The 72,089-nt window shown below is 32.2% G+C and overlaps 6 protein-coding genes and 1 long non-coding RNA gene across 10 annotated transcripts; 4 read left to right on the forward strand and 3 right to left on the reverse strand.

Annotated features, from left to right (window-relative positions):
* The first annotated feature begins 24,740 nt into the window (after positions 1-24,740).
* Positions 24,741-27,445, forward strand: LOC107902031 (endoglucanase 24). Of its 2 annotated transcripts, none has more exons than XM_016828256.2 (4): positions 24,741-25,436; positions 25,982-26,326; positions 26,405-26,566; positions 26,655-27,445. In XM_016828256.2, the coding sequence occupies exons 1-4, from the start codon at positions 25,023-25,025 to the stop codon at positions 27,261-27,263; spliced, it is 1,530 nt and encodes a 509-aa protein (XP_016683745.1). In that variant the 5' UTR covers positions 24,741-25,022; the 3' UTR covers positions 27,264-27,445. The 2 variants fall into 2 exon arrangements, with proteins under 2 accessions (XP_016683745.1, XP_016683746.1); XM_016828257.2 differs by having other exon boundaries at positions 24,744-25,436; positions 26,027-26,326.
* Positions 27,446-31,347: 3,902 nt separating this feature from the next.
* On the reverse strand, positions 31,348-31,955 carry LOC107902030 (uncharacterized). The gene is made up of 2 exons (XR_001685570.2): positions 31,663-31,955; positions 31,348-31,576 (listed from the first exon to the last, which is right to left on the reverse strand). It is a non-coding gene; the product is annotated as an uncharacterized lncRNA (long non-coding RNA).
* A 205-nt stretch (positions 31,956-32,160) lies between these two features.
* LOC107902029 (uncharacterized) lies at positions 32,161-34,499 on the forward strand. 2 transcript variants are annotated; one of them, XM_016828255.2, is made up of 2 exons: positions 32,161-32,267; positions 33,301-34,499. In XM_016828255.2, exon 2 carries the CDS (start codon positions 33,303-33,305, stop codon positions 34,251-34,253), a length of 951 nt encoding a protein of 316 aa, XP_016683744.1. In that variant the 5' UTR covers positions 32,161-32,267; positions 33,301-33,302; the 3' UTR covers positions 34,254-34,499. The 2 variants fall into 2 exon arrangements, with proteins under 2 accessions (XP_016683744.1, XP_016683743.1); XM_016828254.2 differs by having other exon boundaries at positions 32,169-32,342.
* Positions 34,500-38,928: 4,429 nt separating this feature from the next.
* Positions 38,929-41,754, forward strand: LOC107902028 (NADH dehydrogenase [ubiquinone] 1 beta subcomplex subunit 9). Its single transcript, XM_016828253.2, has 6 exons — positions 38,929-39,172; positions 39,251-39,292; positions 39,568-39,649; positions 40,269-40,324; positions 41,012-41,084; positions 41,543-41,754. The coding sequence occupies exons 1-5, from the start codon at positions 39,041-39,043 to the stop codon at positions 41,051-41,053; spliced, it is 354 nt and encodes a 117-aa protein (XP_016683742.1). The 5' UTR covers positions 38,929-39,040; the 3' UTR covers positions 41,054-41,084; positions 41,543-41,754.
* A 310-nt stretch (positions 41,755-42,064) lies between these two features.
* LOC107902027 (uncharacterized) lies at positions 42,065-43,367 on the forward strand. Its single transcript, XM_016828252.2, has 2 exons — positions 42,065-42,941; positions 43,055-43,367. Exons 1-2 carry the CDS (start codon positions 42,596-42,598, stop codon positions 43,300-43,302), a joined length of 594 nt encoding a protein of 197 aa, XP_016683741.2. The 5' UTR covers positions 42,065-42,595; the 3' UTR covers positions 43,303-43,367.
* A 1,007-nt stretch (positions 43,368-44,374) lies between these two features.
* LOC107902026 (ubiquitin fusion degradation protein 1 homolog) lies at positions 44,375-47,260 on the reverse strand. Of its 2 annotated transcripts, XM_016828251.2 has the most exons (10): positions 47,110-47,260; positions 46,857-46,901; positions 46,684-46,761; positions 46,457-46,481; positions 46,337-46,369; positions 46,111-46,232; positions 45,850-45,980; positions 45,329-45,549; positions 44,698-44,951; positions 44,375-44,619 (listed from the first exon to the last, which is right to left on the reverse strand). In XM_016828251.2, the coding sequence occupies exons 2-10, from the start codon at positions 46,857-46,859 to the stop codon at positions 44,524-44,526; spliced, it is 963 nt and encodes a 320-aa protein (XP_016683740.1). In that variant the 5' UTR covers positions 46,860-46,901; positions 47,110-47,260; the 3' UTR covers positions 44,375-44,523. The 2 variants fall into 2 exon arrangements, with proteins under 2 accessions (XP_016683740.1, XP_040964199.1); XM_041108265.1 differs by lacking the exons at positions 46,337-46,369; positions 46,457-46,481 and having other exon boundaries at positions 47,110-47,229.
* Positions 47,261-57,829: 10,569 nt separating this feature from the next.
* On the reverse strand, positions 57,830-60,160 carry LOC107902025 (amidophosphoribosyltransferase, chloroplastic). The gene has a single exon (XM_016828250.2). It carries the CDS (start codon positions 59,865-59,867, stop codon positions 58,107-58,109), a length of 1,761 nt encoding a protein of 586 aa, XP_016683739.2. The 5' UTR covers positions 59,868-60,160; the 3' UTR covers positions 57,830-58,106.
* Between the last annotated feature and the right edge of the window lie 11,929 nt (positions 60,161-72,089).

Here is a 72,089-nt window from a genome sequence, read left to right on the forward strand (position 1 = left end):
TTTATCCCGTTGAACTTTTCGGAATTTGGATGGATTTTCAGAGGTATACTTTTAGTGTACAAATCCAGGTCCGTCAATTCATATTCATGTGCGCATATTTCCATTTCAGAGAGCACACTCCCGCGAACCTCATCCTTACAGCGGGATTACCAGTCCAGGCTAAATCCCCTGTAATATAAACTCATAGAGTATTGTCGGGATTACCAGTCCAGGCTAAATCCCCTGCAACGACAATTACTCTAATGAGCTTGGATCTGAATTACCAGTCCAGGCTAAATTCAGACCCTAATTTGGATTACCCGTCCGGGCTAAATCCATTTTCCACATATTCTTCGAGAGGGCTATATCAGGATAGGATCACCCCTCTGGGCTAGATCCTTTTTGCCGTCAATTCCTTTTCAGAGATCCATCGAATTTTCCTTCCATTCAACCGGAATTTCTTCCCCTTTTTTATCAAATATATCAATGTTTCATCAATTTTCATATAATGAACATTCAAATCATATTCACATCAATAACAAACATTTCAAGCATTTAAGAATATAATTCAAGTTACACGAACTTACCTCGACACTTGTTCGTAAACAAAAATCAACTAATCCCGAACTTTTTCTTTTCCTCGATCTAGCTTTGTATTTAAATTTTTCGAATTTAAATAAATAAATTTAATCATTAATCTAATACATTTCATGTTCATATGTAACATTCTCTATAATTCCATTATTATTTATAGTGCATTCAAAGCTGTCTCACTGAGTCACAGTCACTAAATTATTTATATCTTGAGCTATGGAATTCCAAATTAAGATCCGCTAATTTTCCCTGAATATAGACACAGATATATTCTTACCATAAAATTTTTAGAATTTTTGGTTTAGCCAATAAGTACATTTTATTCTTTAAAGTTTCCCCTGTTTCATTGTTCGACAGTTCCGACCTCTCTTCACTAAAAATTAATTATCTCATTCTAAAGAAATCAGATGATGTTTTTATTTATTTATTATGAGAATAGACTCATTAAGGATTCTATTCATATAAATTATAACTCATAATCATTTTTGTACAATTTTTAATGATTATCCAAATTCAGAACAGGGGAACCCGAATTCATTCTGACCTTGTCTTGCAAAATCTATTATATCTCATGATTTACAATTCCATTGATTAAACCGTTTCTTCTATGAGAAACTAGGCTCAATAAGATTTAATTTAATATTATATTCATCCTATAATTCGATCTTTAAAATTTTTGGTAATTTTTTAAAGTTAGACTACTGCTGCTGTCCAAAACTGTTTTAGTGCATGATGTTAATTACCATTTTTCCCTAAACTTTCAATAAATGATAATTTCATCCCTGCTCAATTAACCTCTCAATTGAGCTTATTTTTCTAAATTAACACTTTATTCTATCACCTTAAACTACTTTGTAAGCTTTGGAAATCAGAATTTTAGTACTAGACTTTAACTCCAAACCTTTTCACAATTAAGTCCTACAAATCAATTTCTATTGAAATTACCTAATAAAATCATCTCATAAACAAATTAAAGCTTCAATTTCATGTTATTTAATCATAAACTTCCAGCACATATTCATAGAAACTTTCAATTCCATTCATAAATTCAGAAACTAATGAATATAGTAATAGGACCTAGTTGTAAAAGTCTTAGAAACAAAAAAATTACAAGAAAAAGGCAAGAATTAACTCACTTGGTGTAAAAATTATGAAAAACCTGCTTGAAGAAACCCTTAGGACTTTTTTTGGTTGATGAGAATGCAGAAAAAGAAAGAGAATTCTAGATATTCCACTTTAGTCCTAACTTTTAAAGTAAATTTTGCAATATTCCAATTTTACCCTTAATTCTTTAATTCTTCAATTTTCCTGATTTTTCTCAGCTTATGCCGCCCAAAATATCTCTTTTTGGTCTTATTTTCAATTTATGTCCCTCCTCATTTAACAATTGAGCTATTTACACATTTTTAAATTTAGTCCTTTTCACTTAATTGACTACCCAAACATTAAAATTTTCTAACGAAATTTTAATACCATATTACTAACACTTCATAAATATTTATAAAAATATTTTTGACTCAATTTTACGAGGTCAAGGTCTCGATACCTTATTTTTACCCAATTTCTTCAATAATTTCTTTTTCTAACTAACCACTAAATCGGTAAAATTCTTCTATCTATATTTTCATACGATTTTCCTATCATATCAATATTCATGCAAAAATATTAAAATAAATTTCTCTTTAAATCAAATTTGTGGTTACGAAACCACTTTTCCGATAACCTTGAATTTGGGTCATTACAACTCTCCCCCCTTTAAGGATTTTCGTCCTCGAAAATCTTACCAGTAAAGAGGTTCAGGTATTGTTTCCTCATTGCCTCCTCCGGTTCCCATGTCGCTTCCTCTATCCCGTGCTTTTGCCATAATACTTTCACCAAATTTATTTTTTTATTTCTAAGCTCCTTTGTTTCCCGTGTCAATATCTTAACCGGTTCTTCATTGTAAGTCATATCCGGCTGAATCTTCACTTCTGTCGAGGAAATAACATGTGAAGGATCTGATCGATACCGTCGTAGCATAGATACATGAAAAACATTATGAATTCTATCAAGTTCTAGTGGTAATGCCAATCGATAAGCAATCGGTCCAATTCTTTCTACGATTTCATATGGCTCGATAAATCTTGGACTCAATTTGCCCTTTCGACCGAATCGGAGAACTTTCTTCCAAGGAGACACTTTTAAGAATACCTTATCACCCACCTGAAATTCAATCTCTTTTCGTGTAAAATCAGCATATGATTTCTGACGATCGGAAGCTGCTTTTAGACTATCTTGAATCACCTTGACTTTTTCTTCTGTTTCTCTGATCAAATCCCCATGTATCTTTTTTTTACTAAGCTCTGTCCAATATAACGGTGTTCTACATTTTCTACCATACAAAGCTTTATACGTGTAACACCCCTTACCCGAGACCGTCACCGGAATCGAGTACGAGATGTCATCCAATTGAACTTACCAATTCGGAGCATAAAAATTTACTTTTAAAATTAAATTCACTGTTCACAACAAAACTGTTCACCTGCGTGACTGTCACTAATTTAATTATAACTCGAGTTACGAGACTCGAAATTTAAATCCTTAAATTTTCCCTGAAACTAGACTCATATTCATACTTACCATAAAATTTTAAGAATTTTTTACTTAGCCAATTAGTACAGTTTATTCATTAAAGTATCCCCTATTTTACTAAAAATAAATTATCTCATTGTACAGAATTCATATAAGGTTATCGTTTGTTTCTTTTGAAAATAGACTCACTAAGAAATCTATACATATAAATTATGACCCGTAATTATTTTTTTACAATTTATAATGATTTTCCAAAGTCAGAACAGGGGACTTCAAAAACCATTCTGACCCTGTCTCACTAAAATTCAAATATCTCAAAATAAAGAATTCCTTTGCCTACATCGTTTCTTTCATATAAAAATAGACTTGATAAGATTTAATTCCATATATAATTCACTCTCTAATTCCATTTCTACTATTTATGGTGATTTTTCACATTCACGTCACTGCTGCTGCCAAAGAAACTGCTTCTTTGTATTAGCTACCATTTACACATACATAATACCAAAACATAATCTTTACTAACCATTTCAATAGCTAATCTTAGTCATATCATATGAACATACTCAAAATGATTAAGACTCTATACATGTCATAGTTTAAACATTTTGAAAAGCACATAATACCGAGATGATTATGATAGTGTGATATGAGCTCCGACGATCCCCAATTCGATCAAGTTCAAATCACTATAAAACAAAGGAAATGAGAAAATGTGTACGCTACAAATAGCTTAGTAAGTTATGTGTAAATAATAGTAATATATTTTATAAATTGTGAATTTTATTTGATATGTGAATCAATATTGAATGTGAAAGGAAAATTGTTCATGAATTATTCAAGTGATAAAGTGTTTAAAATAAAGTGTTAAGTGTAAATTCCCGTTTGAACTTAGGAATAGAAGTGGATACAAGTGACATGTCACTAGAGACCAGTGTTACAGTGTTACAGTGAGTCCCGGGTGCTGGGTGATCTAGCATGTGTTGCAGACACTTGACAGCTTATGTGAGCAGACCCGTGGACATTTTCAGTGTTATTGATCAGTGGTAGCTTCGGCTACGTTTTAGTGGTAGCTTCGGCTACATAACAGTGGTAGCTTCAGCTACATTTTAGTGGTAGCTTCGGCTACATAACAGTGGTAGCTTCGGCTACATATCAGTGTTGCACTTATGTGCTAAATCTCTACGTATCTGTGTATATTCCGAGTGTTCAACGGGATTAATAATGAGTTAAAGTGAATATGAAATGAAGTGTGTATGCAGGTACAATTGGAAGAATGAGCATATGTGATAAATGTTAAGTGTGAAAATGTATATGAAAGTGAATTGGTAAGATTGTGCATGTGTAAGTGATGTCAAAGCCTCCAGTGGACAAAATTTGAAAGTTTGGAGCCGAAGAGTTCCGAGCTAATGTAAATGATGATCCTGAAAGAGCAGAGTTTTGGCTTGATAATACCATCAGAGTGTTGGATGAATTATCTTGTACTCCAGAAGAAAGTCTCAAATGTGCCATCTCAATGTTGAGGGATTCGGCTTATAATTGGTGGAAAACTTTAGTGTCAGTAGTGCCTAAAGAGAAAGTTACATGGGATTTCTTTCAAGAAGAATTCCAAAAGAAGTATGTGAGTCAGAGTTTCATTGATCAAAAGAGAAAAAAGTTTCTTGAATTGAAACAAGGGCGGTAGCCGAATATGAACAAGAATTTGTCAAATTAAGCAAGTATGCCCAAGAGTGTGTATCTAATGAAGCTACATTGTGCAAAAGGTTTGAAGATGGATTAAACGAGGATATCCAATTGCTAGTGGGAATTCTTGAAATTAAAGAGTTAGTGGTACTAGTTGAAAGAGCTATCAAGGCTGAAGAATTTAGCAAAGAGAAAAGAAAGGTAGAAAGTGAAGCAAGAGATACAAGAAAAAGATCAATGGGCAAGTCATTTCAATTTCAAGCGAAGAAGTCTAGAGAAATGAATACTTGATCGAATGTTTCTAGTGTGAATTTTCAAAGAGATCGAGGAAGACAATATTCAGGTTCTAAAGCTCAGGCGACTTCTATGGCAAGTGTAGGTAGTGTTAAACCTACTAGACTGGAATGTCAACATTGTGGAAAACGACATTTGGGGGAATGTTATTTAATCAGCCGAGCATGTTTTAAATGTGGATCTCAAGATCATTTTGTGAAAGATTGTCCAGAAAGAGAAGAGATAGAAAAGTTTCAGAATGTGAGATCGAGCAGTGTGACTATTAGAGGAAGACCACCGAGAAATGTGGGGGCTGGAACTAGTGGCAGAGGTGTAACAAAAGACACTACTGTAAGATCTGAAGCGAGAGCTCCAGCGAGAGCTTATGTCATCCGAGCTAGAGAGGAAGCATCTTCTCCTGGTGTGATCACTGGTATATTTTCTCTTTACGACACTAATGTTCTTGCATTGATTGATCCTGGTTCTACTCACTCATATGTATGCATGAATTTAGTGTCTGATAAGAATTTGTGTGTTGAATTGACTGAGTATGTGGTTAAAGTGTCGAATCCTTTAGGCAAGCATGTGATAGTTGATAAAATATGCAAAAATTGTCCTTTGATGATACAAGGTCAGTGTTTCCCTGCCAACTTGATGTTGTTGCCATTTGATGAATTTGATGTTATTTTGGGAATGGATTGGTTGACATTGCATAAGGCCAATATAGATTGTAGTCAGAAAATTCTTGAGTTGAAGTGTAGTAGTGGTACAGTTCTTCGAGTTGAAACAGATAAGTCAAATGTGATGCCAATTGTGATTTCTGCCATGTCTGCTCAGAAATGTTTGAAAAATCGTTGTGAAGCATATCTTGCTTATGTGTTGAATACAAAAGTGTCTAAAATAAAGATCGAATCAGTGCCAGTGGTATGTGAATATTTAGATGTGTTCCCAGAAGAGTTGCTAGGTTTGCCTCCGATTAGAGAAGTAGAGTTTGGTATTGAAGTAATGCCAGGTACTGCTTCAATATCGATTGCTCCTTACAGAATGGCACCAACTGAATTAAAAGAATTAAAAGTGCAATTACAAGAGTTGACGGATAAAGGATTCGTAAGACCAAGTTACTCTCCGTGGGGTGCTCCCGTACTATTTGTGAAGAAAAAGGATGTGGAATGGAGAGGAGGAGGAGGAAAATTGGGAAATATATGAATGATTTGTGTATAATTGGTCATATGCTTGATTTTAATTGATAAACGATGAAATAGAAATGATGCTTATATTTGTGCATTATTGGTCATGGTTTAAGCTCATGTGTGAAAATAAAAGTTTCATAGTATGTGTGTATGGTATTTTCGGTATATGATTTGGCATGAAATAATGTCATGAATGGTTTATGAATTAACACATGTTGGTAAGCCTGATACATGAATAAATGTTGTGCTCATCCATGCTTATAATGCTTATGCTATACGTGTATTTGGCTAACATATTTGGTGTATATGCTTAGACTTTGGCCAAGTAGTGGCTAGATTATGCCACGTTAAATTTATAAGTTATGCATTGAAATGGTTTATCGTGTGGTTAGTTCCAAAAAGAGTCATGTTTAAATACACTAGCTTGCAACTATGGTTGAATGATATGCTTATATCTTGTGTGATGTGCATAGAAACAAGTGTGGAAAGATAATGAAATAGTAAGTTCATATGGTTGAAATTTAATGATTAAATGTTAATTTCATGAATTATACAATGTATGATGAAATGTATTCATTTTTGAAATGAGAGTAAAATAAAAATGTGAAAATCGAATAAATGATCAAATTAAGCGAAACGTCGGATTTAAGTACTTTTGATCAAGAGATAAAGTGATAAGTGGTAGTTTTAGCTACACTTATCTGATCAAGTGAGAAAGTGATAAGTGGTAGCCTTAGCTACACTTATCTGATCAAGTGACAAAGTGATAAGTGTTAGCCTTAGCTACACTTATTTGATCAAGTGACAAAGTGATAAGTGGTAGCCTTAGCTACACTTACCTGATCAAGTGACAAAGTGATAAGTGGTAGCCTAGCTACACTTATCTGATTAGGGACAAGTGATAAGTGATCATACGTAAGACCATAGTTATACCATGGCAAAGTGAAAGTGAAGTACTCAATTTTCCATAACCGTTCCCTAATTTGATTAAGGATGGTAAGTGACAAATAGACCCAATAAATTAAAGTAAATGGATAAGTGGTAGTGTATTTATATCAGGACGATGTTGTTATTCAAGCTAAAGTGATATTTTCATTGCAAAATTGAGAATTTCATAAATGTGTTATTGAATGGTATAATCAATAAACATTGAGTTAAATGGTAAATACGTATTAGTGTTGAACTTGATGTCATTGAATTGTACGTGAATTAAATGGAAATTGCTAGTGATATGATCTAAATTGTGAGCATGAGAAATTGCGAATTGAAGGAAATGAAAATGAAGCATTGAATTGCATGAGTATGTATCAGGTCTCGTAAGCCCTAATTATTATGATTATAACATTTTGAGGATATATTGTGAAAAGTTATAGGAGCATGTTAATTGTTTTAAAAGTTTTAATTTAGATGAAATTTTATAACTCGGTTAAATACGTTTACAAGTGCATGTGTTTTGGTAATGCCTCATACCCTATTCCGGTATTGAATACGGGTAAGGGGTGTTACAATACGGAGCCATTTTAATACTGGATTGATAACTGTTATTATAAGCAAATTCAATCAAAGGTAGATACCTCTCCCAATTACCTTCAAACTTTAATATACAACATCGGAGCATATCTTCCAGTACCTGAAGATGAAATACAGTGCTAAAATGCAATTGAGTACCTAAGGCTTCTTGCAATTTGTCCCAGAAACGAGATGTAAATCGGGGATCTCTATCTGATATAATGGAGATCGGCACTCCATGTAGCCTAACAATCTCAGATATATACAATCCAGCCAATTTATCTAGAGTATAATCCATACGTATCGGGATAAAATGTGCTGATTTTGTTAATCGATCAACGATCACCCAAATGACATCTTTCTTCTTCGGTGACAATGGTAATCCTGACACAAAATCCATAGTAATTCTTTCCCATTTCCATTCTGGTATAGTAATTGGCTGGAGCAATCCCGAAGGTCCCTGATGTTCTGCTTTGACCTGTTGACATATCAGACATCTTGATACAAACTCAGAAATATCACGTTTTATACTTGGCCACCAGTACACCTTCTTCAAATCATTATACATTTTATTGCCCCCCGGATGCACGGACATAATACCACTGTGTGCCTCGTGTAAAATCTTCTGTACAAGCTCTGAATTATTTGGTACACATACTTTGCCTCTGAATAATAAATAACCATCAGTCACAATCTGAAATTCTGAATCATTACCCGACTCACATTGTACCCGTTTAGCCTGTAGCTTCTCATCATTTTTCTGAGCTTCATATATTTGTTGTAGAAATGTCGGTTTAACTCTCAACTCAGCTACGACTGAACCATCATCAACCAAAGACAATTGGGCATTCATCGCTCGCAAAGCAAACAGAGATTTTCGACTTAAAGCATCAGCAACAACATTAGCCTTACCCGGATGGTAATCGATAATCAAATCATAGTCCTTTATCAATTCAAGCCACTTACGCTGTCTCAAATTCAGATATTTTTGTGTCATCAGATATTTCAAACTTTTATGATTAGTATAAATATGACATTTTTCACCATACAAATAATGCCACCATATTTTTAATGCAAATACAATAGCAGCTAATTCAAGATCATGCACCGGGTAATTTCTTTCATGTGCTTAAGTTGTCTCAAAGCATAGGCTATAACTTTACCTTCTTGCATCAAGACACAACCTAAACCATTTAATGATGCATCACTATAAATAACAAATTCTTTACTCGATTCAGGTTCTACCAACACAGGTGCTTTCGTCAACAAATCTTTTAATCGGTCGAAACTCTGCTGGCATTCCTCAGTCCACTCGAATTTAACATATTTCTGTAATAAACGGGTCATCGGAGAAGCTATCATAGAGAACCCCTGTACAAATCTCCGATAATAACCAGTTAAACCCAAGAAACTTCTAACTTCAAATACATTTTTTGATGGACTCCAATTGACAATAGCTGAGATTTTACTCGTATCTACCCTGATGCCTTCTGCGGATAAAATATGTCCGAGAAAACCTACTTCTCGAAGCCAAAATTCACATTTACTGAATTTAGCATATAGCTGCTTTTCTCACAGAATTTGCAACACAATTCTCAAATGTTCTGCATGCTCATTTTCGTCTAGGGAACAGACCAAGATATCATCAATAAAAACTACCACAAACCTGTATAAGTACGGTCTGAATATCCGATTCATCAGGTCCATAAATACTGCAGGTGCATTAGTCAGCCCAAACGGCACAACCAAAAACTCGTAATGCCCATACCTGGTTCTGAAAGCTATTTTCGATACATTTGACTCCTTTACCCGTAACTGATAGTAGTCCGATCGGAAATCAATCTTTGAAAATACAGTGGCACCCTTCAACTGGTCAAACAAATCATCAATCCGAGGCAATGGGTACTTATTCTTTATAGTGACTTTGTTAAGTTGTCGATAATCAATACATAATCTTAAGGACTCGTCTTTTTTCTTCACAAATAGAACCGGAGCACCCCAAGGTGAATGACTTGGTCGGACAAAACCCCTGTCAACAAGTTCTTGCAACTGTGTCTTTAACTCCTTTAATTCTGTAGGAGCCATACGATACGGAGCTATGGAGATCGGAGTAGTTCCCGAAATCAGATCTATAGAAAATTCCACTTCTCTTCCTGGTGGCAACCCCGGTAATTCCTCTGGAAACACATCAGAAAATTCACATACAACTGACACTGCCTGGATCTTTGACTCAGATACCTTAGTGTCTAACACATATGCCAAATAAGCATCATATCCTTTTCTGATACACCTCTGAGCTGTCATCACTGAAATCACATTAGATAATTCCTCTGTCTGATCAGATTTAACCCGAAGTAATTCTCCATTCTGACACTTCAGCACAATATATTTCTGTCTACAGTTTACTACTGCATCATGCTGAGTTAGCCAATCCATACCTAATATCACATTGAACTCATCAAAAGGAAGTAACATCAAGTCAGCCGAGAAACAATAACCTCTTACCATCAGTGGATAATTTTTACAAATTTTATCCACTAACACAGACTGGCCCTGGAGGTTCGAGACTTTAATCACAAATTCAGTAGGTTCAACAGATAAATTTTTAACAAATACTAAATTTGTGCATATGTATGAATGCGTAGAACCAGGATCAATCAATACAATAATATCAGTATTAAGTAAAGAAAATGTACCAGTAATAACACCGGGTGCAGAAGCATCTTCTCTAGCACGGATAGCATATGTCCTAGTAGGTGCTCGTGCCTCAGACCTGCCTACAGTATCTTTTGTAGCTCCTCGGCTACCACCGACATCACCAGATGGTCGAGGTGGTCTACCCCTCGAAACTGGATTACTCAGCTTCAATGTCTGTTCAGCTTCTTTTTCACCCCTTTCTGGACAATCTCTGAGGAAATGGTCGAAAAAACCACATCGGTAACAAGCCCCACTCTTTAATAGGCATTCACCAAAATGAGTTTTATTACAGTACTGACATCTCGGCTTAGGGGTACCAACACTGCCAACACTGGTCATTGATGGAGTGGAAGGTCTTGGATTAGTGCGTTGAAAACCTCGTTCTCTACCTGAATACCCAGTGCCTGAGGTAGAACGATCCTGGTATTTCTTCAATTTCTTTGAAGCAGAAAACTGAGATTTTTCCATCGATCTTTTACTGAAAACCCGAGCTTCTCTTTCAGCTTGTTTCTTTTCTTTGCTCAATTCTTCTGCTTTATAAGCTCGCTCTGCCAATGTAACAAACTCTCGAATTTCAAGAATTTCGATCAGTAGCTTAATTTCTTCATTTAGCCCTTCTTCGAATTATTTGCACATTTCAGCCTCTGATTGTACCTATTCCTGAGCATATTTACTCAATCAGAAAAATTCTCTTTCATACTCAGATACTGATCTGTTACCCTGTTTCAGCTCAAGAAATTCTTTTCTCTTCTGATCAGGGAACCTCTGGCTAATATATTTCTTTCTGAACTCGGTATGAAAGAATTCCCACGTAATTTCTTCTTTCGGAACAACTGAAACTTTAGTATTCCACTAGTGGTAAGCTGTATCTTTTAGCAATGATACTGCACATTTCAGACACTCTTCTGGTGTGCAAGATAATTCCTCCAAAACCCGAATAGTATTCTCTAACCAAAACTCAGCTCGTTCGAGATCATCATTAACTACAGCTCTGAATTCCTCTGCCCCATATTTTCTAATTTTATCAACCGGAGCTTTCCCTTTTCTGATAGATTCGGCACCTGTACCCTGCGGGATCTCGGGAACCTATGGAAGAGGAGGGGGAGCTTGAGTTTGCTGCACTACAGGGTTAGTTCTTATATACTGAATAAACTATTCATTCATCATTTGATAGAAGGCCATTTTAGCTTCTTCATTTTGGTCCCTTGTCTCAGACCTTCTACTAGTAGTAGTTTCAGCTTCTATTTGTTCTGAAGTCGGAGCATGACTCCTGGCTTCCTCGGGTTGAGCTCGGTCGGTAGACATTTACTATAAGAAAATCACATTTCAAATGGTCAGGAGATATCACACTATCAATAATAATTTAAATGACATGTATAACTAATCCCGTATTTGCTACGTCAGTTCGATAACCGGCTAAACCGTAGCTCTGATACCAACAAATGTAATACCCTCTACCCGTATCCGTCACCGGAATAGGATACGAGGCATTACCAGATTTTACTAATTTTTTTAAAAAATTCAATATAACCCCTTTTACAAGTATTTAATCTTCCCTACAATTTTAAACCGAGACCAATCCAACACAACCAATTCATTTCAATATGTTTTCAAGATAGATTTATCATGTTCATAAGATAATCTCATCACATACCAAAACCAAAATTTGTCAGCCATACCAATGACTAACCATACATTCATTTCACATTAACATCTACTTTACTAGCTTATACATGCCATTGACTTCCAAAATAAAGTTACTTTATATACCGAAATCTTGAGGTTGATAGTGTGATGCGTCTCCGACCAAATCCTACCTCTTAGCTCTTAACACTACAAAATAGGGAAAAAGGAAACAGGGTAAGCACTTTGTGCTTAGTAAGCTCATGTAACAAGAATTATACTTACCTAATATTTTCAGTACAATGCAATAAACATTCATACATCCATTCAATACATTATTCCCCTATCATGCATAAACTCAACATTCAAATTAGCCCAATAATTTTCATGTATCAATAATATATATCATGATTGATGAGCTCATCAATTCCATGATTTCCATTCCCTTGTTATTTTTCCATATTTATCCCGTTGAACTTTTCGGAATTTGGATGGATTTTCAGAGGTATACTTTTAGTGTACAAATCCAGGTCCGTCAATTCATATTCATGTGCGCATATTTCCATTTCAGAGAGCACACTCCCGCGAACCTCATCCTTACAGCGGGATTACCAGTCCAGGCTAAATCCCCTGTAATATAAACTCATAGAGTATTGTCGGGATTACCAGTCCAGGCTAAATCCCCTGCAACGACAATTACTCTAATGAGCTTGGATCTGAATTACCAGTCCAGGCTAAATTCAGACCCTAATTCGGATTACCCGTCCGGGCTAAATCCATTTTCCACATATTCTTCGAGAGGGCTATATCAGGATAGGATCACCCCTCTGGGCTAGATCCTTTTTGCCGTCAATTCCTTTTCAGAGATCCATCGAATTTTCCTTCCATTCAACCGGAATTTCTTCCCCTTTTTTTATCAAATATATCAATGTTTCATCAATTTTCATATAATGAACATTCAAATCATATTCACATCAATAACAAACATTTCAAGCATTTAAGAATATAATTCAAGTTACACGAACTTACCTCGACACTTGTCCGTAAACAAAAGTCTACTAATCCCGAACTTTTTCTTTTCCTCGATATAGCTTCGTATTTGAATTTTCTGGATCTAAATAAATAAATTTAATCATTAATCTAATACATTTCATGTTCATATGTAACATTCTCTATAATTCCATTATTATTTATAGTGCATTCAAAGCTGTCTCTCTGAGTCACAGTCACTAAATTATTTATATCTTGAGCTAAGGAACTCCAAATTAAGATCCGCTAATTTTTCCCGAAACTAGACTCACATATCTTCTTACCATAAAATTTTTAGAATTTTTAGTTTAGCCAATAAGTACAGTTTATTCTTTAAAGTTTCCCCTGTTTCACTGTTCGACAGTTCCGACCTTTCTTTACTAAAAATTAATTATCTCATTGTACAGAATTTGGATGATGTTTCCGTTTATTTTTTTATGAAAATAGACTCATTAAGGATTCTATTCATATAAATTATAACTCATAATAATTTTTTTTACAATTTTTAATGATTTTCCAAAGTCAGAACAGGGGAACCCGAATTCATTCTGACCTTGTCCCGCAAAATCTATTATATCTCATGATTTACAATTCCATTGATTAAACCGTTTCTCTATGAGAAACTAGACTCAATAAAATTTAATTTCATATTTTATTCATCCTCTAATTCGATCTCTAAAATTTTTGGTGATTTTTCAAACTTAAACTACTACTGTCCAAAACTGTTTTAGTGCATGATGTTAATTACCATTTTTCCCTAAACTTTCAATAAATGATAATTTCATCCCTGCACAATTAACCTCTCAATTGAGATTATTTTTCTCAATTAACACTTTATTTCATCACCTTAAACTACTTTGTAAGCTTTGGAAATCAGAATCTTAGTACTAGACTTTAACTCCAAACCTTTTCGCAATTAAGTCCTACAAATCAATTTCTATTGAAATCACCTAATAAAATCATCTCATAAAAAAATTAAAGCTTCAATTTCATGCTATTTCATCATAAAATTCCAGCATATATTCATAGAAACTTTCAATTCCATTCATAAAATCAAAAACTAATGAATTTAGTAATAGGACCTAGTTGTAAAAGTCTTAGAAACACAAAAATTAGAAGAAAAAGAAAAGAATTAACTCACTTGGTGTAAAAATTATGAAAAAAAAGCTTGAAGAAACCCTTAGGACGTTTTTTGGCTGATGAGAATGCAGAAAAATAAAGAGAATTTCTAGATATTCCACTTTAGTCCTAACATTTAAAGTAAATTTTGCAATATTCCAATATTACCCTTAATTCTTCAATTCTCCTGATTTTTCTCAGCTTATGCCGCCCAAAATATCTCTTTTTGGGCTTATTTACAATTTATGTCCCTCCTCATTTAGCAATTGAGCTATTTAATCCTTCTAGTAACTTTTACATATTTTTCAATTTAGTCCTTTTCACTTAATTGACTACCCAAACATTAAATTTTTCTAACTAAATTTTAATACCATATTACTAACACTTCATAAATATTTGTAAAAATATTTTTGACTCGATTTTACAAGATCGAGGTCTCGATACCTTATTTTTACCCAATTTCTTCAATAATTTCTTTTTCTAACTAACCACTAAATCGGTAAAATTTTTCTATCTATATTTTTATACGATTTTCCTATCATATCAATATTCATGCAAAAATATTAAAATAAATTTCTCTTTAAATCAAATTTGTGGTTACGAAACCACTATTTCGATAACCTTGAATTTGGGCCATTACAATGGTAAGCATGCTAAGTGGTTGTGACATTGTTCTATGTATGCTCTAAAAGAGTAGTAAAAATGTGCAGAAAATGATAACTAAATATGTGTATAATTGTGGATACTTTGGCCTTGTGATATGTTGAGACCGTTGGATATAGTTGGCATGCCATAGGATTTTGTGAGTACTCACCCTTGTGTTGTGATTTGGGGCATTAAGGCTTGGGACAATTTGGAGGGATAAGGGAATGTGCGCTAAGCTCCATTCATTAGGATATGTTGATGTTGGAGAGCAATAGCTTGATGCTACACTTATGGGATGCCTGACTCTTCAAGTCATTGGTATGTTGGTGATCTGTGTATCCAATGTGTGGTGATAGAGCCTATTTTTATGTTTTATTGTCTCAAGTTGTCAAATTATAAATTAACAAATTGTTATGAAATATACTATGTATATAAGTATGTGAGTACGAAGTTAAATGTATGTGTAAACGATGCATAATTAAGTTAGTTTAGCGCAATAGTTGAGTACTTTTGTAATTGTGTTTTAAATACTTTTGTTTAACGTATGATATTGTGTTTAGTTGCGGTAATTCTAATCAGTCACTAAGCTTGTTAAGCTCACACACTCCTTTCTAAACCATTGCAGATAATTAGCATTTTTGGTGTGAGCGGTGCTGCTCAAGGAAGAGATCCAAGTTAGGCTGTAATAATTTTGAGTAGGTGACTTTGACATTTTTTTTCAACTTTTGGGAATAATGGCAATGTGATTAGAACCTTGGCTGGTTATTGTTATATTTTTGTTGGTTTATTAATCTTTGGACTTCTAGAGTTTTGTTTGGATGTTATCATTATTTTATTGGTGTTTATTTTGTTTTGAATAGTTAAAGTATTTATGTTGCTTTGGACAATAATTATGGTCAAATTGATGTAGGATATTATGTTTGATGATGAATGTTGAGGAGGAAAACGCTTGAGTTTGAATGTTGCCTTGATTTGCTGTGTTTTTTCGAATTGTACAAGGGTATTAATATTTGGGGCATAAGTATCGATACCTCAATGTTGGAACGAAAGTGTAGGAAAACAATAACTCAATTTGATATCGATACCCTTTCATAAGTACCGATACTCGAGTTAAAAATACTGATACATGTGCCCAAGTATCGATAAAATGTTTGGTTTCAAATTTTGAGGAAAAATAGTATGCTAAAATGGTACCAACTTTCTTAATGATATCGATACCTGCCTTGATAAATATTGATACCTGTCATTGCGTATCAATACCTACGATGATTTCCTTGTAATTTTTGCTAAATGGTCCTTAAGCTCGTGTTAAACTATTTTTGAGGTCATATGATGTTTGTCTAGCCGTAATCACCTCTGGAAATGCTTAAACTAATAAAAATTATTCTTGCTCGAAGCCATGAGTGCATGTGTAATTGCGAAAATGTTGATTTAACGTCCTATAACTCAGGCCCGACAACCGGGTCAGGTTTACATAAAGTTTGATATGAAATTTCTGAAATTCATGTTTTTAGAGGGCTTTATAGGGATGGAATTGAATTTGAATTGTAGAATAAAGATTGAATTTGAGAGATATAATAGTTTCGATTTTAGGGACTAAATTAAATAAAATATAAAAGTTCAGGGAAATTGTATAAAACAAAATTAAAAGTTCATATGCATGTATTTGACTATTATAAAGTATATGGAATTGATATCTTAAACTTATTTTTTATATAGATTAAGAATCGAACCAACCGGTAGATAACCGAGGAAAAAAAATTATGGATTAGTCCCTGAACTTTCTTCTACTGTTGTTTATATTTGGTAAGTTTATACGGGGTAATTATGTTTATAAATATGCTTAATGCATTTAACTTAATAGCTTATAGCATATTGATTATATTTTGAAATGGTATTGAATTATGCAAAGGTGAGAAAAGAATTGAACTTTAAAAAAATGGCTTGATATGTTGATAGAGCTCGGATGAATGTAGGATAAGATACAATTTGCATGCCAATAGGGTTGATTGCGCGCTAGTACGGGATATGTATAAAAAATTATGTGGAGTAAAAGATTTGACGGAGATGTCACAATTTAAGTTGGCATACTACATTTGTTGCGAATTACCGAGCTTTGCACTACGGTGCCTTGGTGTGGTGTAGTTAACACTCTTTTGAGTCATTTGGTGTGGTGGAGGGATGAAATATTATATGACATGATAATGTTCCTATGGGCTTTGCACTACGGTGCCTTGGTGTGATGTAGTTACATGCGTATTTATATATTATATTTTAATTTATCAGGCTAACTGTTTAAAAGAAAATGTATTGATTGTTTCCACAAGATTTATGGAAATAGATATATTTATATGGCTATTGAAATGTTATATGATTGAACAGAACAAATGATGTGTATATGTTTAACAGATATTTAGAATTAACATTGAAATGAATGGATGGTTAATAGTTTATATGTTCAAAAAGCTTACCTTGTAAATGTGACATGTTGTGACAGGGATATAGATAAATTAATTAAATTCAATGTATATTACTATGAATTGAGGTAAGTTATCATTTTAAATTATATGAACTTACTAATCTTATTTGAAACTTACTTTGGTTCACTTTTTGTAGTTTTCGTTTTACAGAACTGAACTGTCAGATCATCTTGAAGATCACACTATCCAGCCTCTATTTTCGGTATTCTTTTAAATGCTCATTTTAATTATGTGTCATGTAATAGGAGTTGAATTGTATATAAGTGTTTTGTAAAAGTAAAGTGTGATTTGTGTTGCACAAAGTATGTGTGCTTGTTGGTATGTTGATGTGTTTGATCATGGCTTGAAATAGTATCCTTAAATATGGTTATTAAGTTTGGTATGTGATGAAATAATATGAGTATTTGGTAAGTTTGATTATGTTATGCAACGATGGAATATGTGAGATTTTGTTGGAGTATATGGCATAATAGATTGATGTTTGAATTGGATGTTATAAGCATGGCATGTAAAATAGTTTTTGGTGTTAAACTTATAGGTGGTTATATTGGTAAGATGGTTAATGATAAGTGATAGAAATTTGGCATTTTGTTTGTACATATGGCACATGCATAGCTATGTTTTAACTTGGCATGAAATAGAAAGTACTTTGGTATTGATTTATGTTTGTGATGGTGCTTTGAGGCATATTGGTTAGAAGATTAGGAAATGGATATATGATATGTTTTGAGTTGAGTTGGAAATGGCATAATGAAGTATGTGACTTGTTTGTATTAATGTTTAACGTTTAGGTTATTAAACTTGGTGAAGAGGGAATTCTATATGATATGGATAATTAGTATTGTAATTGGTTAATTCATGTTTTGGCATGATTGTTGGTTGGTTCTTGTACAAGTTGTGTAGCCATTTAGGCATTACTTGATTCATAGGCTTATCTGGTACATGATGAACAGTTAAAATGACACATGATTGTTCCACATTGGCTAGCACACGGACATGTACTTCACACGGGCTGGCCACACGCCCATGTGGGTACTGTAGGTTTGGTAATTTTTGAACCACACGATCACACTTAGTTATACAATCGTGTGACCTCTGTTTTCATGTTTGTCATTTGTTTTAAAAGTTTTAATTTAGTCCTTATTCAATTTCGAACTTGTTTTAGAGCTTTCGTAAGCTCGATTAGAACTCAGATTAGTTCATAAGTCATGTTTTGTATGGATTATGAAATGATTAATTGATTTTAAGTCTAAATTGCATGTGATATTCTCAGTTTTCTGTGGTAGCATCTTGTAACTCAGATCCAATGATCGGATCAAGTATGGGGTATTACAGTTTTGAAGTTTAGGAACCAATTTAGAATAAAGGTTATTGTTTATGGATGTCAAGTGTAATTAACTCTTATTAATAATTCAGAGAAAATTAATAAAACGTGCTTTTAGGTAATCTTATATTCCATCAACCAAACATAAAAATTTTAGATTCCAACCAAATGAATCAATGACTTAAACAAGTGAATTATCAAATCAAATTTATCATTTGAAAGAGTTTTCAAATACATAGAGCTTGGAATATAATCATATTGTCAAAAAGATTTAATTTTGACCCGTTAAAATTTTAATTTAACTCAAACAAATTTATTTAATTAAATCCAACTCAAATTTTTGATTTGAAAATTTTTCAAATAAATTTAAAATCACAAAATATAACTTACCTACTCGATTATATTTGATGAAATGCTGACCTTTAACTACAACTACCCCATCCACATTGTGCTAATCAACTGCAAAATATTAATGAGGTTGGTATGTGGAGTTGTCTGAGATGAGTTACTATCATAATTCATATCATATGCCAATGTTAATTTTCCCCCTCAACGAAGCTGGAAGATTCCGTTGTTATAATTATAATAAACTCTGTTGCTTGAACCAATGGCAAACTCACCCGCCCCCGCCAAAAAGGAACTTCGCAAGAACCAATAAGATCAGCTGGATAAGGTTTCTAAGTAGGGGTGTTCATTTGGTTAACCGACCCGAAATAACATTAACCGAATTAACCGACTTTTCAAAATTTTTAATCGTTAACTGAACCGAAATTTTTTCGGTTAATTTGGTCGATTAACCGAATTAACTGAAAATTATATGTTTTTTATTTTTGGTTAAAAATTAACCGAATTGACCGAATTACCTGAATTAACCGAATTACTCGAATTACCCGAATTAACCGAATTAACCAAATTGAATCACTACATAATTAAATTATTTTTAGACTTTTAGACTTTAGTTTTAGTCTTAGTTTTAAAATTTTATTTTTATTTATTAAATTATTTGTAATTTAATTTTATGATTGGGTTGGGTTGGGTAATTGGGTTGGGTTGAATACTTGGGTTTAGATGAATAGTGGGCCTATTTATATATTATAATTTTATTTATTAATTTTTTCGATTAACCGACCGATTAACCGAATTCGATCAGTTAACCGAATTTTTTCGATTTTACCTGAATTTTGCACACCGCTATTTCCAAGTGGTATTTAAATACCAAGTTTTCTAATTATAATTATTATTCGTTAATTGCTCATCAAGTTGTGTTGCAGCTTTTTCATTTCTATTGCTTCAAGTAAAATGATTTTCAGCTGTCACATCATTTTTGTTTAGTAAAACACCAGTCACAATCATTAACCTGCGCTTATTTCTAGTCAAAATAAAGGTTCTAGCGATTCCATCAATTTTATCAAAGCAGCACCGCCACTTTTGGCGATAGTTGCCTTTGGGTAAGGGATAAGAATATTTTTATTTCTCCTCACTCACTCTCAAGGAATGCCCCACTTCCATTTCACTAACCCATGTTTGCTTGCTTTTCTAGCTCTTTTCTTTTTTCTTTCAATCTTCACTTCTAATGCTTTAATAATTCTACTTTTGTTCTTTAAGTAATAACTCATAAAATCACCTCCAACTTTGTCATTTTTTTTCCTTTTCATTTCGTGTTTACATGTTAATCCAATATAAGATGTAATCCGAGACGAAATCAAAGAAACTTTTTAGGGCTGAAATTAGATTATAACTTTTATAATAAAAAAAATATAATTTTATTATTTTAATAGATTATATTTTTATAAATTTTAAAAAAAATTAAATTAATTTTTTATATTTTTAAGAGACCAAAATACAGTTTTACCTTTACTAATTTAAAATTTTAAAAAACTTAAAAGAACTATATAAAAATTTTCATTTTAAGATACCGAGCACTTGCCAACCCCTTGTTTCGCCACCGGATGTAATCAATAATACAAATGTGGCTTAAAAACAAAACAATCGTGAAAGCAAATAAATAAATAAATAAATTAAAATTTATTTTTAATTATTTTAATCATGAAGGAAACGTGTACCGAAAATTTTATGTAGGAAACAAATTGGAAAAAAGAATCTGACCTATAAATTTAAAAAATTATGAAATGGATTCAATTTTAAGATTAATTATGAAAATAACTTGATTTTTACAGTAAATTTGGCGGCACCATCCTAAAAATCCTCTCTATCATTCTTTAATCATTACAAAAAATAAAATAAAAATAACTTTTTTGTGGTGCCTAATAAATTGACGACACCGGACTGAAGCATGTAAGGGCAAAACGTTTAGGGACTTGATGAAGTAATTACCCTTTTTAGATTGGCTTAAAAAGGGTGCCACATGAGAGTATGACTGCACCAAATTAAACTTTTGATCTATTTGCATGTTAAGTTTGTCTCCTTTTGAAATTTAATTTAAAGAACCCTTAAAAGATATAAGAATAACAAAAATAAACCCTTTTCATTTTTTTATCTTTTTTAAAAACAATAAACTTAAAAAACTATATAAAATTATTATTTAAATTATTCAATATGTCCCTCAAAAAATTTGCTCAAGTTTATCTAAATTCAAATATGTTAGGAAATTAATCGAAAATGTTTAAATTTAGATAAACTTGAGCAAATTTTTTGAAGGATATATTTAGGTAATTTAAATAAGAATTATATATGTTTTTGTTTTGTTTTTTAAAAAATAAAAAAATAATAAAGGTTTATTTTTTTATTTTTATATCTTTGAAGGACTATTTAAATTTAATTTCAAAAGAGGATAGACTTAATGTGCAAATAGACAAAAAGTTTAATTTGTGAGTGGCTTTTTTTTTCGCTAATCTAAAAAGGGTAATTACTTTATTAGGTCCCTGAACATTTTCCCTTGCACGCTTCAATCCGGTGCTGTCAATTTGTTAGGCGATACCAAAAAAAAGTTTTATTTTTTATTTTTTGTAATGATTAAAGCATAATCGGGGGAATTTTTAGGGTGGTGCCGCTTCGGAAAGTAGCAACACTCAACTCTACAGTAAAAATCATGTCATTCCCATAATTAATATTGAAATTGAGTCATTTTCATAATTTTTTAAATTTATAAGGTCAAATTTCTAAAAAAACCAAAAAAAACCTTCCATGGTCGATTTTTTCCCTTTCTGGGTGGAAGGAGAGACAAAGATGGGGGAAAGATGAACGAAGATAGCAGATGTGGAAAATTTATTGGTCAACATGACATTAAATTATTGGTTGGAGCAATAGGTGATGTGGTAGGACGTACCTACTTAATCATTTTTCTTGCATAAATGTATGAATTCTTCTCTAAATTATTAGTTGGTATCTGTAATATTTTTTCATCAATTTGGAACTTATATTTTATTTTTTAAATCAATTTGGCCCCTACACTTTAACTCTATAATTTCCATTACCTCAACCCAAATTTCTGTTCAAAAATTTAAACCAACCAATGACGCTTTCCCACGTGTCAAAAAAGAGAGAGTAAAAACTCACATACAAAATTTTTAAAAACATAAAAAAAAACTAAAAAAACCCAAAACATCTTAAAATAAAAAATATATAATTTAATTTTGATAATTATAAGTATAAAAAACTTCAAAAAAATTTTAAAAAATCATAAAATTTTAAAAATGTGTTTGTTTTGAATTTTAGGTTTTTTAAGAATATTTTATATTTTTATGAAATATTTTAATAATTTTATAGTAATTTTTTACTAAAAAGCTCAAAATCCTTTTTAAAAATATTAAAATTTTCGTAAAATGCAAAAAAAAAACCATAAAATTCTTAAAAATTTTCATAAATTCTAGAATTTTCTAGAAACCTTAAATTCCAAACAAATAATTTTTTTTAAAATTAATGAAAATTTTAATTCTTTTTTAATTTTCACATACTTATAATTTATAAAAAAATATTTTTAATGATTTTTAAAAATAGTTTGTGACTTTTTAGTTTTCATAATTTTATAATTTTAATAATTTTGGGATTTTTTATTTAAGTATTTTTTTACTCTTTTGACATGTGGCAATGTGACATTGAGTGGGTTAAATTATTTTAAAAGAAAAATTGAATTGAGGTAACGGGTTGTACAAAATGAAAGTTAGTTCATGGACCAAACTAATAAAAAATAGTACAAGTACCAAAATGATAATTTAACTATAATACAGGGGCCAAAAGAAGTATTAAGCATTTATTAATTTTAGAATCAAATAAGATCCCACTAAAACAACATATTTGAACACTTAATTAAATTTTAATGAAATATAAAATATAAATGATATTTAAAATACATAAGAACATTGTATGTCGGCCTTCAATATATGAAAAATTATATTAATAACGTATTTTTTGTATAAAATATTATAAATTTATATAATTTCTTTTATACATAACTCAACCAACCCTTAATTATTTCTTAAATTATCAAAGAAGATTTGTATTAAAAAAAAGAAAAAAGCTTTTATATTAAAAAGCCTTTAATAAACTATGAAAAAATTAATTAAGTCCTTGTGTTGAATTCACGCCCAATTAAGTCCCTACCGTTAATAAAAAAAATTAATTAAGTTCTTTCGTTAACGGTTTCCGTTAAAAAAAATTGACGAACCAATTAGACAATGACATGTTGTAGCTTCTGGTTTAATATAATATTTTTCCCATAAAAATAGATAAAATATCAGGACAAAATTATAAAAATTATTAAATATTAAAATATTATTATAATTAATATAAGATTATAAAAATGTTAATAGTTATAAAATTTTATAAAATTAATAAAACATATTTAAAATATTATAAAAAACGTATAAAAATTCTTAAAAACTTATAAAAAATAAAAAAAAATAATTGAAAATTATAAAAGTTATTCAAAATATTAAAATCGATATAAACTTATATAAATATATAAAAAAAAGTCATAAAAACATAAATAGGATCGAATCAATCGGTCAGACTAGTTTAACTGAAATCGACAAGTGTACTAGTTCGAAGAAAGTCATTAAATTGATTAACCTGGGAGACGAGCAGTTGAACCAATTTTTTTATTTTTTGATATTTATTTAATTAAATTGGATGAACCAGTTGAATTGATAAACTGATAACCTGATCGGTTCAACCATTGGTCCGATTTTGAAAACCTTAGTTAGAATATTTCATATTGACATATGCTAATAGTTAGATAATTAAAATTTATAAAATTAATGAAAAAAATCAAAATTAAGTATTTCTGGTATAAGATCGGTGATCGAGCCGGTCAGACCACTAGTTTGTCAGTTCGACCAATTAGTTTAGTTTAATTAAATAAAAGATTAAAACATAAAAAAATTAAAAAAAATAGTTCAATCGTTCGGCTCTCAAGTCAACCAATCTAATGGCTTTTTCAAGACTAGTACCCTAGTCGATTTCGGTCTAAGCCGATTTGACTGACTAATCCGATATAGTTCAAGTTTTATGATTTTTTTTATAATTTTTATACATTTATATCAATTTTAATATTTTAAATATTTTTATGATTTATTATAATTGTTTTAAGAATTTTAAACGTTTTTATGAAATTTTAAATTTTTTATTAATTTTTTATAATTTATTAAAGTTTACTAGATTTTTAATAATATTTATAAGTATATGTTAATTTTAATAGTATTTTTAAAAAATATTTTTAATTTTTTATAATTTTTATACTTTTCTTTTTTTATATATTTTTAATATTTTTATGAGAAAATATTAGATTAAATTAAAAGCTACTGTATATTAATTCGTTAAATTTTTAATAGTAAATATGGTTAATGATGAAAATTGTTAACAGGACTTTATTAAATTTCTTTATTAATGATAGACTTAATTTATATAAATTTAATCTAGAATTTTTTTCATATTTTCTTATACATAAGCCTTTAAAAAATTATGAAGAAGATTTTATAATAAATTTAAAATAAAAATAGTAATAAACATTGTGGAGGCAGCCACCAAAGAAGGCCTTAAATTAATGCAGTTAGCAGTTAAAGAAATATTAAACCGTCGGGTGTTGCAAACATCCTTCAAACTGATTAAAAAAGGGACCTTCATGGTCTGCTTTTGGCCTTTTAAGTTTACAAGCAAATTGATACACTCCTCACGTTTTGTGATGGGCATGTGAAACGTCACTGACAAAACCCCAAATCAGTGTCGGCGCTGCTTCACTCACCCTCGTGAATCCACCCTTCCTACTAATGCTACTATTTGGCATTATAAAATAAAGCACAAAACCAACCCCAAAGGGAAGAACCACCACCACAGTTCCACTTCCAAGCCATGAGACCCTCATCTCTTCTTTTCCTTTATCTTATTTTTTTCCATGGGTTTTCCCCTTTGGTTGAATCCAGCTACCTTGACTACGCCGACGCACTGTCGAAATCCATTCTGTTTTTCGAAGGCCAACGCTCGGGTTTTTTGCCACAAGATCAACGTATAGGATGGAGGGGTAACTCGGGATTGAGCGATGGGTGGATGTACAACACGGACTTAACCGGCGGATACTACGACGCCGGTGACAATGTCAAGTTCGGGTTCCCGATGGCGTTCACCACCACAATGTTGGCCTGGAGTGTGATTGAGTTCGGAGATTTAATGCCGCCGAATGAGCTGAGGAATGCGCTTGTGGCGATTCGTTGGGCCACTGATTATTTACTCAAAACTGTGTCTCAGCCTAACCGGATTTTCGTTCAGGTATTAATCACCTAAATTTTATTGTTCTGCCAGTGCCTGCCTATGTCCTTTCTGTTTGGGCTAGGGCAATATGGAAACTTCAGTTCACTGCCATTTACGTAGGTAATGGCTCCAATCATGGTTGTCGTTTTCAAACCAAATTTCCCTCTGCAAATCTCACTTTTTTCTTTCTTGGGATGCGCATTTGGTTGTAGATCATGGGAGCCGGTATTACTCTTTAGAAAACAAAAACTCGAGTTTGGGAAAGATAGATTAGATTAAACATCGAATTCCATGTTTGTTTTAACTGTTGAAAAGACAAAAAAAACTAATGCTTATTTTTTTAGTAAAATATATAAAAGATAGATTAGATCACGTGCGTCTCTATAATTACAAATAAAGAAATTAGATGATGATGTTTAATATTTGATGCTGGGGTGTACTGTTAATGCTAAGTTGGAATCTAAGACCACTGTCTCCTTTTTTAAGCTTTTTTTCTTTTTTAAAGACATTGAATTGGATGGGTCAAGTTTATCGGTCCCCATCGTCCTTGATGTTCCATATAGATAGGATGTGTAGCGTCTCTCACGCGCTCTATGCTACCACTTAAGGTTGGGGATCCAAATATAGACCATAGCTGTTGGGAAAGACCGGAGGATATGGACACGGCCCGGTCTGTTTACGCTGTGGATGCACCGAACCCAGCTTCCGATGTGGCAGGTGAAACGGCGGCCGCTCTCGCAGCTTCATCAATGGCGTTCAGATCAGTAGACGCAGGATATGCGGATACGTTGTTACGGAATGCTGTTCAGGTTTTCCAATTTGCCGATAATTTTAGAGGTGCTTATAGTGACAATGCTCACATTAGGGACGGTGCCTGCCCATTTTACTGTGATTTTAGCGGATACCAAGTAAGTAGAAATAATTTAAAAGAAACATTAGCAAAAATAGATTCGAATTGGCTTAATTTGATTATGTGATTTACATAGGATGAATTGCTATGGGGAGCAGCATGGTTAAGAAGGGCTTCACAAGACAATTCCTACCTTAGTTACTTGGAAAACAATGGGAAAACCCTTGGTGCTGATGACAATATTAATGAATTTGGGTGGGACAATAAGCATGCTGGATTAAACGTTCTTGTCTCCAAGGTTAACCCTCAGTTTCTTTCTTTCTTTCAAGTTTCAAGCATTGAATCAGTAGTTTGTATGTTGAATTAGGGTGTTCCCCTGTTTTCAGGAAGTGCTAGATGGAAACATGTACACTCTTGAATCATACAAAGCCTCAGCTGATAGCTTCATGTGCACATTAATCCCCGATTCATCTTCATCCCATATCGAGTATACCCCTGGCGGCCTCATCTACAAGCCCGGAGGCAGCAATTTACAACATGCTACCACCATTTCATTCATCCTCCTCGTTTACGCTAAATACCTCGATCGGACTTCACAAACCGTAAACTGCGGGAACGAATTCGTGTCTCCGGTTTTGCTTCGGATGCAAGCAAAGAAACAAGTTGATTACATCTTAGGTGAGAACCCGATGGGATTATCGTACATGGTTGGTTATAGCAACTATTTCCCGCAACGGATTCATCATCGTGGCTCTTCACTACCCTCGGTTAAAGATCATCCTGGGTTCATTGCTTGCAAGGACGGTTCCATTTATTTTAATTCAACCAACCCTAACCCGAATGTTTTGGTTGGTGCAATAGTGGGAGGGCCTGGAGAAGATGATGTTTATGGCGATGATAGAGCTGATTTTAGGAAATCAGAGCCCACTACTTACATCAATGCACCATTTGTTGGTGCTTTAGCTTACTTTGCAGCCAATCCCAATCCTAGTTAGCACCAAATCCAACTACATTTTGTACATATTTCATGATCTTTTTAGAAGCTGGAAAAAGGTCTCTCATCTTGAGTGAAGCAAAAGAGGGAAGAGGCTAAGCCAGTTCACCATCTTTTCTTATTATTACTACTATTGTTATAATTTTAAATATTGAATCACAAGAACTCCTTGTGATTTTTCTAGAAAGAATCTTTACATTTTATTCATAAATTAGACATGAAGCTAAATTTGTGAATATAGGGTTTCTTTTTGTGAATTGAAAATGAGATGTGAGTAAGACCATTGGACCACCTAATTGGTTGGCATAACAAAACTTTGTAGGATACTTGGGAACATCAAAAGCTGATTAATGAAAGAGTTCCTCCTACTAATTAATCCCCCAAAATTCTTACGTATGCTCATATTTCCTTTTTAAAAACAAAATTAACTCATGTATCAATATTTTTGCATTCCATACTTTAAAAACATTTATATATTCGAATTGGATCAGATGTAATGATCCGGCTGGCTCCATCTAAGATTAACCTACCGCATGGACTTCCAAGTGTAGATATATAACATATTGTAATGAACCAACCATCTTTTTGTCCCTGTCCTACAGCAGTTGGGGCATTGATTTTATGTGTCACCTACCATGATTTATGTACAATCGAAGACTGATTATCATCCCCATCGGCCCATATTCATGTTTCCCTTTCTCTTTTTACTCCAATAGTCTTACCTGCCATCTTAAATGGTCTCACAGCCTTGCCGGCAGAAAACAAGCACACCGTGTAGATCCGTAATACATAGCGTTGCATTTCCTCATTATTATGTAGCTCTCAGTCTTTTAGGAAGTTAATCCTAATCAAAGGTCCCATCTCCATCGGGTAGACATGTGATGGTATGGTCGAAATACCTGTGACAATGTTACCTAATTTCTGTCTTTACATGTTTTCTCAATAATAATGGTAGGGGGCCTTGTTTTCTTTTTGGTTAATCATTGTCTTTTATTTACCAAATGATTTTGTTTTAGCCAGACAGGTTTCAATTAATTTAAATGTTGGTTCAAGTCCATTTTTTTGGGTTGCAATTTAGAAACAACAAATCTTGTCCTAAGTGTAAAACTGGAACCGATGAGACAACCAAATTAAAACTTTGAACTCCATTAATGAAACATTCTTCATTCTATACATGTCAGAATTTTAGTTGTTAATGAATGATTGCTTGTATTAAAGAGGAACATGTGATGATCTTATTATATAAAACAGATGATTAATGACTAATCACATGCTTGCCAATATAGAATCACGAGGGTGAGGGACTCACTTGTTGCTCAGATAAGTTTAGATCGCATGTTACGTAGTTATTTATTTATGTAATTACAGCTGTTTTCATTTTCATACATGAAAATGGTGAATGGTGAGGAAGCTTGTTGAAACCAGCAGGCAAACTAAATTTTTATATGCTTGATTGTGGAACCATGAGAATTTATACAAAATTACTAAATAATTTTGGGTGTGTATTTTTTTTAAACAAAGTGAAATTAAGCAAACTAGGTTTTGATTTGATGGTAAAGTTGAAGAGTAGGGAATTTTGAATTTGATGTTTGAATCTCATCCTAGGTAGACGTGTGAGTTTTCTTATTTATTCCAGTTTGAGTCGAGTTTTTTTTATAAGGGGCAGGAGATATTGCTTTAGGGGGCAAAAATTAATAATAAAATTTTGGGTTAATGTACAATTTTATCATTATATTATTTATAATTTCATAAATTTTGAAGAGATTAAAGGAGTAAATTTACCATTTTGAAAGGAGGAAGGAAGGGGTTAGAACTGGAATTAGAAGTTAAAAATTCAATACAAAGGGTTAGTAATGATTATATAAGTAAACAAAAATTAAAGGATATTAAAGTAATATCAATGGTATTGAAGCAATTAAAAAGATATGGGTTTAATGAATGTATTATCCAAAGAATGATTACTAATAGGAATTGTATAAAAGAAATAAAAGAATTGGTTAGAAAACATTGGTAGGTAGTTTTTAGGAGTTAGTAAGATTTGATTCGATTAAAAAAATCAATTTTTTTTAATTTTGAGTTATTTAATTTTTTCTAGCTAATTTGAATAAGTAATTTGAATTTTGAGTTCGAGCTAAGTTAAATTTTACAAATCGAATAACTTGAATAATTAGAATAATTCAAATAACAAATTGGTGCAAATACCCCTTTGATTTCTGTTAATTTTGAAACTATGCAAATTGGTCACTCTCTCAACAATAATTTCAAAATAATTTTTAAAATTGAAAATATTTATAAAAATTTCAAAATTTATATTTTCGAAAAGTTATACTTTTTCTTTAAAAAAAATCTAAAGAATATATAAAAAAAGTTAAAATTTTTAAAAATTTCTAAAACAGTAATTTTAATATCTAAATAAGTTAATTAACAATTCAAGTTTATCATACTAAAGTATATTGTTCTTTTTTTTTCTTTGAAAAATTTTCAAAATATATATGGTTTCAACATGAAATTAATTATATTGTAACAAGATTTTAATTTGACATGTTTAATTTTTTAATTTAACTCAAATAATTTCACTCAATTTGACTCAACTGGAATTTCATTTCACTAGAATCGATTCGAAAAACTTTCAATCCAGTTAAGATGATAAAATAAGACTCATAAACTTAATTAATTCAAAATTCTTTTTACTCAATTTGATTCGATCGAACGTCCACTCCTACTAATTCTCAAAATATGGGCTTCATGATGTTTATAAATTTGGAAACAGCAAAGTTAAGGCTAACCCACTAAACTCTAATTCAAGTCTCAAGTTGGACTTCTATCCGGTTTCATTAGGTGGGGCTTAGGGCTCAAGCCATTCATTTACTATGATAATTTTCCCCACTTCAACAGGATTAAATTAAATTAATTTTTTTAAAGGATTATTTTTTTGCTATAATTTAGAACCAGTGTTAGAATTTTGATAGGTGTTTTAGTTCAATTGGCATTGATATTATTGTCAGGAGGATATGAGTTCGTGTGCGCTAAAACGCATCATCTTTCTATTTAAAGATTGGAGAGACTATAAATAATTCTAGACATTATATAAAATATATATATTATAAGAACTTATATTAAAATTAATGTTAAAATAATAATAAATAAATGAGACACTTATTAATGTCTATGAAAATTTTACTTTCCAATTGATAATACTCCTTTGTTAAATTAGAATATGGAGGATAATTTTCCCATTTAATTGAGGGCTAGTTTGACAATGCTTTTAAAAAATAATTTTAAAACGTGTTGTGAAAAAGTGCTTTTGAAAAGTTTAGTTTAAAATTTGAGTGTTTAGCATTGCTGTCAAAAAGTGCTTTTGAGAAATAAAATGTCCATTTTAGGCATGTTATTATCAAGTAATAAATATGCATTTAAATAATATTTAAATTAGTTAATATTATTATATTTTAGTAAAAATATAAAAAAAATTATTATAACTTGTTGTATATGAAATATAAATTTTAAATATTTTTAAGCAATAAATATTAATTATTTATAAAATTTAATTAGAATATATAAATTATATTTTAAATATTTAAATATAATCATTAAATATTTGTAATTAGTATTTTAAAAAATATTTTTTTATTTTTAATTAATAATTTTAACACATTTATAATTATGCACTAAGAAAAAAAAAGGAAAGTACTATGTTATTGGAAAGGTAAAAAAGTAATTAAGCACCAAAAATACTTTTGGCAGAGAAAAAATTAAAAATTTTAGCTTATGAAAAGCTAAATATTTTAGCTAAAAACAGCTTGTTTAACATTTTCTTCTAAAAATATTTTTAGAGCTAGAAGTATTTTTTTTTAAGCATTACTAAAGAGACCCTGAATAGGACTCATATTAAAATTAGTTTTTATTATATCGTTAAGTTTTCAACATAAAGGACAAAACTAGTATATTTCATAATGAATTTGTTTTTAATTTTGGGAATGAAAGTGATAAGTTTTCATTAATTTTATATACTTTTTTAATTTTTGGGCTAAAATATTTTAAAAAATATATAAAGCAAACGTTTAATGCAACTAATACAGGTATAATAAACTTTAATAGAAATTATAGTGAATACCGTATGAACGCTTGATAGATAGTCAAACCATATAAAAAAAGAGCAAACTACCATCTAACTAAGAGCAAAGCAGGACTCAAACCATATTGCAGACGAAACTAATTTGTTGAGACTCAGGCTGCTAGCAAACAAAACACCTTGAATCGTTGAACCCCTTTCTAGGTCCTTGCTCCGGTGGTAATAGAAACAGCATTGCGGACCTAAAACCAACAGATGCACAGTTGCAAAAATGAAACAAATTAATCAAAAACGAGTCACTAAGGGTTTGAGAAATCGGAACACATACCCACTCAGACTCAAGAAAACGAGGTCCTCTAATATCGGAAAAAAGAATGGGAGGGGAAGAAAATAAGAGAGTTTAGAGGAAACAAAGAAAACGATGGGTGGTGATCAGGGATCACCCTACCAATCGAAAAGCATCGGGCAACGAGTGAAGGAAGAGTCTCACGAGGCAGCGACCCACCGGTGAAGAGAGGGAAAAGAGACCAAAGGGGAAGAAAAAAGAGATGAAAGAAAAGAGACAATGGAGGAAGAAAGGGGAGTGGCCGCAGCTGGCGACAAAAGTTGGGCAAAAAGTTCTCTTCAGGATTACAAAATGGAGAGACTAGATGGTTAATATATTTGTCTCTCATTAGAATTATGTGTTGAAATAAGAGATTTTTAGAACCATAGTGGAAATAATTAAAGTATTAATTTTTGATTCGACTAATCTATCTAATTTAATTAAATAAATTATTAGAAATTAAATTGATACTGATTTTTAATCCAACAATCTAATGGGCCAATTCGGTCCATTTTTTCTATTTTAAAATTTTTACACAAGCCTCCTCCCATCATCGTGGTAGCTTTCCCTCAAATTCAAGTCTTCTTCCGTTCACCTCCAAGTTTTAAGTACGTCTACAACATAAATTCCCACTCTCTTTTATGCAAATTAGGGTTTAAGTTTTTGCTAATATTTTCGATTTGGTATGTATACTTCCCTCTCTCCCTTTGCTTCTTACTTTCTTTTCCCATTTCATCAGTGTTTTTGACATGGAAATTTCATGCATGGCTTTAGGGTTTAGGGTTTTATATTAATTTGTTATGGCTCTTTAATGTTTCATTGTATTTTTTTATGGAAGATTCATCCCCATTGTTATAAGCCACGAAAGATATCTTCCAAGTTCTTGCTGTTATAGTTATTTGTTTGATCGTTAATTCGCAAATCAATTTAAACCTTTCTGTTTTAATTTCAACATTATCTCAGTTTTATTTAAGGTGTTGTGATGGCTGATGCGAGAAGTTACTTGATTCGTGTGATTCCTGCTCTTAGATATGGTTATTTTAGTCACTCCTTTTTGTTCTTGGGCATGAAAAAGGGGAGAAGGTTATGCTTGAATTTGTGTTCGTCTGCTGAGGGTATCTGTCATTAAGAATTTGACTCACTTGGGTACTATTTGGCCATGATTGTTTGGAGAAGATTGCTGCAATGTCATATAATTTGCTTGTTTTAGTTGAAAATTTGAAATCAAACTTAAAACTTCAGATTGCAATATTGAAGAAGTGTATGCCACCTGTTTTAGTTGATGATATCCATTTTTTATTCTTAAATTGTTTGTCCTGAGAATCGTTAGATGAAAACTTATATTGGGGAATCGATTTTGTTAGTTTTGCTTTTCAACATTTCATAGTAACATGAATTGTACAGGATGAGTACATATATATATTTATCTTGGAGTGTATTAACCAAATAATAATGTAACCTGGTTCATTTATGCGGTTTGTCTGATGCATAAAATTCAACATTTGCCGAGTGAAAGCATTATAGTTGTTTTACATTGCTCCTGAAGCAAGTATGTTTGGTTTGATGAAAGTTCGACACGTATGGTGCTGTCTTTGGTTACTGTTATTTACATTGTTTACAACTTGACTGTAAATTTTGTAGCAATGGATGTAGAAGATGACACAAGAGAGGGCTTGGCTTCCTCCATTATCCTTCAATCTTTGGAATCCACTCAGCAGGGAGATAAGATTTCTGATGAGGATTTGGCTTGGGTTAATTCTTGTCTGGTTACAGATACTGAAATTTTGGAAAGAAATTGGTCTTCTTTCAAAGATGTTTTGCTGGAGATCATTGGTGACCAACCTGAGCCACTTGACTCTTCTGCAACTGGAAGCAATGGTTTTCTTAGTGGAACTGAAATCAGTATAGTTCCTGCCATCAAGGAGGCAGAGGCTGCCAATTACTCAGGGAGAACTGATGAAGATCTTCTTGTCATTCCAGTGGATGGAGACAATGGAATAAACACCAACAACATTCCTATCAAAAAGAGGACTGGTACCCAGCTGCAATTTCTTCAGGAAGACTCCGCTGAAATGTTTTGGGGAGATCCTTTCCAACCCACCTACAAGGAGAATGAAAGAAAGGATAGTGCTGTTGATTCAGGAGTTAAATCAAGCTTATCTGCAGAAGAGATGAATTCATCAACAGCGGATATCTTCAGGGTATGGGATTTGGACATTCCAGTAGATGGGGACAATGGAATAAACACCAACAACATTCCTATCAAAAAGAGGACTGGTACTGAGCTGCAATTTCTTCAGGAAGATTCCACTGAAGTGTTTCGGGGAGATCCTTTCCGACCCACCTACAAGGAGAATGAAAGAAAGGATAGTGCTGCTGATTCAGGAGTTAAATCAAGCTTATCTGCAGAAGAGATGAATTCATCAACAGTGGATATCTTCAGGGTATGGGATTTGGACATTCCGGATGAGGAAGATGATCTTATTAAAGAGTTGAACGAGGTTGCTCCAGAGACAACAACTTTCTTTCCATCAATGCCATTGCCTTTTGATGATTCAACAGCAGATCTATCTTTAAACGCTGAAAAGTTTTAGTTCATTTCTATGTCCATAAACATATGTAGATTTGTCATATATTGCCTAGACTGACTATGTTGCAACCTATGACATTTCCGATGAGGTTTACAAGGGTTTTTTTGCTTTGTCAGTTTAAGATGCCCCGTTGTTTTGGTTAGGATTTCAAAGAAGACCAGGTGGTCTCCCCCGCACCGTAACACATGAAACTCAGTGATTATATCCCGGCCTTGTACTTAAATTGTCAAAGAAGCATTTTTCGTTATACATGGTAATGTATGTATGAGAATATAATTTAGTGTGGGGCTGGTTAGTTCATCAGAGCAAAACAACGTTCTTATACATGGTAATGTATGTATGAGAATATAATTTAGTGTGGGTGGTACCAGTGTAGACAGCAAACTTGTGTCTCAATTTATGAATAATGGGGTTGGAAAAACTCCTCTCTTATTATTAAAACGAGCTAAGTAGTAAGTAGTTGTCGGGTTATGCTAGTGTTTCAGCAAACCATCTCTTCTTGGCTATTTTCTGAAAGGGCTACAAAGTAAAAAATATATCCGACTTCCCATAATTTATGGAGAGCCCGGATGATAATCGACAATCAGTTAGTATATGCTTAAGATTGTATCTTGGCGTCAAAGAAAATATGCAAAGAACGAGAGAGATTGATTACTTCTTTCATCTACGACTATTTAATTACAATTTAATTTTTATTGCTATTATAATATTTAGGGTAAATTACACTTAAGGTCACTAAACTATTAGTAACCTTACGTTTTGGTCACTTAACTTCAAAATGTTACAAAATGATCATTGAACTATTCGAAAATATTCATTTAAGTCACTGGACTGTTAAAATTATTATTGCATGGCCTTCTCTGTTTGCATCGCCTACACCAATCAAAAGCTCTACTTCCCTTTCTCTTATACAATTAAGTTTTTTTTTCATAAAACAACTTTGAATGTTATGAATTTGCTAACCAAAATCCAAATGATTTTTTTCTCCAATCTTCAACATTAACAGACATATCATCTAAGATATGTTCTCCTACACGTCGATGGGTACCAATCCACTATACCGATCGTCGAATCATCACTTGGGAGCTCTCTAGCCAGACTTTGTTTCTTCTTCTTCTTTTTTTTTTTGAAAAAAACTTAAGTAGTCCAATGACTTAAATAAAAACTTTCGACTAGTTCAATGACTTAAATGAAAACTTTCGAATAGTTTAGTGATCTTGGGTGTAATTTTCCCTATTATTTATATATTTTAATTATATTTTAAAATAATTAATTAATTTAATTACAAAAATATATTATTAAACAATAATTAATTATATATGTAACACCCCAAACCGGGCCTAGAGGTTATGACTGGATCTTGAGGAATTACATTAATTCGTTTAAAAACTTCCGATTTAATCAAACTTAGTGTGGATTTCAAAAACATAAAATTTGGCAAAACTCTCATATTTAGTAAAACTTAAGTCCATAATCACTTATCTTAAACCCAAAATTTGAATTCAAAATCGTGTGTTTTAAAAATACTAATGTTGGCAGATCATTTCCAAACCAAGGCAAACATTTGTTAAAAACCATTTAATTTTTGCAGAAAAACACTTAAGTGATTATTTAATCTTTGCAGCGAAAATTTCTAGATTTTTAATTTTGAAAATCGAATTTTTAGTTTGGTAAATCATGCGATTTTACAGTTTAACGTTAAAATATCAAAATCCAACAAGCAACGTAAAAACCAAAGAGCAAAGCCCAAAACAAATTTATAGTCCAAAAATAATTAAAACACAAACCAACTTATGTTTAACCGGTAACAATCCGAGCTCCCGCAAGTCGTCCGGTCCTAAGTCTAAAGTTCACCTGAAATGTATTAACAAACGAGTGAGCTAGAAGCCAGGTGTGTGACTCGGCCCACAAAACAAAATTTCCTAATAACATACACAAATGTAAATATCAACACAGAATTTTACTTATAATGTTCACACATACAAATATCAAATCAAAATAACACAATACCAGAAACATATATCATGTCATATCATATCATATCAGAACAAATCCTACCCCCATCCGCTATACATCAACTCCGTCCAACCAATCACACCAATAGGACTACATGAGTCCATCCATCCAATCACACTGAGTCGTGGTGGTATGCCACTCATAATGGTGCAGCTAAGCTGCCAAACATACATTGCGGTTTAACCGCCAAAATTGCAATAATACTGCCTGAAACACTTCCTCTATCATCAAAACCCACCCCAGTGCACGTGCAAAATCATAATAACATACGTACATATCACATAGTTGAATCAGATATCATATCAGAATAGAATATTAATGTCACGCATGCTTTACAAAAATAGTCATGCTGTCAAAAATTATTGACACATATATTATACATGTAACTCACATACTGAACGTAACAACATATATACCTTATTTTGGGTATTTTTTAAGCAAAATGGACCCCACGAAGGGTTTAATTACGAATTGTAGATTAAATCAGCCCTAAATAAAAATTCCAGAAAAATGGGCCACATGCCTGAGTGGATTTACACGACCCAAATGACTAGCCCATGTGGCCCATAGGGTTACCTATCCTGCCTGTGTGATTTCACACGCTCGTGTGTCCGACATGGCCAACCACACGGCCATGTGACGAGAAACAATTTCGAATTTCTTGAGTTTTTTTTCTAAATATTCCAGATTTACTTGCAGGGGTTTCGATTTAGAAACACATACTTGATTGTTTTTCGGTGCCGACTCAAAAGCAACACTGCCAACTCCTATTACAACACCAAAAGAACTGATTAACGCCAAAATATCAAGTAATCTAATACAATTTCAACGAACTCAAAACATTCATTCAGCTAAAAATGCTAGAAAAATCAACCCTTACCTAGAAAGCAATTACTAAGGTACTCAATTCGTCGGAAGAGATTTATGTAGCTCGCGACCCTCCCTTAACAGAAACCTCCAAAAGAAATCATCAAAGCGCAATCGAACCAACAAGAATTCCTCGAATAAAAACCTTACCAAAAGAACATCCTTTTTCTTTTACTAATAACAACAATAGCAAAGAACACCATACTTATACGTTACTTACCACAATTTTAGAAGCCCAAATCGCTCACCAAAGAAAAAAATCCAAAAACTAAGCACGAAAAACAACAGAATAACAATGAAAAACACGTATAAATGATCAGAAAGAAAAGATTAAAGGTTGCAAAAGAATAATTAAAAAACTGAAGAAAAGAAAATGGACGAGTGGAGAGTGAGAGATAGTCGGTTGAGGGAGAAAAATTAGGAAAATCCCTCATAACTTTTTTTTAAAACTACCCCACTAACTCTTATTAACTAAACCCATTAGATTTTTTCCCAGAGTTTCAAACAAAAAATAATTCACTTTGCATATGCAGGGATTCAAACACAAAACCAAAAGATAAGTTAAAGTTTTACCACTAAACCAACAGACTCAATCTTAACATTAGTTAAGCGAAAATAATTTATAAATCAGATGTTCAAAGATTGAGATTTGGCAAAAAAAACAAAAATTTAAGGGAAAAGATTCAAACTCAAAACCTCACACACACTACTCATATATCTTAACCACTAAATCAAAATAAATTATTTAACATAATTTTCACAATCTTAATTCGAAACAAGACGTGACCACTCTTGGTTTCACTAATCCAATTTCTTCTAACCTGATTTTCGAGATGTGACAATATATTCACCTGACCCACGTTAAATTCTTAATACCTAGTTATAATAATTTACAATTTTAATGTGCAAGAAGAAAAATCAATTTATATGTATTTATCTTTTGGATAAATATAATATTTGATACTTGAATTTGATATATTTTTTTAAAAAATTGATAGCTATATTTTTTTGGTCGAAATTGTTACCTAAACTTGTCAAACATTATACAAATTACTCTAATATACTATCAGTGTTATTTTCTTATAAGGTAAGAAAATAATTAATGTATGACTGATATACTAGGGATGACATGAAATATCTTTTTGGCATTCTAAAAGTTCAATTACTTTTAGTTTAACTTATTTTTTTTATTTCTTTTATTTTAACACAACAAGTCTCTTTTATTTTGGATTTTTCAAACTCTTGTTTTCTTCTTCAACCATTTTCATGTATAACTCAAAGCACAATTTTTTAATACGGACTTCCTTTAATAATGATGATATTTTTGTGGAATTGAAAGCTTTCTGAAAACCATGCAATGATTTAAGCATGCAGTCCCTCTTAAATCATTCAAAATAATCTTAACTCTAATAAAAAGTAAATCGAGCATATAGTTTAGAAAAAAAGTAAAAACTCCAAATAAATGTAATTATTATTGTCATTAAATTTCATTTTATGTGTCACATATCAGTCATGCAGTAGTTATTTCTATCCCCTTATAAAAAAAGTAATACAGTTGGTGTTTTGGATAATTTAGATGACAATTGATAAGTTCAGATACCAAATTAAGAAAAAGTGTCAAATTTAAATATCTAATCTAATTAAAAAAAATTAAGTATCAAATTAGTAAAAAAAATCAAATTCAGGTACTAAATGGAAAAAAAAACTTAATTAATAAATTAAGAAAGAGTCTAAAAAATTAACACAAATTACCAGCTAAATCCCTTTTACTTTAAACGTTAAACGGTGCCGTTTCAAAATGAGTCCGTGTGTACAGTTTTACATCAACACTTCCCTTACCAGGAACAGAGTAGGAAGAGCCGGAGAAAGAAGAGTCCAGAATCTGGGAAAAAGCAAAAGCAGCCGAAATGAGCGGAGCCACGACGGCGGCGTATTTTGCTCGAAGAGCAGCTCAGAAAGAGAGGGTTCGGATTCTCTACCGCCGTGCCCTCAAAGATACCCTCAATTGGGCCGTCCATCGCCACCTCTTCTATCAAGATGTATCTCTCAGATCTTTTCCCTCATGTTTTTTCTTTCTTAATTGATCGATTCTTTGACTTTAAGTTTCGTTTTTGTAGGCCTCTGATCTTCGCGAAAAATTCGAAGCCAACAAGCATGTGGTTCGTCTTCCTTCCTTTCCCATTTTCGCATTATATCATCCTCTTTATTTTTAATTAATCATGTTCAGTGATAAATTGTATGAAGATTTACCTACTTGGTGTTCTGTTTTTCTGTTTCTATTATGACAAAATGATCTCATTGAATTTCTGCATTGAACTTATTAAGGACTCATATAAATGGTGATTATATTTTTAATGGTTTAACTTTGTGGTTGTTTTGGCTTTTCACTTCGTATCTTTGATGATGTTGCTTTGTATAATTTGGGTTTTTGCAGGAAGATCTTGACACAATCGACAAAATGATAGCTGCAGGTGAAGCAACCTATAATAAGTGGCGGCATCCTGATCCTTATATTGGTAAGATTACTATAGTATGTTCGATGTTGTTGGTTTTATAAGAGAACTTTGGTTTGAAGTAATGGGATATGAAACTTTTCTTTTTCTGATGCATACACTTGGTCTAAGAGACATGCATATTACCAAAGGGAGAGTTAGTGTATTGGAAATCGAATGTCTATGTCATCTCAATAGTTCTCGCGTGGAAGGAATTTGTGTATATATACGTGTGTGTTCTTTTGAAGTTCTTGTACAACAACTGAGAGGAACATGGCTCAAAAAATTGAAAATGGGATGAATTCTGGACGGTAACTCATTTACTCTTTGTTAGGATTTTGATTACATCTAAGATAAATAATAGTTTGGTCACTACCAGTGAATTTTCATTGACTGTGAGAAACAAGGTATGTAGGTGAAGAGAAATGCTACCAAACTAGTACTATGGTACTTCACCTCTCCTTGCTTGGTGCCATCTACTTACATTCTTGTATTTGGTAAAAAATACTTTGGTTCTTACTGTTAAGTCTTGCTCTTGTTGTGACACTTGACTGATTGACTGCGATTTCCTTATAAGTTGCTAACTTTCCAGTTTTAAACCTGTTATGCTGTTTGAAGCTTAACATCTTAATTCCATTTGCAGTTCCTTGGGCTCCTGGTGGTTCCAAGTTCACTCGAAACCCTGTCCCACCATCTGGGGTAATCCTTTTAGTTCCTTTCTTGCCATTTGCCAACAAATATGCTATTTCTTTGTTTTCGCATGTTTCCTCACTTGTCTGCAATTCTTGTTGTATTCTATGCATTCTAATTTTTGTTTTTTTGAAGTATTCATGTGTCTACCTTTATGAATGTAAGCTACCCTTTTCTTGCTTTTAAAGTAGACATCCACTTGTTTTTGTTTCTTCTTTGTTCATGGTATCTAAAATATCCAGTATTTTAGCTGGAGAAATTGAGATTGCACCTCTCACATACCACACTGTTCTGTTCTGTCCATTGGCCTTCTCTACGGCTATCCAATGTTCATAGTGATTATCAACCCATCGTACTGCAGATTAGCAGAAAAGTAATTAGAGAATCCTTTTCACTTGTCTTGTTTTGTTTCTCTATAGCAGATAGCTTCTTTCTTCCTACTATTTTAGAATCATTCTTCCTTTGAATATATTATTTATCTCGGTAAGTGTCAAAATATGATCTAATTGCTGGAGAAAGATAGGGTGAAGGGAACAGGAGTGTTCATCTTGTCCTGTAATGGGGTTTCTACCCTGTTGCTTAGCTACCTGACCTAGATCCTTTTAGGAGCTTTCAAGCAACTATTAGTAAAATTCCTGATTAATTTAATTGCTTTTTAAATTTTTATCCAGTTCTGATATTTCATTCTTGATGCAGATTGAGATTTTATATGATTATGGTAAAGAAGAAAATGATTAAAACAAGATCTTTTCTACCCCAACAAATAAAGGTTAGCCATTTACTTTGTTATTTAGATTTTCTTTGTTCTTTGTATAATTCCCTTGTCAAAATTTTGGTTTGTGTCTTATAACTTGCTACTGGTTGGTTGTGCTTTTCTTTAGAAGTTTAGTTGCGATAATCTCTTGGATTTATATTGAAAATAAATACATGCAAAAATGTATTAGCAGGGTGTTATTGTGAAAATAATTTCAAGGTTTTTCGAGATATACTCTTCGAAATCATTTAGTTTATTTAGGGAGTGATTAGTGTGTTCTTGTCTCGAAATAAATGATACTTGACATGTTAGTATCTTTTCAAATTTGAATGATATTTGCACTATAGGATCCAATCTTCTACCAAAGCATGCTCTGTTAAGAAAATGCCATGTCAAATCACGTAGGTCCTAGATGCTCTGAACATTTTGTTATTTTTGTGATGCTAAAACTTTCCAATTTTTGGTTGATTCAGGTCTAGAGACTCCTTGGGGGATCAAATGGCAGCAACTCTTATTCATCCCAGTGAAAAGTGATGAAGCTTTAATAACATTAATGTTGATGCTCCTTTTGACTTAATTGTTGTGTCTGGTTTATGATATGAGATCATTGCTCAGATTGAAAGTACCAAATGGTTGTTGACATTTGCATAGTAATACTATGATCATGAATCCTTTTTTGTCAAAATCTTATGTTTGCATCTTTTGTCTCTATGCCTACGTTGGGTACTTGTGCATTGTGCCATTGAAGACGTTGGAATCAAAGGGCTGCAACCTATGAGCTTTCGGGCATACTGGATATAATTAGTATGAAGAAAGTTGTGGGAACCTAGTGAACCTGTTGGTATGTGCTTTTATTTTGTATCAGTAGGCTTTGAAGTGCCATATCCGGCATAACTAATGGGTATTTAAAAAAAAAGAAAAGAAAAGAAAGAGTTGAAGCGGTACTGGCAATAGTAGTTTACTTTATTGGATTCAAATGTGAATTTATATTCAAAGTCACTATTGATGGACTTATTTGAATTCGGTTTATTGATATCCACTTGTTTAATTTCAGAAGAGTTAATTTAATAAATCCAGATATTTTTAAAAAAAAATTTGAATACCAAGGATATATTTAGTGAATTTGACAAACAAAATCGATTCATTGCCTAATTGGGAAGAGAGGTCAACAATTTGATGGTACAAAAAAGAAAAAGAAAATGTGGTTTATTAGCTTCGATTCCTTAAAAACACGCCACATGTATACTCTCATCCATACGCCATTGGATTGAATCTTCAGTCATTCCCTCTATATGGAGAAGTGACGTTTATGAAAACGTGATTCCAAATTGGAAATTTCAATTACATTGGTGATTGATGTTTCATCTCAATTGACATCTCTGTCATTCATGTTCATCTCCATGCAAATTCTATGATCTATCCACCATTTCTGCAAATGCAAATGGAACCCCATCGGTGATTCCTAGACCCAAACCTCCCATTGCAACCTTATTATGTCATTCTAATATTTCATCTACCTTTCATATATGTCTACTCTTTGTTTCCTCTTGGGAAGACCAGCTGAGATGGATGATGATAAATTTAGGAGAAGGATGAAGAAGATGAAACGCAGGTATTCCAACCCTACGCCTGCATTGTTGCGTATTACAGTCTCTGTTGTTACCATGGTGTTGCTCTTATTAACCATCTGCTGCGGTTTCCAATTGACCATGGAACCTGGTCGATACCGCGCCATCGGTGCTCGGGCTTTCCATGTTGGCATCTCCACCATAATCTTCGGCTTTCTCTTCCTGATCGTTGGCCTTTCCATTCTGGCTGACATGCTTTTGAATATATCAGAACAGTTGCCGGAGCTATCTGGCGTCCATCAAGGTAGGCTCACTTTCTGTTTTATTTTTTGAGAATAAATAATCTGGGAAATTTGTGGGGGAAGGAAAATTGCTTTAAACTGCATATGGTTGGTGGATGTGTGTTCCGTGGAACAGGACAACAGGAGACAAGGACGATGTCAAAAGCAATAAGGCAAGGCCTGGTAACTGTAATCACCATGTTCGTGATATTGTGGGCAATGTACACCGGATTTAGGCTTACAACCGAATCAGGAGAGAGCAAACAATACCTCCTTACGGTTTCCATCGGAGTCACCACCATTTTATTTGGCTTAATTTATTTCATTATCGGACTCGCTATTGTTCAGGAGCTTGTATTAGAATTTTTTACCTGTTCTCAATAGAAAAATGACACAAACAATGAAACATTTCATCACGGTTGTGAATTTTAATGCTTTTCCCATGAAAATTCTTTAGTTTTCCAGCAAGCATGGTTTCCCAATTTTCCCTCTTTTACACATTAGAACATGCAGGTGGAAGACAAGGAAGCATATGACTGTTTGTCCTGTGAAACAAACAAGCAATCTTCAGAAATCATGTCCTTTCCGAGAATCTGGGTGTAGGTAGAATGTTTTATACCATGGAAATCACAGACGAAATCCATATCAGATTTCCTGTAATGGTAATAAGCATATTCATCCTAAAACAATAGATAATGTACCAGTTTGAAACTATCACCACCAGGCAGTTCAGTCAAAGAAATCATCCAGCCATCCTCTTAAATTAGCAGATGTTATTTATTGTATGTTACGTGCAATTATTTCGCATGTAAGTCCAGGGTCTTAGAGGATTATGTCCGAGAAGAAATGAAGAATCAGAACTGCCAAATTCTAAAGAAAGCCTGGTTTTTAGCTCAGTCTTCGCATAATAATGGTGAAGAGTCGAGTATTAGTTGCAAATTGCTCTGCTCTTATGAGAAGTTTCAAACGCCAATCAACAGCTTTCTTCACTCCCAAAACACAGTAATTTTCAAGAAACAACAACCCATAGGCCTAAAACTTGAATAGAAATTTGTACATAAAAAATGACTCATAAAGAAGTTTTTAGCTAAAACCATTTCAGAAACGTTAGTCATGGAAAAGGATTGGGCCTGGCCCATGGATCAATTCAATTATAATAATAAATGATTTCACTAGTTTTTGTAAATGTAAAAGCCATGAAAATGGAGACATTCAGCAGTCCCAGAGGTTTTGTTCTAACAAGTTCACTTTACATTTAAAGGATGTTGTCAATTTGTGACGTTAGATAAATAATGGTTGCAGGGAAATGACATGGCTGTTCCATAATAAAGAGATAAATTCAACGTAATCGTTGTGGAATCAAATTCCAATATCATCCTACTTCCCTAGAGTATTAACCAAAAATCTAACACATTTTAAAGAGCAGGTCGTTTCTTTGAAGGGAAAACTCTCCAGCTTTCACAACAGAGTCGAATTTCATTTTGACATGAGAACCCTCAGGTGAGTATTTTGTTAACAGAACATCCAAGATGAATATATAATAATTCTGTCACTTTCCAAGAGCCACAAAAAAAAAAACACATAAGAAATTGAGGATTGATTTAATCAACCCTCTAACGAGTACTTTCTCCCGGTGAATGGCTGGAACTTGGGATCTTCCTTCTTTTCAGGCTGCTCCTGTTTAGCCTGTTTTCCGGGTTCCTGCAAATTAAAAGAAACAACCATATCTTATAGCTTCATTCTTTTCATTAAACCAGACAACCAAAACATGCGGTCTACCTGTTTTGTTTCCTTAGAACGGCTGACATTTGATCCAAATACCAGCTTGCCCTGAGCCTGGCGTGCGCTACTTTGTGAACTAGCCCCTGGAGAAGGCTGCCTATTATTCCTATTGGAAGCAGCAGGTTCCTTGTCTTTGGTCCCAGACCAAGAAACCGGAGGAGGCTGTTGCTTCAGAGGTTTCCCATCCAACCGTCTTCCTGTACCAGTGAAGGCACTGAACTTTGGTTCAGTCTCTGCCAGAGCTTCTTCAACTGAAGGAAAAAAAATGGTTTTCCTCAGAACAGATAAAAAAAAAACATTTACTAAGTTGCATCATGAACTTGAGTGCAATATCCTACACAGATGTGAATGTCTTTTGTATCTCACCAGTCAACATAGATCCATAAATTCCCATGAACCGGAATTAATTAGGGTATAACAAGACGAGAAAAATATCCCTACCAAGCATATTTTTGCCATGTGGTTGTAGAATATTTAACTTAGAATACCAGAAGAAATCTTTTAACAAAATGAAAAAGAAGCAAAACTTACGTTGAGATACAGCACTAGAAATCTGAACAATGAGTTAAAAAGCAAAGAACTCAAGATAAACCATTATATGATATCTACAAAGATATTAGCTCATCACCTTGAGAATGTGCCTTGCTTGAAGTGGGAACAGCAGGCCTTTCTGGCTCTTTGTAATCGAGGGGAGGAGCAAAATCCACCTCACAGTCAGTCTCAATGATACTTATTGCATTGGAAGGCTTCGTCTCTATGATATCTATGTAGTACTTTTTATTGTTATATGCCACCATAATACTGTCCCCAGTAGTTAAACAGGAATAATTCCTCAGTGTCGTCTCTAAGCTGCATGATGAAACAAAAGTGAGATTAGAGTTGAGGTGTCTAAATCTACTTGGAAAGCAACAGGTAGATTACATCCATAACAGCATGAAAAAAAAACAGATTCAGGGAGTTACATTCCTCACAAATCCATACCAAATAAAGAAACTCATTTTGCTTACACGAATCTAAATTACACAAACTTCTCAAGGTATATGAGTATGAATTGATAACTTACTACAAAAATTTCAAAATTCCTTTCTAAGCTAACCATCAAACATCAAAGGCGCAAGCATACATATATTCACAAACCTATCCACTCACATAGCTTTTGGGTTTGAAATATCCAAAAAGTCCTTCGTGTGGGGCTGCAATTTCACATAGGTACCCTTTGGAAGAGTTACATTTTTCACCCTCACAATATCTCCCTCCTGTAGGAGCAAATTCTCCATCATCTACATCATAACCATTGAAAACAACGGGTCAAGAATCATATAAGTAGAAGATTTCCTCCATTTTAGTGGACCTAAAGCAATGCCATAATTCTAGTGTGAAGCATAATAATCCAACAAATGTACTGCCTACCCAATATGGCATATAGATCATGCCTTCTTCTGCGATAAACTCTAGCACTCCACAATGAGAGGCACGCTCAGCAGCATCATTCCGAAGTTCAAATAACATTGGATAATCAATATGCAGAGATGCTGCATAATTTGTCACAAATTAACTTTTGGATTATACCGCCAGATTAATGTGAAACTAAGACTAATTACAAAAGTAAAAGTGCTGCCAATATCAAACAACGAACCCAAGCGATCAAGTGCAGATGGAGGCATGATAACTGAAAGAACAGTGAAAGAATGTATATATTAGGAAAGTGATACTCCAAAAGGAACATATTACAAAAACTAAAGGTCAGGAAACTTACTTTTATCACCGCTTTCAATTTGTGGCTGCGGGAAAACAAGGAAAAAAAAAAGGACCAAAATCATGAATAAATGGGAAAGAAGCTAAAAGATTTGCAGGATTTAATATCATAAACCTTCAAATGGAACTAATCAAGTATGATGGAGTTCCAAAAGCTGATGACAGATTAATTAATATAAATATTGAAGCAAATCAACAATACAACAGAAAGTTCGTAGTTTTACAGACCTTTTCAATGAAAGATGCAGGGTAACATCGATAACTCTGCTCAAATGACGTCCCATGGTAACCATATCTATCGAAAAACTGCCACATCAATTTCAAAATTGAATTCAAAACAATTTCCAATGCCACAACCCAAACAAAGCAGTCATTAACATTCGAAAAATGTAAACACTTACCATTTTGTAATGCTTATAAACAGTCAAACCGGATAACTTACTTCCCTACAAGAATAAAAGATCAGATGAGTCTAAAGATTAACAATAATATCCAACAACACATAAATCTACATATTATATACAACAGCAACAACTTTTGAAGGGAAAAAAAGGTTATATTTTAAATTAAAATTCAAAACTTTTATCCCGCAATTTAGTTTTGAATGGCACAAGTGAACAGATCTAAGACTAAATTAAAACAGAATAAAATTACCTGAGAGAAAATAAAATTCAATTTCAGGTGCGTTGATCGCAAATCGATGGAGTGATGGAGAGGAAAGATTATGTAAGGTGGTGAATGGAATCATCTAAGATTCGCTTTATCTGCGTTTATTGCACGCTACCTTCAGATTCTGCCACGCGTTCATTTAAAAGAACTGATAGTTTATCATCAGTTTTGAGCCAAATTCTGAAAATTTTGGAACTGACCCAAAGTACAAATCAGACTGCTCTTTGGCCCATAATAGTTAAGATGCCCAATCTAAAATAACAATAATAAATCTATAATTACTTATATTAAGCTCAGAGATTGTATTACGAGTTAATTCAACACTAATTTATTTTAAATTTATTAAATCAAGTTATATTATTATTATTATTTTAATTTTACATTTTTATATATAAAATCAATAAAAACTCAATTATAATAAAACTTGAACTACATTTTAAATATTTAATCTTACCATTTCAACTAAATATTCGTCTCATTTTTATATATATATATATATATTTAATAAATTTATTATGTATTTTTTCTTCTAGAAATTCACCAGTGGTGTATTCCTGTATTTAGTACTAAGTTTTTTTCTCGGCTTCACTTTTAGTAAAACATATAGTTACTTATATTAATTAAATTAAAATAATTCAAAATAATATTTAAAAAATCCAAATGTGTAATAAATTAAATTAAATGACAAATGGTTGTGTTAGGTTTCAATTGTTTTAGATTAAATTAAGCTTATGGTTCCTCTATCATATTTAAATTTAGAATTTATTTGATATAATTTGATTCATTTACATAATATCATTAGTTAGTCGAAACAGTTGATACCCTTGATTATTCCGATTAAAATGTTAAGGTCGATTTTTAAAAAGAAATTACCCATGCCAACTTCATGCAAAATTATATATATATTTATATTACAAAGATATTTTTAAAAGAAATTAACATCATCATTTTAATCGGAATAATGAAAGATAATTACTTAGACTAACTAATGTCATTGTAAAAATAAAGGATCAGAAGTATGCCAAAATTAAATCCCAAATGATAGCATAATAGAGAAATCGAAATTTCAATTTTGCCACTATCTCCAATTTTGAAAAACAAAGGTTAATTGTTGTTGCTATAATGCTGGTACACAATTTTATCCAAAAATATGAAGGTCTAAATAGTGTGGATTTTTTGGAATATGAAACTAATGATACGACATATAAAAATATTACCGAGGTAGAAAATGTGCTTAACAAACGAAGTGATGATGACATTGAATTCAACAACATTTCATATGGGCTTGAAATGGAAGTTATAAGAAATATCATTGCTTGTAGTTTAATGAGTTGGTTTTAACTTGGATACGTTATGATGTTTTAATTTAGTAACATTTAAGTTGCATAGATTTAATAGTAATTGTGAACCTCATGTGATGGCTTGATGGTCAAGGGTGTTTACCACTCTAATTGTGGTATGGGTTTGAATCGCGCTAGTCGCATTGGTTGTTCAGACTTTACTCTATTATTGTAATTCACCAAAAAATTAGTATTTGTTATTATTGAACTAACAATAATTATTATTATATTACAAATATATAATATTTTATTATTATTTTTACTTTGTATAAAAGAAACATTTTAACTTCTAATAGTAATTTTTAATAGCAATGCCAAACATTTAAAACTAACAAACCACACTTTTCAAAAACACGCTTACCAACCACAACTTTTCACAAGCGTTTCTACAAATTTTTTCAAAAGTATTTTTAAATTGCATAACAATGTCAACCTAGCATTAATAGAAGATATTTAGATTGATTATTTCAATTTAGTCATATAGAAATGATGGGTCCAATTGGTTTCTAATAAGTTTGTTGGTTTATTAAATTATTTATATAAAAATTGAAAATTTAAATATTTAACTAGTCGAATACACAACCTTGTTGGATAATTACTACTGCAAAATAAAGACGTTAGTAGTGACAAGTACACAAAATAAGGGAAAAATTAATAAATAAATAAATACTGTGCCGTGGAGAACCAATGCTTTAGAAGCGATTTTGTCCTGATCGGTGTAATCGGAAATGAACATCACCTCCAAGGTTAACATAGTGCTTCCAAATTCGTACACCCAAATGGGGAAGATAGAACACAATTGATATTGCTCTTCTTAAGTTTATGAGAAACAAGATAAAAAATAATTTTAAAGGTGGTCAAAAAATTTGGCTAGAAAAAAACCCACACTAGGATCAATTCCCATAAAAGTTTGGAGGGGTCATGGACAGTCTCGCTTTAAACCCAAACTCCTAAACAGAACTTCCTCTTATGTGATTTTTAGTAAAATAACAAAAAAAGATGAGGGAGACGAGAAGAGTGATAACGGCTTTGATTTTTATTGTGTGAAATATGAGGAATATAATCTCAAAAGGGCAAAATGATCCAAAAAATTCAACGGCCATATTGCAACGACTAGATTCCAACGGTCATATTGTAATGGTCAGATTCCAACTACCATATTATAACGGTTAGATTTTTGTATTACTAACATTCCCCCACTAATGCAAAAGAAATAAAGATTTTTGAAAAGATGGGAAAAAGAGAAATAGTGAAATTAGCCCATTTATTTATTTTTTGCTTCTAAATAGTTGGCCGTTGAAATATGGCCATTGAATTTTTTAGATCATTTTGCCCCTTTGAGAATCGTATAAATAGGAGGCTATTTTCCTCATATTTCACACACCAAAAAAAAAAATCAGAGCCTCTATCACTCTTCTCGTCTCCCTCATCCTTCTTTGTTATTTTACTAAAAATTACATTAGATGAAGTTTTGTTGAGGAATTTGGGTTTTAAGCGGGATCGTTTGTGACCCCTCCAAACTTTTTTTGGAATTGATCCTAGTATGGGTTTTTTATTCGAACCAAAATTTTTGACCACTTTTAAAATTATTTTTGATTTTATTTCTCGAAAACTTAAGAAAAGCAATACCAATTGTGTTTTATCTTCCTCATTCGGGTGTACTTGGAAGCACTGTGTTAATTGACTGCCGCCAGACGTTCGAACGTTTGGACTGGAAATGCTGCAACAAATAAATATATGATTAAATAGCGGTGTCCGCAAGTATACGAGTCAAATTGTCATGTAGTAAAGAATGTTACAACGAAACACTCTGTGAAGCATTCTGAGGATCGTACCCAATGGAGGTTGAATCAAACTGAAATTAATTTTCTACACTAATAGGACTAAGTCATATTAATTTAAAATTATATTACAAATAATCAAATGAAAATGGATTAATGAAATTAACCTAAAATTATCTAAAATAAAAACAACCAATTAACAATAGAAATGAATTCCAATAAAACAAGCAGGGGATTAACTCACTTCGGTGTTCCTAATTAACTTCAGAACTCGGGTTTTATCGAGTTAGCTATTAATCAACTAGTTATTACCTCTCGATACTAACTAATTAACTAATCGACCAATACAAGCTTACCTCTCAACCTCACTTTTTTGACCGGGATAAATTATGATTTTCTTAGTAAACTATCTCTCGATCTCGTTTATCCTAAATTACTTCCTAGGGGCGTCACTTTCTAGGGTTTAATCGCACATAATTTAAACCAACTAACTTGGTTTGAAACCCTAATTCATCTATTAAGTAGTCAAACATCCGTTCGTTAATCTTCCTGAGGAAATTAGCTACTCATGGATCTAAATGCAATAATCCCTAAATTCATATTTAACATACAAAGTAGTAAATTAAATAAAAGAAGGGAATAAGAAAATAAATCTGTTTCGATATCAATTTGTGCACAGAAGCTAGATTTCCTTTAACAATTGTGAAGATCACTCTGGTTGCAATTGGAATTCGAAAAGAAATAAAGAAATATTATTACATTAAAAGCTTGGATCAAAATCGAATCCAAGTTAAACAAGAACAAAAATTGTTTAAAGGACTAAATTGAAATAAAATAAAAACTAAAATAAAACCCTAAAATAAACTAAGTGACTCACTTGGCCAAGCCTCTTAAAATAAGCCTAAACATGCCTATTTTTGAAAAGAAACAAATATCGATACCCTTGTTTTGCAAAGAAAACATAATTGAACTTTTGGTATCGATTTGGTATCGATACCAACTAGGGATTTTTGAAATTAACCTTTAACCTTTAAACTTTAAAACTTTTCATTTCAATTCTTTTTCATGCTTGAAATTCTCAATTAGGTCCTTGCAGAATTCAAAATTTTTAATATGTTTGATTATACATGATTTAATGATAATTAATTGAGATTTTGTTTAGTAAAGTATTTGTTGATTGTTGGATTTTGTCGTAGCATCTTATTACTCGAGTCTGGCAACCAGGCCGAGTGAGGGGTGTTACAGGATAGTAAAGACGGGTGCTTCTAAACATTTCTGCGCCAACAAAGAGATGTTCACCAAATTTGAGAATGTAGCTGAAGGTGAACAAGTCTACATGGGTAATTCAAGTAATTTAGATGTACTTGGTAAATGAAATATTTTACTTAAGCTTACTTCTGGCAGAACACTTGCTTTAAATAATGTTTTGTATGTTCCTACTTTATGTAAAAACTTGATTAGTGGTGGACTTCTTAATAAGGCAGACATTAAACTAGTAAACATGCTTCTTTCGTTTCTAGTAAACATGCTAGGGATTCTCAATATGATGATGAACCTAGGAGGACTAAAAGACAGAAAACTAAAACTAGTTTTGGTCATAACTTCCTTACTTCTTTTATAACTGAAATTGTTGACTTAAACTCAATAAGTGATTCCGTTGCTCATACTTTCCTAATAGATGAAGATCCAAAAACATATGATGAAGTTGTAAAATAAATTGATGCTAGTTTTTGGAGATATGCTATTAACGATGAGCTGGAATCTATTATATCTAATCATACTTTTATTTTTTGAACAATTTAATTTTTTCGAGTGAGGCGAGCTTGTGGAATAGTTTTAACAAATGGAAAACATAGAAAAACTATGTTAAAAGAAATGAAGAAGGGAGGAAAATAGAGGGAGAAGCAGAAAAGAATGGAAAAAAAAAGAAAGGAAAGTTAAAAGAACATAAAAGAAAAAAATTAAATTACTCAAAATGAAAAAAATATAAGGACCAATTGTAGAATTTAACCTAAAATTTTCGTTTGAAATGATGATTTAACGTGCCATGTCAACTTACCGGTACATCATTGATGGAAATTAATAGCTTAGTGACTAAAATGTTACAACATGATAACGTAAGTGACTAAAACATAACATTTCAAACATAAGTGTCTAAAATGTAACCTGAGGCAAACAAAATGACTATTTTGGTAGTTTACCCTTTTTATTTACTTTTTTAATCTAATTTCAGCATTATTTATGAATGAAAATCTTATGAAGCTGAAATTACGTTTTTCCATTCTTGTACCTGGGTGGTGATTTAATTCCACAAGTATATCCACTAACATTGCAAAAATTATTCAAGTATGTGGAGTTATACCTCGTATTTGGCCCAAACAGTGTGTCTCGTCTCGACGCGAAACAAAGGCTCATCTTGATGATGCGATTGTCTTGATGTTCTAATGAGTAGAGAAGCAATGTCACGATAACATGACATTCAATCCAAGTTTTCTGCTTTCTTCTCCCAATTAAACTTTGTTTTAGTTTTCTACATAAACTCTGATTAGTGTAGGTTATTTTAATATTATTTGAGTTACGAATTTAGCCTATAAATAAGCCTTATACAATCCTAGAAACAACTCATTACACATTTAGGTATTAGCTTTTACATACTTTAATAATTGTTGTACCTCACAAGTTACATTAATTTGTTGACCGGCGGTATCTTGACCCTTAACTATTAGTGTCACAGATCGCAGTTCAAAGCCTATGACCATCGTACCAAATGCATCCGTTGCAGGTCTATTGTATAGGTGGAGATCATTTAGCCCGCAAGATTTGGCCCGATTCGGTAAGATGCTGGAGAAGCTTGTCAGATTGAAGCCTTGTTGGCCCGGTAATGAAGATATGGTAACTTAGGCTATTTTGGCAACTAATATTAGAAGATTGATAGAATCTTATCTTATAAAGATTAGATTAGATTTGATATGACATATATTGTAAATCCCTAAAATTAAGGGATATAGTTAATCTCGTCTGTCGATGTAAATGTATCTTGACTGTCGGTTTTGGGGGAGCTCAACTATAAATAGAGAGTCTCCCTCTCATTTGTACTCACTCTATTCGTTATTTCATTATTCTTTGTGAATAAGAGAATATTGGGAGCATTTACTCAAACACCTTGTGTGCGTTCTTTCTGTTGTTCTTTTGTTGCTTCTTTTAGCATAAATCACTTTCGCTATACAAATTGATGCCTTGGAGAAGTTCTAAAGGAATCATCACTTGAGTAAAGGCTAATTTAGGCGAGTTTGGATGAACGGATCGCCTAAGGCTGCACAATACGAGATAAAAAATCTAGTCCCGTGACAAGTGATATCCGAGCTATTGGTTTGAAGGCACTGTTGGGATGTCGAAAGAAGAGTTCGAACAAAGGTGGGATAGAAAGTCTTTGAGAGAGATGCTGTCGGCTGTTGAGGAATGCGTAGGTAAACTTGAGGAGTCCATGAAGAATGCGAAAGAGTCAGACAATGAACTTGGGGAAAGTATAGATGACTTGAGGGAGCAGTCCAGGGACTTTATGACTATGTGTCTCACTTCTAATAGGGATAGCGTACAAGAGTTGCTAGATTCCTAAAGGAAAAAGCTGACGGAGAGGAACAATGCTTTCGAGGCCATGGTGATAGCTTTGAAGGAGAAAACAATGGCCATGACGATGGCTTTGAGCACAAGAATAGAGGAGCTTGAGGGAGAGTTGGCCTTGTGCCGAGCAGCCGTGAGGAAATTAGTGTCAAGTGCAATATTCAATTACGAGGATCTCCCGAAGCTGGAAGAGTTTGTAGGGATAAGGTCTGTATGCGATATGGATAATTTCTTGTGGGGGATGAAAAACTATTTCCGTGCTCGTGCCAAAGGTATCGTGGATGATGTGGTTAAGGTAAATACTGCTTTAATGTTTCTTACTGATATTGCGCTTTTATGGTAACGAGGCAAGACTACAGATAAAAGGCAAGGTGAGATTGGGACGTGGCAAGAGTTCTAATGTGAGTTGAAGGGACAGTTTTACCCAGAATTTACCGAGGAAAAAGTTCTGGCAAAGTTGCAAGGGATAATACAACGGGGCACAGTAGGGGAGTATGTTCGAGAGTTCAAGGAACTCATGCTCTAAGTTTCAGATGTAACCGAGAAAGAAGCATTGCTTGCTTTTCAGAATAGATTGAAATCATGGGTCAGACAAGAGATGGAACAAAAAGGTATCCAAAAGCTGTCGGAAGCCATGACGGTAGCGGAATCCGTGGTTAAGCTTGGTCTAGGGAAAGACAAGCTTGGGTTTTCCAAGTATAAGGAAAGATGTGTATGTGAAAAGGATCACAAGGAAGATAATAATGGCAGCGGCATCGACGACAATGGTGGTAATAGGAAACCACTAGTTGGGAAGAAAAACCCAACAGGAAAAGGGACAAGTTGAAATACTTTCTCTACAATAGTCCACACATGTTGAAGAAATATCTGAAAAAATCCATGCTTAAAGAGAAATCGATAGGTAAGGCTTGGTACTTGGTTCGAGTGCAAGGGATGTCGAAGCCAAGGAAGCTGAAAGTGAGAAGAAGCCAGTGAAGTGCTTCTTATGTCATGGTCCGTATAGGTTGCGGAAGTGTTTAAAGAAGTCTGTCATTGAAGGGGACAATAGAGCAGACAATGAGCCCAAGAAGCTTGGTTCGAGCAAGGGAGAAGTCGAAGCGAAGAGGGCAAAAAGGAGCAAAAAGAAGCAAGTAAAGTGCTTCTTGTGTGGTGGTCCGCATGAGTTGCGGAACTGTCCAAAGCAAGCCATAGTCAAAGAAAAGTCAACGTCTAAGCTTGGTAAGTCATCAAAGGGGCTTACACCCAAGGAAGATGTGAATTTGTCATCGAACTTAGGGGGAAAAGTTGCGATAAAAATAGTGAAGCTGGAACCAATAAGGCTCAATTCGAGTGAAGCGTTGGAGTTGGTCAAGTCATCAATAAGGCTTCCACCTATGGGAGAGGTGGGTGGTGCATCAAACTTCAAGGAAAAAGAAGTGATGGAAGTTGGACAGTTGACTAGAATAAATGTAACGAGTAGGACGGTTCGAGTTAAGAAGCAACGTAAGTTGAGGCAAAAGTTCCGAAGGAAGGGAAAAGCTAAGGTGTCGAGATGAGACCGAGGCGAATTAAGTCAGTGCTATTTGAAAGTCACAACGAGGGTGTTGCGAGAATGGGTGGGGGAGAATGTCATGGGCCGCAGTTCAAAGCCCGTGACCATCGCGCCAAATGCATCCGATGGAGGTCTATTGTGTAGATGGGGATCATTTGGCCCGCAAGAATTGGCCCGATTCGGTAAGATGTTGGAGAAACCTGTCAGATTGAAGCCTGGTTGGCCCAATAATGAATATATGACAACTTAGGTTATTTTGGTAACTAATCTTAGAAGATTGATAGAATCTTATCTTGTAAATATTAGATTAGATTAGATATGGCATATATTGTACATCCCTAAAATAAAGGGATATAATTAATCTTGTTTGTCGATGTAATTGTATCTTGACCGTCGGTTTTGGGGGAGCTCAACTATAAATAGAGAGCCCCCTCATTTGTACTCACTCCATTCATTATTTCATTATTATTTGTGAATAAGAGAATATTGAGAGCATTTACTTAAACACCTTGTGTGTGTTCTTTCTGTTGTTCTTTTGTTGCTTCTTTTGGCATAAATCACTTCCGCTATACAAATTGGTGCATTGGAGGAGTTCTAAAGGAATCCTCACTTAAGTAAAGGTTGACTTAAGTGAGTTTGGACGAACGGATCGCCTAAGGCCGCATAGATCGCAAGACAAAAGATCTAGCCCCGTGACACTAGGGCGTTGTAAATATTAGGCATCTTGCTCGAGGGAAATGCTATATCTAGTATTGGACCAATTATTTGAGAAATACCCCCCAAATTTTCTTTTTGAAGCATGGAAACTCCAAGAACAAAAGTAGTAGGATTTATTTTCATAATAAAGTGAAATATGTCAATTTTTTTTCCAAAATTATCTAATATAAAATAAATCTTCGATAGGAGGTTGATCAATTAATTCAATAAGAAATGGGGGTTAGCGCTTGATTTCGTTGGTCGCATCCAATTCAAGTGCATGCAATTGGATTGTTTCCTTATTCAATGAAGGAATTTTTAAGTTCAACGAACGTATTTTCAAAATAGGAAGTGGATAAATAAAAATTTTGGGAGAGTCTTTCATTTGTCCATCATTATAAGCAACACCATCCATATTATCTATGAAATTCAAACCCGAACTCTATTTATGATTCCTTATTTCTATCTCATTAGCCTTGTTGTTATTTCGGGTTTCGAGGTTTAGTTTTATTTCCATCTTTTGTGCTCTTCGTTTTTGCCATTGTAGTGAAAGTACCTTTGCATGTGGTTTTTCCCTTTTTGAAGATTTTCCATATAAAATATTTGTGTTCATTCTTTTCCACTTTTATTATTTTATTATTTATACGGGTCGATCCTCAACAAAATAATATCCCAATGCGTTCAAGATATTGAGGTCAAATTTTTTAGAGTAATACTACTCTGCAAGAAGCTACAGTTTATTCGAATGACCAGATATAAACAAAGTTTTAGCCGAGACGAATTCAGACATTTATCAGTTTATTAAAGTCTTATTTAAGGTTTATCAAGAAACAATACTTATTACTATTCTCCACGTCTGTTAGGAATATAGGCCCGCTACGGATGGCCACTAATCAATTTCCCAAATTTTAGAACAAAAAATCTAATGTTCATCTATGATGCTGCCTAATTTTAGTACGCATACTGCCATTAATCAATTTCTGAAATGTTAGAAAGGAATAAATCGAATTGGCCTAATGTTCAACCCAATGCTGCCTAGTACTCTCACACTAGCTTTCATGACAGGGTCTCCAGGGATGCTTTGCTGGCCACGTTTAGTTGGGAGGTAGAACAAGTCCCATTCTCTTCACCCTCCTTTTCTTTTACCCTTCCACTTCCATTAGCTACCTTCATTTATATTTTCCTAAACCTCATCATTTATTGATAATTCCAATTTTAAGTTAAAAATAAGTTACTAGTAGTTTATCTACTTTTGTTTTTAAGAATTTTATTTCATTTATTTTTCAGATTTTTAAATTTTTAACGGTGTTAATAATTAGATTTATATTTTTAAATTTGAAAAGATAGAGAGACTAAATTTCTTGAAATAAAGTGGAGAGTAAATTCCAAATGGTTAAAGAGTGCGTTTTAACCTTCAAATTATGAAACTTGGATGGATCTCTATAAGATTTTCTTGTGGGGTTTATATAGACATTGCTCCCCAACCTCAGCTCTTTAGGGTCTCCAAAACTACATATCATTCATATATTCAATTTTGTTAACATCATTCATGTGTTCGTATCATATGTATTTTTGAAGAGTATATTCTATCATGTTTAGGATATGTATAACCAGGTTATGCATGCAGCAAAACAATTTGAGTTTGTAATCTTTAAGGCAGACCCAACCTTTACACACACATATATGCATGCAGCATTACGTTCTCCATACTTTGGAGTGGCTTATAAATGGACAAATTCAACAAGTCTTCTGCTTGATAATATTAAGAAATGAAATCCTTTGTCAGCCATTACAATATATGACATGGATCCAAACTTCATCTGGTTGCCCATTGTAAACAAAACATACCCATATACTACTGGTTATATAATTTGCTCAAGGCAACAATGGGACAGAATTGTATAAGCTTTAGAATGTAGAACCCTAACTTGAAGTAAAAAGAAAAAAAAACTATGATCAGATCAACAAGATATTTGTATCAATGACCAATCACCATACCAATGCTTGAAACATCTAAATCTTGCTCTCTTGATACAGCGGATCAATCTCTTTCTCAAGGTCAAAATTCGGCGGTCCTTTAATCCAAAGTCCATCAATGGAAGCTAAAGGTGTATTCAATCCGTCATCCATGGAATCACCAACCCCTTTCACTTTAACCTCCCTTGGCATAACAGGGTACTTCCCTGAGAAGCAAGCATAGCAAAACTTTGGAGAATCAGTAGATAACATCTTCTTCAGGCTATCAAATGGCAGAAATGCAAGTGAATCACATCCAATGAACTTTCTAATCTCCTCCACGGTCATTCTATTAGATATCAACTCTTCGGCGCTTGGTGTGTCCACTCCATAATAGCAAGAACCTATAATTGGTGGGCTTGCAATCCTCATATGGATCTCCTTGGCCCCTGCTTCCTTTATTAACCTAACAATTTTCGAAGATGTGGTTCCTCTAACGATCGAGTCGTCCACGACCACCACCCTCTTACCTTCCAGGACGGCACGAACCGGCGAAAGCTTGAGCTTAACGCCAAAGTCCCTAATCTTCTGCGAAGGCTCGATGAAAGTTCTTCCAACATAGTGAGACCTGATGAGTCCTTGCTGAAATGGTACCCCTGCTTTGGCTGCATAACCAAGAGCAGCCACCACCCCTGAATCCGGCACTGCGATCACGACATCGCAGTCTACGGGAGCCTCGGTCGCAAGTATTTCCCCGAAAACACGTCTTGATTCATAAACAGACCGTCCAAAAACAAGGGAATTAGGCAGTGCAAAATAGATATGCTCGAAAATGCATTGCTTTGGTTCAGGGTGGGGCATCAAGCACAGTGATTGAACCCCATCTTTTTTATCCACCACCAGTACTTCACCAGGGTAGACCTCTCTCTCATACGTCGCCTCAATCAAATCAAGAGCACAAGTCTCAGAGGCAAACACAACAGCACCATTACTCCTCCTTCCCATTACCAAAGGCCTGAATCCATATGGGTCCCGCACCGCAACAAGCTTGTCCCCAGTCACAAACACCATTGAATATGCCCCTTCAAGCTTCTCACAAGCATCAACAATCCTCAAAAGGAAAGGCCTCGCCTTTGATATAGCGATCAAATGAAGCACCACCTCAGTATCAGAACTAGTATTGAAAATTGAACCATTATCTTCAAGCATAGCCCTCAGAGCTCTGTAGTTCACCAAGTTCCCATTGTGTGCAACCCCAACAGACCCAAACCGGTATCCAGCAACAAAAGGCTGCACATTTTTTAACATGGAGGAACCGGCAGTTGAATATCTAACATGTCCAATTGCCATTTCACCGGGTAATTGGTCGAGCTTAGATTCATTAAACACCTCAGATACTAAACCAACCCCAGTAACTGTCTGAAGAAGATTATTGTTCACAGCTACAATACCAGCGCCTTCTTGTCCGCGATGCTGAAGCGCATGGAGAGCCAAATAGCAGAGACGAGACGCTTCAAGGTCACCAAAAATACCCACAACACCGCACTCTTCACGGGGCTTATCGTCATCATCACTAAAAGAAGAGACAATATCGCCTTCTGGGCCACTTTTGTTTGGTGGAAACAAGTCAGAGATGGGGTTTTTAGAGGAGGAGGTGATAAACTGAGATTTAAGGGAATGGGAAAAGGGTTTGCAAGGGAAAGAAGAGGAGTTTGGAAAGAGAGAAAAGGAGGTTTTTTGAGGCGAGTTCAGAGAAAAAGAAGGGAGTTTAGAGATGGGGTTTGAGGGAGTTGATGAAAGATTGACGGTGGCTGCCATGGATGATTTGCTATTCAGTTTTAGGAAGAGGAGGAGGATGGTTTAAAGAAAGAAGACTCTGTTTCTTGGTTTTCTTTGGACATACAGGAGAACCAAAGGGAGGCGGGCATCGATTAAAGTGGGTTTGTCACCACCAGATTCTCAGTTGAGTCATCAGATTCTTTGTTTTCTTTTTTGACAAATCTCACCGTGAACGCTTATATGACCCTTCTGTTCATATTCTCCACTCACAACAATTAGGATGGGAAAGAATCTTAACCTTTCTCATATTTTTCATGCACCGAGTCCATCCAATTTCTATTACAATAAGCATCCACAAATAAATTTATTTAATTCTCAATTAAAATTTCACTTCTTTTATTCAATAACTTTAAGAAATAATATATTAATTTAATATAATCCCAAATTAATGCAAAATCTTCCTTTTTCTTTCTCTTTATACAAAACGAGGGAAAAAAAAAGAGTCAAAAAAGGATTACTTTTTTCCTTACTTTTAGTGAACACAATTATTTTCCTAAAATAGTAATTATGTTCACATCCTATTTTAGGGTTGTCTTTTTGACTTGTTTAGTGAAAATTTGGACTCTTTTGAATGCTGATTTTCGCCACACTTGACACATTAAATTATCAAAGCTAAATTTGTACATTGAAATTAAAGTATAAGTTAACCTTTTATTATTTATTGATCTCATATAATTTATTAATAATTTGTTTCTTAGATTAAATGTATATTTACTTGTTTAACATTTTATGTGTTTTTATTTAAGTTAATTAAGTGATTAATGCAGGTCTGTATTGAACCATAAAATCCATTTGAGTTCGAACCTTCGTGAGAGTATGTGATACAATTGTATACGGAAATGAAAAATGTACTTTAATATAGTAAAAATGTTTTTCTTATGTTTAAGACATATCATATGACTTAAAATAATTCAATATTTATTGGATTTTATTTATTTTAAAAAATATTTAATTTAATATAATAATGTAAGTATTAATTTAAAACACAATGAAAGTGTAACTCACTATAATTCAATAGACTCTAAATCTTCAAAATTTTAGTTATGATATAACAATAACATTTTCTTAGGTGAGAAATCATTTAAAATAGTAAGATATTCTTTATTTATAGATTTGAATAAATGTAATTTTGTTTTATGATTTTAATGTATTAAAAATTATCAAATTAATTTAATTTCAATCTCTTTTATTTTAATTATTAATTAAAAAGTAAATTAAACTTGATGAATCATGTTCAAAATTGATTTTCTCTAACTAGGATGAGATATAACAATTCCTTTTTCAATGTGAAATAACTATTAGTCTAATCCTATTCAAAAAAAATATTATATGTAATGAAGTAAAGACAAATTAAAATAAATTTAACTTCCTAAAAATAATTAAAATTGATACACCGTATCAACGGAAGTGAAGAAGTTATTGTGAAGGAGCAGAGATTTGAGCACTCCAGATACTCCATTTTTACTATCTTCTTCTCCTCTGCTCCTTCACTAGAACTCCCTCCCCCTCGTTCTCTACTTATTATTTGTACTTATAGGTATTGGTTAAAAATAAAATATAAACAATTATTATTGATCATTTTGATCTTGATTTCTTTTCAATTTATCATCCTCATCGTTATCTTTGATCAACATTACTTCTTGTTTACGATCTTTAAACTTTGTCCCACTATCATCAAACATCGCAACTTAAAATTAATTCTCTAAAATTTAAAATATGAATATAAATATGATAAAATTAGTTTGTGATCTTTCATTTCTCTATCTTATTTTTATTCGAATATAACTCAGTATTTCTATTTTGAACCATAATTTTAGTACTCTACTTTCTTAACATGCTAACAATGGAACCTAAAAAATAATACTAAGAAATGATTTTTGTTCTTTTGATTTTCATTATATGTCACTTGAATGTGTTGGATTTTATAGTGTTAAATTTAATTTTAATTAGTAAATAATTTTGAATGTAACCAGTGATAATTAATTTAAAATAATAAATATAATTTATCAATAAAAATAAATCACTAATTAAGAACAATTAATTAAGTGTTATAAGAGTTGCAGTATGAATTTATTTAATTATTAATTATTAATTGTTGAATGTTGAATGTTATGATAAAATCAATAAAACTAATATGTTATTATAATTTTATTTGAAAAATTATGTTTTAAATGATAATTTAGCAATAGAAATAATTTCATTGGTTTAGAAGTTTCTTCTAACATTGTTTTTTTTTTCTTTTTGTAAAATCAATGTATTCAACTATGTAGGTGACTAATTATTTTGTTGTGGGTGCTTTCCAAAGAGGTAAACACTTTGCTTTAAAAAAAATGTGAGCAACCATCACACCACACCTGAGTGGGATTGAACTCTTGACTACATGATTAAATAATAAGGTGAGCAACCATCACGCCACATCTCATGGTTCCAAACCTGTACTTTTATATAAATTTTAGGTAAATATACAAATTTATATACTATAAATGCATGAAATATAAGGCTTAATTCATGATTTAGCCCTTGAAGTATACCTATTTTTTCACTTTGGTACCTATTTTTTTTTGTCTCAATTTGGTCCTAAAATATCAATTTCTTCTATTTTTTGGTTCATTTGCAACGAATGTTAAAAAAAATCTATTAGGCAACTTTATCCAATGGAAAAGCACCACGTGGCATGTTTTGGCCAATAAAAAAAATGTCACGTGACAATTAGGTTTATTTAAAAAATTAAATTTAAACTAAAAAATAGAAAATTATAATATTAAATATTTAAATACTAATTTTTTTACTTTGACCGATCATTGACTAGTGTTGACTGTCATTGACTACGCGTTGACCAACCACGTGACGCTATTAGAACACACTACATGTCTTTTAAAAAAATATTATTTATATTATATTGATAAAAAATATAAAAATAATCATATATAATATATAAAAATTTAAATATTTTTTTATAAAATTTTAAAATATATAATTTTAAATTTTAAAAAGTTAAAATCATATATAAAAATTAAAAAAATGTTATAAAATTAAAAGAAAGTATTTAAATTTTAAGTAACGAAAAAATAAAAACTTGAAATTTAAATACCTTTTTAGAAATTTGTAGTTATATATTTAGAATTTTATAAAAAAATAATTTTAAGCATTTTAATTTTTTTACATTTTTGTAATAATATTATTAATTTCAACTAATTTCTTTCTATTTTTTAATTATTTTATAATTTATATGTTTTTTTTAGATTATATATTTTCTGAATTTTTATATATTTATTTCTATTTTATATATTTTTAATGTGTATATAAAGAAATTATTTGTTTTTATATTTTTTACATAAGGACAGGTGTGAAGCTAAAAGCCCTTTTGGAGGCGTGGCTTTCACAGCTAGATTTTGAAGCTGTCTATGATGGGAGGGAGAGGAGATGAACGTAGACGGTTTGGTAGAGGTAGAAAATGTAAAATGAAATAAGACTAAGGTATTTTTCATTTTGGATTATAACAAAACCCATTTTTCATACATTCATTATATTAATATATGAGATATAAACTATGATGTTACAAAAATAAAAGAAGAAAGAAGTAGTTATTGGTTAAATTTTATGTTGAAACATTTATTTACAATTTTACTCGTTTTTTTTTATTTTTTAAATTATTTTATGTCTTTTTTTAATTTTTTATATATTAAGTATAAATTTAATTTAAATCATTTTCATGTTAAAATTACATTAATTTGTTAACCTTAAAATTATAGTTTTTAAAAACACAAATATTAATAATATTTATTAAATTAAATTTATAATTTTCAAATTAATTACATTTAATTATTAAAGTAGAATAAAGATAAATATAAACTTACAAAAATCTAATATTATCTATTTTAAAATTAAAAAAAATTAATTTAACAATATATAAAATAAATAACTTGTAAAAAATTATTAACAATATTTTTAAATTACAATATATTAATAGTAATATTCAAATCATGATGACTTTTTTTTATTTTAATATTAAATATTTTAAAAAAAACTAATGGTATAAAACATATTATTATTTAATATACATAACCGACTTATGTATTGGCACAAGAATATAAACTAATTTAAAATTATCTATATATATATATATTTAAATAAAACTAGATTATGACACATCGAGGAAGGTGAAAAAAGTTCATGTAATAAATTTATAAAAGATTATATGAAAACTAAATGTGATACAGATGAAATAGTAAACTTGAGGGAAATAAAATTATAAGGTTTTATATTTAAATTTCATTATATTTTTTAAATTATATTTAATAATCGAACTTATTAAGAGCCACAGTTCAATTAAAGCTTTAAATAATAGCATTATCACATAAATCTACGTGTCGCAGCCATATTTATAATTGTAAGGCATTTGATAAGGGACTCAAGTTAGTATTTTTTTTTATAAACATCAATTAAAGATTATTTAATTATTATTTATCCAAAAAACCAATCTGTTAAGTTATTTCTTTTTATAAAATTTAATCTTAATTTGTACCGATAATAAATTAATATTTTTTAATAATTTAAATTGTATTTATTGTTAGGAACTATATTATTGCAAAACGAAATTGTTAGCACCGACAAGATAAATAAACTGAACATAAATAAATAAGATAATCACTGTATCGTGGAAGAATCACTGTCTTAGAAGCAAATCCGCTTGGTTGGTTTAATCGTGTAGTGGACGTTGCCCCCCAAGGTCAACACAGTACTTTAATATTTGTATACTCGAATAAAGAATGTGGAACACAAATGATATTGGTCTTCTCAAAAGTATTTGAAAAAGTAGACGGGAAACTAAAGCTGAAAACTTGGTCGGAAAAATTTTCTGAACAGAAAACAAGCAAACCAAGAAAGGCTGCTATTTATATTGTTTTCTAAATGGGGCAAAATGGTAAAATAGCAGTTTTCCTCAACTAAAAATAGCACAATACGTGTCGAGACACAAACACAAACCGAGCCAAAAGATATATGTGTATTGGGCTTTAGCCATCAATTACTCAAAAGATTATATTTAAACGCTCTTAGAAGCTTTTAACTCAATTCTCGTACTACTATTCGATAAATTAAGGCTTTTTTTCATTACCAATTGTTTTTTTAGGCTACATAAGGAAATAAATTATTTACTTACAGAACTTATTCCAAAGAAGAAATTGGAGTGGGATTTTCTTTTATTGCATGTAATATTGAAATTTCCTTCCTCCAATGGAAAACAAAATTAAAACCACATCCATAAGAAGATGAAAACAAAATGAGGCTTTTGTCCTCGAAAGTGAGCCTTGAGTTCCCACTGACCAAACACCAATGGCTAAAAAGTGCACGGACTCTCATGGATATATACCCACACATCTCTTTATCTTTAACTATTTAATTATTTTTTTGGTAAAAAGAAATAATTTATTTGACGTGTTTGGTTAACAAAATGTAATTACATAATTTATATTTTTAAAAAAAATATTAATTGCTATAAAAATAATTTCTAAAAAAATAACAAATTAAAATCAATTCATCATATTTATTATGTTAATCTAAAAAATTAGTTAATAATACGATTACTAATAACAATAAAAAGAAAAATAAACATCATATGCTCCTTTAAGATTTAACATATGCTCCTTATCATTATCTGTTAGTCGTTGATTGAGTTCATTTGGATTTGAATATGCATCGCTAACATTATCAAGATGTCATTCTTTTATGTATTCTTCGAAGTATGGATCATTTCAATTCCACTTATGATTGAAGTGATGAAATCTGCAACATGTTAGTACGATCCAACCTTATTTTTTATGCTATACTAAGGTAAGTTTAATATGGAATTTTTTTAGATCAAAAAATATCTTCTCAACCACATTTCGAAGTTTTAAATGTTACAAATGAAAGAGTTTATTTCATTCTCAATGGTATCATAACCCACAATATGGTACAAAAAAAAATTGTATTTGCATAATTAACATCAACTTGATAATATTTGAGTTCACAGTCCAAATAGTCTATAGCTAAAAACTTATATAAACTTAATTTAGAAAAAGACTTATACTAGGTTATATCCATTTTTATAATGTAAAATAAGTAAAAAAACAATATAATATTTAACCTACTTTCCTAGAACTTCTTATAAATAATATAATTTTTCATAACTTTATAAAGTTTTTTTTATAAATAAGTTATGATACAAAATTATAACATTTTTTTTATAAATAAGTATACTATTTTTATAATATATGTCATGGACACATAAATAAGTCATGTCCATACTTCTTGGCCATAAATTTTTATAAATAAATATATTATAACACTTTTATAACTTGTATAAAAATAACTTTTTAAAATTAGATTTGGGTGTAATTACCTGTATAATTACTCCAATTCTCATACTCCTCCCTAAGCATTGGAAAGTGTAATTGGAGTGCTCCAATTACACCAAATTCGGTGAGACCCACCAATTACAATGGTTACCCAAACATGCCACCCTTATGTGATAACAAGTTACAACCAAAAGTCAATTACTAGGTGGCTTTCCAAACACTACCTTAAAGTTTAAAATCGTCAATTTGGATTCCATTTTCAAAGAATGTAATGATGACTTATATTTACCCGTGTCATTTGCATGGGTTGAATTGATTTTGAGTATACTCAATATAAATTGGGTCCATTTGGATTTTAAAGTTTTTGAGTTAGATCAATTTCAATATTTGGGTTAGTTTCGAGTCATTTTGAGGGTAGGGTTTTTCATGTCATCTCGGGTTTGAGTCTATTAGTGCCAGTTGCATGTCTTACATATAACACTAGTTGCAACTGCAACTGGGTTGCTATGCAACTTGCTATATTTGTTGGCATCTTTTTAACAAAAAAATCTTGGGCTTTTTCTTACATCATCAAGAGGATTTCAAGTTGCAATTTAATGGATTGGATCATGAATAAAATCGGTCAAGCAAATATTTTTTTTAAAAAATTCTTTCTGTTATTGAATTTCCTTCATTAAAGGTATTTTGTTTCTAAAAGAAGTATATTCCTAGAAATATCTAGATATTTGATTTCTTATTGAAGACCCACTCAAGCACAATTCAAGGGATTGAAGTTCACACTAAGGTAGTGTTTGGAAAGTCATAGAGTAATTAGATTTGGGTGTAATTGCTTACAATTACACAGGTGTGACATATTTGGGTAACCATTGTAATTGGTGGGTTCACTGAATTGGGTGTAATTGGAGCACCCCAATTATACTTTCCAATTCTTAGGGTCTATTTGGACATTACAGGTTAATTGAATGAAAGTATAATTACTAGACGTGTTTGGCTGGTAGAGTGTAATTACATCACAATTCTCTATGTCATATTTGGTAGTACAAATTGTAATTACAAATTGTAATTACACAGTTACATAATTTATAGTTTTTAAAAAATATATTAATCACTACAAAAAATATCAGCAGGATAAACATTTTTTTTCTAAAATAGTAACGAAAATTGAAGCAAATAATCATATGTAATATGTTAGTCCAAGAAAGCAGTTGATAATATGATTACTAATAAAATAACAAGAAAAATAAACATCATATACAATTTTATATAATTGCTCTAACATTCCATATTTGTTAGGTTATTTCCTCTTTAACATTTAACATGTACCCATTATCTCATCTGAATCTGTATTATTAAGATTATCAAGATTTCTTTCTTTCATGTATTCTTCAAAGTATGGATCATCCCAATTCTACTATAATGAAGTTATGAAACATGTAACGTACTAATACGATCTAAGGACCCCATAAGTCCTTCTAAGGTAGGATTAAAGTGGGTTTTAGTTGCCAAGTTATCGTCAAAAGACAAATTATATTTCATGTAAAAGGCTTAGAGGCATTGAGAATGATCTTTGAGTTAAGATTGCTTGTAGTGTCATTAGGCTCATTAGCCTTGTCCGCATCCATAGGGTCAGAGGCCTGTTTAGATGTCTCCCCAATAGCTAATCCGACCAAACTAATATTCACATTAGGCTTGTTAGCCTTACCCTTCCTCACTAGTCATGGGATTTGTCTAGACATCTCCCTATTAGTTGACCCAACAACACCATCTCCTAGCTCAGGCATAGTAGTGGCCTGCACAACTATGGCCACAAGTGTAACAACTCGATTTTAGTTGGTGTTGAAAAATGTGATTTTGGAACCCAATTTCGTAAACCTAGTCTATGAGATTATAATAGGAGGATTAACGAAGTGAGAATGAAAGTATATTAATGAATGGTTGAGTAATTAAATCGAGAAAATCGTTAATTAAAGTTTAGGGATTAAATTGTAAAAGTTCAATTAATATTGAATTTTAAATTAGAAAATGCTTGAGGACCCAATTAACAATTAATTAGAGGACCTAAATGGTTATTAAACCATTGTCTTTATATGGTAGTGGAAGACAATAGTAACATCCACTTAGATTCAATAAGAGAGGTTAAATAATATATAAAGCATGTTTTAAAGTTAGTTAAGTTTAATTAAGTAGTTAATTATATATATAATCTAAGTAAATGGTGATAGAACAAATCATCCATCTCTGTCACTTCTTGGGTCCTCCATGGCTAAAAGGAAGAAGTTTCTCTCTTTTTCAATTTGATTTAAATTACCAAGGGAAAGAAGTGAAGCAAGCAAAGAAAAGGCTAAAGTTGTTGATTAAGCCTTGAAAAATCTTCTCATTTTTGTGTTTTGAAAGGTAAGTTCTCATGGAACTTATTATCCTTACTTGTTTGATATGTATGCTTATGTCTATTTTTGTATTAACTTTATCAATGGTTATAATGCATGTTAAATTTACAATAGAATTGACATAATTGGCCATGAAGCATTAATGAATAGAAATGAGCTTGTGGCAAATTGAATAATGATATGTGAACTATGAAATGAAAATAATCTTTATATGTAAGACGATATGTCTATTGAAATACAGCCATGAGAATGAAAAAAGTTCTTTTAATGTGTTACTAATTGCATATGTGATTCATACCCTGTTACAACTTATGAATTATGGAAATTGAAATGTGATTGTCACAACATGTGTGCATTTGTACATTAATGATAAATGCCCATATGAACTTACTAGAAAGACTAGGATACAATTGGCATGCCAATAGGGTAGTATGCACATTTCTTTATGGGTTTTATAATAATGTGGAGACTATGTTATGTAATGATAGGATCCAAAATTTGTTGCAGATCATCGAGTATGAATTGTCTCTACGGAGACCTTGGTGTGGTGGAAGGATGCATTTGCATATGTATATGCATTTGTTGATTATGGGCTTTGCACTATGTGCTTTGATGTGATGTGGTTCATGCTCTTCTAAGCTATCTTGGTGTGGTGTAGTTCACCCTTGTATCCGAGTTTGTTTTTACTAAGGTTGCATTAGCCAAATGTTAAATTGAATATGATTTTAAGTGATGAAAAATGAACCTAATATGACATGTTATGAATCCCTCTAGATATAATTGTCATGGTATGGATGAGTATCTCATTGGAAGGAATTGAGAGTTACATAATCAAATAAGAAATGGAATGGCCCCTTAATGCTTTTGCTTGTGGATATGATATTTGACGCTTGAATGTATAAATATGCTTACCTCTGCTTATCTTACCTTGCCTTGTAATGTTATGTGCCTTGTTTATCTAGATTTGTGTTTTGTTTGCTTGGCATTTAATATGCTACATATAACCAAGGTAAGCATAGTAAATTCTATTTAGAACTTACTAAACATTGAATTTTTACATATTGTTGTTTCTTTACATGTAGATCCTCAGCTATCGAAAATTTCAAATCCGGCTTGGTGCAGATACTACACTATCTAAAGACGATAAGAGTATGTTTATTTTTGTGTCAAATGTTATGGCATGTATATAAGATGTCTTTTGTAAGTAACAATCAAACTCATGTATAGAAGTGTTATGCTTTACCTTGTTATGATAGAGCTAGAAATTGCCTAGTTCTTTGTTATATATTCTTAATCATGTCCGTCTGTTATTATAAGCCTTATGATTCATTTGTGTATAGGTTTAGTTGATATATGGTAACAAGTTGATTGGATGGTAATTTTTCATTTCAAATAATGCCTACAAAGTAATGTGTTAAGTTTTTGGGTCACTTAGACCATTTGAGATGATATTTGGCAGGTTTGGGTAAAATATGTAAAAATTTAGGAGATCTATCCTCAAAGTCGTGACATCTTTTTGTTGGTGTTGCGACATTAAGCTTCTATCCCTATAGTCACAACATTCCCCTATTTGAAGTCACGACCCTCAACCTATTACCTCAAATGTCACAACTTACCCCTACTAAAGTCGTAACACTAAACCCTTTGTCATCAATGTCGTGATGCTTCCTCTACTGAAGTCACGATAGTAGATTACTGTCTTCATGGTTGCGACTCAACCCTTTTGAAGTCGCGACATAAAGTCATTGCCCGCAATGTTGTGACACTACTCATTGATGTCGCGACAACACCATCATGTCTTGATAATTTTTACATTTTAATCCATCAATTGTTTCCAAAGTATTATGAGAGCTTTTGTAAGCTTACTTATGACCTGGATTTGAATAAATGATGTCTTTAGAAGTATTAAATGTTGACTATCCTGTATGAATTTTCTTATTTAATTTTGAAATGAAAGTGTAGTTGCTTCAGAAACGAATGTGGCGTCCCATATCTCAGACCCAGCGATCGAGTCGGTAGTGAAGTGTTACAACAAGGGTCAACCTAAATTTTGTGAATACCTCCTTCCATTTATTACTAGCCTTTCCAACTTGCTTAGAGTCATGCGTATCACAAAGAGCATCTTTAGGAGCCAATAAAAGAAAGAGCCTACAATTCGGCTCCATTTGATCGTTCCATCACTAATGCCATTAGATTTCTTAGAATCCTTGCTATTTTGCCTTGACTTCCTTTCAACTAACATCCAATTGATTTTTTACTCATATCTAAACATTAAGGTTAAATTTATTATTATGCCAATTTTATATTTGCCATGTCATCTTTCCGTTACCCAATTAACGAAAGTTAATGGAAGGTGACCAAAAAGGACAAATGTGATTAGTTGAGTGATCATTTAGTAATTTTTTATAGTTGAGTGATTAAAAAAGAAACTTAAGCATAATTGAGTGACTTACGGTGTAGTTTACACTATAGTTTTATTTGTTGTATGATTTTTTCAAACTTGTAGTGTACTTTGGTTATTTCATTTATATTGTTAATTTTAATTGAAAATAATAAGATTGCATATTAATTATATCAAATTTTTATTGCATTTGCAATTTACTATTGAGATCACATTATATAAGTTGAAATTGCATATTTTATGAAAAATAATGATAATTACAATTTACAAGCTATAACTTTAAACAAATTAATACTTTTAAGTTATAAGTATACTTTTTTTCTCTTTTAACATGTTTAACTAAATTCTAGTTACTTATTTGGGTCATTTCGAGTTTGGATCATTCGAGTTAGTTTTGGATTTAGGTTAGACAAATTCAGAGTCAAATCAGATTGGGTCAAGTTTAAATTTAATTAGACCTATCCATGGCCAGACTGAGCCGTAACAAAATCTTAGGCCCGTTTGATAGGCCTTGTTTCGGCTTGACTCGAAAAACGAGCCTAAAATTTTGCTCAAGTTCGACCCGTATTAAAATATTATATATATAAATAAAATATAATACATAAAAAATACTAAAAATATTAAAATAAATGTTTCCCAACAAATTGAGAATAAATTAAAAGATATCTTTATACTTAAATAACACTAAGATAAATGTAACTTAACAAACAAATGACTCTAAAATAGTAGTAAAATAAACAATAAAACAAGAGTTATATAATATCTAAATAATAACAACAAAATAGTATCAACCTAATAGCGAAATTGCAGCAAAACAACATTTTTTTTGCAAATTCAGGCCGAGCCAAGGCAAAAAAACCTTACCCAAGACTGAACACATTTTTTAAACGAGCTTTATTTTTTTGCCAAAGCTCATTTTTCAAGTTTATATTTTTACTCAAATTCTCCAACTTTTCGAATATTACATCCAAGGCAACTTTAAATTTAATAAACTGAATTTTCGAATTCAGTTCAAAATTGCTAGGTCTACTTAGATTACTTCCTTTAGATTTTAAATATTTAAATTCAAATTTCA

Source organism: Gossypium hirsutum, chromosome D12 (assembly GCF_007990345.1).
Source record: "Gossypium hirsutum isolate 1008001.06 chromosome D12, Gossypium_hirsutum_v2.1, whole genome shotgun sequence".
In the NCBI taxonomy this organism is placed as follows: Eukaryota; Viridiplantae; Streptophyta; class Magnoliopsida; order Malvales; family Malvaceae; genus Gossypium; species Gossypium hirsutum.

Excerpts from the sequence above, each read along its gene's own strand:
- LOC107902031 (XM_016828256.2), top strand. The coding sequence starts at position 25,023 with ATGAGACCCTCATCTCTTCTTTTCCTTTATCTTATTTTTTTCCATGGG. Across the intron at positions 26,327-26,404 it reads GTGATTTTAGCGGATACCAA|GATGAATTGCTATGGGGAGC; the intron begins GTAAGTAGAAAT and ends TGATTTACATAG. Across the intron at positions 26,567-26,654 it reads TAAACGTTCTTGTCTCCAAG|GAAGTGCTAGATGGAAACAT; the intron begins GTTAACCCTCAG and ends CCCTGTTTTCAG.
- LOC107902029 (XM_016828255.2), top strand. The coding sequence starts at position 33,303 with ATGGATGTAGAAGATGACACAAGAGAGGGCTTGGCTTCCTCCATTATC.
- LOC107902028 (XM_016828253.2), top strand. The coding sequence starts at position 39,041 with ATGAGCGGAGCCACGACGGCGGCGTATTTTGCTCGAAGAGCAGCTCAG. Across the intron at positions 39,173-39,250 it reads GCCACCTCTTCTATCAAGAT|GCCTCTGATCTTCGCGAAAA; the intron begins GTATCTCTCAGA and ends TCGTTTTTGTAG. Across the intron at positions 39,650-40,268 it reads GCATCCTGATCCTTATATTG|TTCCTTGGGCTCCTGGTGGT; the intron begins GTAAGATTACTA and ends TTCCATTTGCAG.
- LOC107902027 (XM_016828252.2), top strand. The coding sequence starts at position 42,596 with ATGTCTACTCTTTGTTTCCTCTTGGGAAGACCAGCTGAGATGGATGAT. Across the intron at positions 42,942-43,054 it reads GCTATCTGGCGTCCATCAAG|GACAACAGGAGACAAGGACG; the intron begins GTAGGCTCACTT and ends TCCGTGGAACAG.
- LOC107902026 (XM_016828251.2), bottom strand. Across the intron at positions 45,550-45,849 it reads ATTTCAAACCCAAAAGCTAT|CTTAGAGACGACACTGAGGA; the intron begins GTGAGTGGATAG and ends TTCATCATGCAG. Across the intron at positions 44,620-44,697 it reads GTTCTAAGGAAACAAAACAG|GAACCCGGAAAACAGGCTAA; the intron begins GTAGACCGCATG and ends TTTAATTTGCAG.
- LOC107902025 (XM_016828250.2), bottom strand. The coding sequence starts at position 59,867 with ATGGCAGCCACCGTCAATCTTTCATCAACTCCCTCAAACCCCATCTCT.